This window comes from Lotus japonicus, chromosome 1 (assembly GCF_012489685.1).
Source record: "Lotus japonicus ecotype B-129 chromosome 1, LjGifu_v1.2".
Classification (NCBI taxonomy): Eukaryota; Viridiplantae; Streptophyta; class Magnoliopsida; order Fabales; family Fabaceae; genus Lotus; species Lotus japonicus.
In genome coordinates, this window is record NC_080041.1 from 3257266 (window position 1) to 3327516 (window position 70251).

General features: G+C 35.9%; 6 protein-coding genes, 1 long non-coding RNA gene and 1 other non-coding gene across 15 annotated transcripts in view; 5 read left to right on the forward strand and 3 right to left on the reverse strand.

Moving 5' to 3' along the window:
- Positions 1–20363: 20363 nt before the first annotated feature.
- On the reverse strand, positions 20364–23809 carry LOC130733095 (uncharacterized). 6 transcript variants are annotated; one of them, XR_009017326.1, is made up of 8 exons: positions 23582–23809; positions 23398–23509; positions 23119–23208; positions 22615–22712; positions 22416–22491; positions 22092–22234; positions 21942–21989; positions 20364–21236 (listed from the first exon to the last, which is right to left on the reverse strand). It is a non-coding gene; the product is annotated as an uncharacterized LOC130733095 (long non-coding RNA). The 6 variants fall into 6 exon arrangements; XR_009017325.1 differs by having other exon boundaries at positions 20364–21264; XR_009017328.1 differs by having other exon boundaries at positions 20364–21989; positions 23119–23205; positions 23398–23476.
- A 1934-nt stretch (positions 23810–25743) lies between these two features.
- On the forward strand, positions 25744–27123 carry LOC130732800 (uncharacterized). The gene is made up of 2 exons (XM_057584787.1): positions 25744–25855; positions 25961–27123. The coding sequence occupies exons 1-2, from the start codon at positions 25744–25746 to the stop codon at positions 27121–27123; spliced, it is 1275 nt and encodes a 424-aa protein (XP_057440770.1).
- An 858-nt stretch (positions 27124–27981) lies between these two features.
- On the forward strand, positions 27982–29103 carry LOC130731520 (uncharacterized). The gene is made up of 2 exons (XM_057583828.1): positions 27982–28357; positions 28657–29103. Exons 1-2 carry the CDS (start codon positions 28116–28118, stop codon positions 28775–28777), a joined length of 363 nt encoding a protein of 120 aa, XP_057439811.1. The 5' UTR covers positions 27982–28115; the 3' UTR covers positions 28778–29103.
- Positions 29104–30986: 1883 nt separating this feature from the next.
- Positions 30987–38090, reverse strand: LOC130733096 (uncharacterized). Its single transcript, XM_057585168.1, has 15 exons — positions 37839–38090; positions 37581–37683; positions 37342–37433; positions 36518–36718; positions 36071–36168; positions 35620–35813; positions 35323–35501; positions 34641–34985; positions 34492–34556; positions 33933–33981; positions 33650–33806; positions 32866–32950; positions 32519–32588; positions 31913–32053; positions 30987–31472 (listed from the first exon to the last, which is right to left on the reverse strand). Exons 1-15 carry the CDS (start codon positions 37920–37922, stop codon positions 31152–31154), a joined length of 2184 nt encoding a protein of 727 aa, XP_057441151.1. The 5' UTR covers positions 37923–38090; the 3' UTR covers positions 30987–31151.
- Positions 38091–40133: 2043 nt separating this feature from the next.
- LOC130733097 (DNA mismatch repair protein MSH5) lies at positions 40134–52223 on the forward strand. 2 transcript variants are annotated; one of them, XM_057585169.1, is made up of 34 exons: positions 40134–40480; positions 41138–41169; positions 41328–41422; positions 41694–41774; positions 41848–41920; positions 42504–42567; positions 42819–42973; positions 43095–43196; positions 43273–43300; positions 43380–43411; positions 43505–43562; positions 43718–43804; positions 43963–44019; positions 45096–45197; positions 45274–45318; positions 45459–45536; positions 45811–45861; positions 45939–46020; positions 46844–46917; positions 46998–47097; positions 47604–47700; positions 47779–47868; positions 47954–48018; positions 48128–48186; positions 48395–48471; positions 48600–48686; positions 48928–48989; positions 49092–49153; positions 50481–50534; positions 50624–50709; positions 51076–51107; positions 51188–51211; positions 51475–51590; positions 51888–52223. In XM_057585169.1, exons 1-34 carry the CDS (start codon positions 40442–40444, stop codon positions 51978–51980), a joined length of 2439 nt encoding a protein of 812 aa, XP_057441152.1. In that variant the 5' UTR covers positions 40134–40441; the 3' UTR covers positions 51981–52223. The 2 variants fall into 2 exon arrangements, with proteins under 2 accessions (XP_057441152.1, XP_057441153.1); XM_057585170.1 differs by lacking the exon at positions 47779–47868 and having other exon boundaries at positions 40135–40480.
- A 2-nt stretch (positions 52224–52225) lies between these two features.
- On the reverse strand, positions 52226–55283 carry LOC130733098 (GDSL esterase/lipase At5g55050). The gene is made up of 5 exons (XM_057585171.1): positions 54992–55283; positions 53967–54112; positions 53133–53366; positions 52759–53005; positions 52226–52667 (listed from the first exon to the last, which is right to left on the reverse strand). Exons 1-5 carry the CDS (start codon positions 55227–55229, stop codon positions 52447–52449), a joined length of 1086 nt encoding a protein of 361 aa, XP_057441154.1. The 5' UTR covers positions 55230–55283; the 3' UTR covers positions 52226–52446.
- TRNAF-GAA (transfer RNA phenylalanine (anticodon GAA)) lies at positions 53406–53478 on the forward strand. Its single transcript has one exon. It is a non-coding gene; the product is annotated as a tRNA-Phe (tRNA).
- Positions 55284–64627: 9344 nt separating the features above from the next.
- The window catches only part of LOC130733099 (uncharacterized), a 5692-nt gene continuing 68 nt past the window's right edge, over positions 64628–70251 (forward strand). Inside the window, exons 1-10 of one of the 2 annotated variants that reach the window (XR_009017329.1) lie at positions 64628–65194; positions 65564–65609; positions 65812–65890; positions 66100–66145; positions 66230–66328; positions 67283–67351; positions 67455–67788; positions 67934–68079; positions 68168–69817; positions 69909–70251. The exon at positions 69909–70251 is cut by the window's right edge and continues 68 nt beyond it. Coding sequence is in view for 1 of the 2 variants with exons in the window: in XM_057585172.1 (XP_057441155.1) it covers positions 64733–65194; positions 65564–65609; positions 65812–65890; positions 66100–66145; positions 66230–66328; positions 67283–67351; positions 67455–67788; positions 67934–68079; positions 68168–69622 (2736 nt within the window). In the remaining variant the exon portion in view is untranslated. Of the gene's footprint in view, positions 65195–65563; positions 65610–65811; positions 65891–66099; positions 66146–66229; positions 66329–67282; positions 67352–67454; positions 67789–67933; positions 68080–68167 lie in introns of both variants that reach the window. The other variant, XM_057585172.1, reaches the window with a different exon arrangement.

Sequence of the window (70251 nt, forward strand, 5' to 3'; positions counted from 1 at the left end):
ACCATGCTCAAATGGAGAGATGAGGCCTATAGGTGATTTGGCTTGCAAAATATTGCATGTTGTTTCTGGTCACCTTCTTAAGAAGGAAGGAATACTCCTAGAACCTGAGAGTGACTTGTCTAATACTGATGATTCAACCTGGTTCCTGAAGTGTATGCTTGAAGAATTTCTGAGTGAATCGAAGAATGAACCTGCTGATGAGAATCAATATAGGTCAATTGAAGATAAGGGAGGCTTTCAAATGGATTAAATTAGTTTAGTTGTTATTAGTATTATAAGTTATTTTATTTGGATAGGTTTTTATTTTATTTGGAGAATTTAGTTTATTAGGATAGGTAATTTTATTAGTTTTGCCTTTATAGGTATTTTTGTAAACAAATTTTAAGGTAATTTTGAATCGTTTATTTCCTATTATAAGTGCGGCGCGCCGGCTCGTCTCTACCCATCTTGGATGAATCATTCCTTAATTTTATCAAAAGCTTCCTTATTCTTTTAGCGATTCTTACTTTGGCTTATCAATCTTATTTATTGTAGTGACTTTTTCATCTCCATTATCATCCATATTTTTATTTAATTTATTCTTTGAATCCGTGATGAATCCGAAATTTTAATCGATGGAAACAATTTTTGTTCTGTGGATAAAAATTAGAGTGAGTGTATGGTGTCTTAGTCAAAGGCAATAAAAGCTTTCAAACTTAAATATCATTTACACTAAACTAATACTTACCTCATCCAAAGGGACAAGTTGAGACTCAAATATGCAACTTTCAGATATGAGACTATGTCATGTTTCACTTGACCAACACCTTATTATGGTGTGAGAGGTATCTCTCACAGTTAGAGCTTGGTACGCGGGTTGGCCGGTCCCGCGTAGGCCCGCCCCCGCGTATGCCCGCAATTTAGCGTTCCTATTTTTTTCGGGCTATAGTTCGCACTAATCCACGGTATCGCGGGTCGGCCCGCAGACTTTGGTCTCTCTTACCCGGTTTTCGCCCTCGTAGGCCCGCAGTTAAGCAAGCCTCTATTTTCCGAGCTATAGCCCGCACTAGTCCGCAGTCTCGCGGGGCGGCCCGCGGACTTGGACTCGCTTACCCAGCTCTGCTCACAGTTATAGCATGAAAGGTGCATGACCATGGATATATTTTATAATACACTGGACTAAGAATAAACCACATTAGTGAGATTTGATACTAGTTGTTATGGTGTGAAGGGTTTCTCTCACGATTATAGCATAAGAGGGACATGATCATAGATATATTTTATAACCACATTGGACTAAGAGTAAACACATGATCATGGAAGAGACCACCGCCGGGAAGGGTCAAAGTAAATGTGGATGCGGCGGTCAGAAGAGACAAGGTGGCAGGCTTCGGATATGTAGCTCGGAATAGTCAAGGTGAGATTCTAGCAGCTTCATCTTTCTTCCCTATTGTGGTGCTCTCGGTTTCTGTGGGAGAAGCTCTATGTTTGAGATGGGCAATGCTATTGGCTTCTCAACATGGTTTTAGGAGGGTGCTTTTTGAAACGGATAACTTACAACTATATCACGCTTGGAAAAGGGACAAGGGACGTCGTTTTTGTTCACCGTTGTTGTGATTGTTTTAATTTAATGCATTATTTTGATTATGTAGACATTTTATTCGTTCGAAGAGAGGGGAATTCCGCTGCGGACTTTATGGCTCAGAATGCCTCTTCTCTTTCGAATATGGTTTGGTTGGAGAAAGGTCATCCGGGTTTAATTCCTTTTCTGAACGTTGATGTAATGACTTCTAAGCCCATTTAGTTTTTAATTGGATTTTGCTTCGTTCCAAAAAAAATGCATTCTTTCACCCAAGAAATTAAGGTAATGAATATATGGATCCATTCACTTATATATTATTCAACATTCTTCTTTATGTCCCACGCCTAAGGGTTGTGAGGGCAACAACATATAACATGTTTTAAGTAGATTTGGTTGTCATAACCATCTTCTATTCAGGTAAATAAATAACTTCTGGCGGGGAAGACATGGTCTAGGTAGTGGGAGGAGTAGGATGAAATAAGGGGCGTATCCAGGATTTTCTTGTTGGGGGGGTAAAATATAAGACTAAAAAAACTTCATTGAATATTGTATAAACTTTAAATTATAAAAGATTATTTAAATACAACCCTACATTGTTTTATATTTCAGCAATTTCTCTCTCAATCTATACAACTAATAAATTCCTGAGAAGATCATCTTCAATTTTGTTGTCAAGCCGAAGTCTTATCAACTTTCATTGCATTAAAAGATTGCTCTGTAGATGTTGTTGAAAGAGAGAATGTCAAAACAAGACATAACAATCTAACAATAAGTGGAAATATTGTTGTTTTTTCAGTTTCAACTAACTTCTGATAAACTCGGATAAAATGAAAATATTTCCTAAATTAGGATCTCGGTAAACATCTGAATGATAATGTCTTAGTTGAAACGACAAATTCTCTTTTCTAACTCGGAAAAATCATCTGCATAAAACTTCTTAACAAACTTACAAATTTTCTCATTGCCAAATGATTCAAAATTTTCCTTAGGATCTAAAGCTGAACTAAGTATGAGAAGTTCCACAACCTCTACATTAAATCTTATATTTAATTCATATAGTTGCAAATCAATTGCAGAATAAAATACATATATCATGTAATGATGTTCCATATATCTCCATCTTGTTTCTTATGAAGATCATTACCCATAAAATAAGGGGCTTTCATGTCAGGAACTTCAACTTGATGAGTACCACAAAATGTTATAACATCTTCTATATAAAAATATCTATAGTCAATGAACATTTTAAAATTCTTGGGGGGGGGCGATGTCCCCTGTCTGCCCCCACCTAGATACGCTCCTGGATGAAATAGTACTAGAGATGTTTTGGTTAATTAGATTTAATTTGTTGTATTTAAAAACCGCTATAAAGTACTGTTTTTTTTTTAAAAAAAAAAACAGTATGAATGAAATGTTTGCCAGTATTACAAAAGCTGTGATTTGGAAAGTAAAAAGAAGATTTCTTTTCAAAAATAATTTCAGAAAGCAAGTTGTAGAAAATTTCAGGTTTTAAAAATAGAAAACAATTTTATGGTTTCTGTCTTTATGTCTCAATACATGCCATATTTTTTTAACTGAAACTTCATATAAATAACAAGTTTGCGCGAACCTACACATGTATTACATATATATTCTATGAAAAGGAAAAGAACCAAGATGTAAATCTCATATTCTTTCTTTTGGGAAATTATCTTAGTCTCTTAGATGAGGGTTAAACTAAGTCTTTGTGATTAATCTTTGTCTTCTACTTTTTTTGAGGAATTATGAACAAGGTCAAAACCAAGTTTTTTTACTATCCTCAATCAATCTTTACATATCATTTTAGACGAGGTTAAGACCAAGTTTTTATGATCTAGACCAAGATGATAATCTCGTCTTGAGCTCCTTAATGAATAATTCTAGACAACGTTTAAAGTTTAAACCATGTCTTTTTTATTGACCTCATGCTTTACATATTATCTTAGATGAGATTAAGACCAAGTCTTTATGACCTGATTCAAGATTTTTCATCGCATCTTCAAGTTTTTGAGATTCTTCGTCTCTTCTTCAACTTCGTGAGGAATCATTTTAGACGAGATTGAAACCAATTTTTTTTTATTAACCTCAATCTTTAAAGATCATCTTAGACGCTATTAAAGTTGCTTTTGTAATTGTCCAACAATCATCAAATAAAACTCAAGAACCAAAACTTTGACTTATAAATGGGAAAATAAACTTCACAAGAATTAATCTTTTTATAGATTTATTCGGTTGTAGGACATAAGCTCTGTTGACTGGATTACCTATTAGCTGCTAATTTCAAGCTTAGCTAATTTTTTCATCCTACGTCTTCTATGCGAAGGACAACTGGACAAGGGACATTGAACTCCATCATAATTACCTTTGTCCTTTGAGTTATATCTCCCCATCATTCTTTGCTTGAGGGTCATTTCTTTCATGTCAGATTTTGCTCATATCTCATTAGAGATCAAGTCCCTCTAAAAAATTGCTGCTCTAATGTCTTGTTGAGAATTCATCTGTGTTCATAGAGTTGGTTTGTCAATCTCAAATGGGATCACCACCTTCATACCATAAGTGAGTTTGTATGGAGTTTAACCGCTAGCTGGTTCCTAGCCGAAGTATTTTCATGGAGATGGCTCGTCCACAAAATTAAAGATAGTATCAAGATCACAACTTGTAAAATTTAAAATAAATAAGAGATAACATGAATTTCCGTAAAACGAAAAGAGATAACATGAATGAAGATTTAAAAATATATATCATAAAAACCAATTAGATCGTATGCAACCCAGTAACAGGATTTTTTTTTCGGAAAATACCCAGTATCAATTTGAAAATATATACATAAAATTGAAAAAATTATAATCACAAAAGCCTCATATTGATAGACTTCCTTGGCGTCGCTTAGTCTGTTTTGTCTTTCTTGTTGATTGTTTCCCGAAGAAAAAAAAAAGAGTTTTAATGATTTTTTATCAATAACTAGTATTTTTTACCTGTGCGATGCACGGGGATATTCATTTTTGTTTATTATGTGTATTTTTAAGATTTGTGTGTTATTTTTTTAAAAATATTATTGGTATTAAAAGAATAAATGTTTATTATATCAGAATTTTTTAAGTTTTATTTTGTGATAAATGTGTTTGTTTTTATAAATGGTACATTTTTTTTTTGAAATGTTTATAAATGGTACATTGTTCTAAAGTCTTTTTGGCGATGAATGTGTTTGTTTTTGTCTTGTAGAAGCAAAATTATTAATTTATTTGTGGTTTTCATCATTATTGACCCTTGCAACAGGATTATTTTTTTGTTGATAGCCTGTAATTTTTTAAAATGTTATTTTTTATACTTATTAAAAGAAAGTTTAAAATAAAAAGAATAAAATTAATTTTAGATATAAAAAAACATAAACTTGAAAGTTTTTTTTTTTGCTGATGAATGTGTTTGATTTTTTTAGAAGTACAATAATTATATTTATTTGAGTTTTTTTTGTACAACGAAAAAATAAATTGCACCCAGAGATTGATCTTTGGACCTCCCCACCCCAACTCATATGTCCCCTAACTCTTCTTATTTTAGTTTATTTGTTTGTCTAAATGTTTACATTCTTTAATTTTTTAATATAAAAAATTAATAGTTTATTTAGAAGTTGAAGACTTTAAGTAACATATATAAGCTTATAAAAGTCATTGAGTATATTATCATATATATTTTTTCTCATTGCCAGTTGAGATTAAAATTGGGAATTATGTTTTTCCTCATTTGTTTGTCACAAATAAGCATTTTTATACATTCCTTTTAAATTTAATTTTTCTTCTTAAGATATTTTCTATATCACCTTTTTATTAAAATACTTACCATATTTATTTATTAAATAATTACTTTAACCTCACAAAAATTTGTTAAATGTTTTCCTTAGAATGAGTAAAAAAAAAAACATTTCCAAAAGGGAACATCTTTTTTATCTCAATGACACCAAAGATAGAGAGATTATTTGTTGTATCCAACAACAGATAACCATGAGGTCTAAAGATAATTAATAATTATAGAACTAAATATAAACTTCAATTAATTCACACATACGTAAATTACTAACTCCAACTTTTCTTATTAATGATTTAGAACTTATTTTTAGAGAAACCAAATACACCTAATTATCATAATCACTCAACATCACAAATGACGCAAGCTTTAATCTCCCTCACATTAATCCTCTCTTTTTCCACCTTACATTCAACCACAACATCATGAAAAAATAGGATCAAGAATCATGATTAATATAATGATGAATATCATGTCATTGCCAAAGTAATTTTTTTCATTCCTGGATGCCTCAGTCATTTAATAACTCACCTCCACATATAAGAGAGTTAAAAGAATATGTAATTATCAACATGAGACTTGAAAATGGCCAAATTACAAAAAAACATTCCTGGATGCCTCAGTCATTTAATAACTCACCCTCCACATATAAGAGAGTTGAAAGAATATGTAATTATCAACATGAGACTTGAAAATGGCCAAATTTAAAAAAAAAATCAAAATTACTAATATATAATATCCAAGTATCAAACAACTTTTAGTACAAAGCATGTTTTGTATTAAAATTGCATGAACCGCAAGTCTCTCCGATCTGCTACCTCAGACTGCGTCTGAATAACCATTAAAATTCAAGGGAGACCAAAAAACAAATTTGTTAATATTAAATAATTCAGAATATGACCTTGGAGCTGGAAGAACAGGTGAACACATAGCAGTACTCGAGTTCGTAGCTCCTTGAAAAATGGAGGAGTATCCTATAGATTCATTTGGGAAGCTTGTAGATGCTCATTCCAAAGGCAATCCAAATTTGCACATGATTCAGTATAATTCTTAATAGAAAGATGACAACAAAAATTGAATAAGCAGCAAAAATGACACCAAAATGATAACTGTTGATGCAATTCCAAGTTATCATCAATAGGAGCCAGATTTGAATTGCTATTTATATTTCCAGATAATCCAATAGACTGATAAGCCATTCCAGGATCACTATTAGCATGGCCATTTAGCATGTCTCGAGCTTTCACAAAGTACATCATCCATAGCTACGCCATCTAAAGGCCAATTAGTAACTTAAGGTTACCAAGGAAAAACAGTAGTCACAGCTTGAAAAGAGTTACATTTTAATAGAATCAACAACCTTACTTCTAATATTAGAACCTGTTGGACTTCTTCAGCTTGAAAACCAAAACTGTTCATCAAATGAGGCACTTTCACAATCAAATTATAAAAAAATTAGGTCAAGTTTTTATTTAAAAAGTTGTAATAAGACTTATCCTCAGTAACATATTTGTTTAGTCTATATAAAGGGGTCTAATGGCCGTATTGTAAGAGGATGCAGATTACATGGCATAGTTCTTTTGTTTCTTTTGGTGAATAGCTCACAGAACATATTTTAGTTATCAAAACAATAAACACTTTCTTCTACTTCCAACCTGGAGTGAGAAGTGTTTCAAGTCTCGTTCTTCTATCAACATTTTTAGCAGCCTATCCAAACTAACTGGTGCTAAATAAAGTGGAACATTAGCCCGACAACCACATAGACAAAAGTGAAGTTCTTCATGTTCCCATATGAATCATCATTTAATTCAGAAAGAAACTTTATCACTTCCTCAATTTGCACATGCTACATGAGAAGGAAGATTTGGACATGCTACATAACATGATACTCTATTAAAGAGTAATTCATGACCAATACATAACACCTCAATTACTAAATAGTTATAAAGCATTGCTCAGTGGTTAGCTAACAAATGAGAAGGTAGATTTGGACATGCTACATGACATGATACTCAATTTATTAAAGAGTAATTCATAACCAATACATAACACCTCAATTACTAAATAGACATAAAGCTAATGCTCAGTGGTTAGCTAACAAATAATGATGACCCTTAAACACACTTAATGCTCCTTAATGCATAGTAAATCATGATCATTCGATTCTGTAACTGCCAAACCTTTATTTTCTAATTAAAAGTGACTTTATTACTAACAGTAACTCTCGTTTAAGTGATTTAATAGTACCCAAAACAGAAGCCGAAAAATGATTAAATATCAGGACTATTTTTAACGGAAGAAGAGAAACAAAGCTGATTTTCGTAATTCTTTAAGATATATGTATTTATGAGCCTCGAATTTACACTGGCCACATGAGCTTTCAGGACAATAATTGGGTAGTGACATCGTTGTTGCTACCATAAGAGGTCTTTTGTTCGTAATTTGCTCCAGGAAACCTATAGGAATCTTTTTAGAGTAATGATATATACACACCTCCTTATTTATACACTTCATTTCCACCTATTTTTATTTCTATCTCTCTCCTCTTATCATCTATCACATCTTATATTTTCTCTTTCTTACTTTTTCTTTTCTTCCTATCTCTCTCCTCCTCCACCTCTTTCCACCTCAATTTAGAGGTGTGGACAAATAATTATTGATCTTTTTAAGACTACATTTAATTATATAGTATCGCTAAATACACTAATTAAGGCTTTTTAAGTGTGTTCAAATAATAGAACTAATTAACATGTAGGAGATATGAATTCCTAGAAGAACACAGTCGACAAAACAACACATTGTGTAAGAACGGAGTAGTGAAAAAGCAAGGGATCAAAGAGGGAAAAGGCGAGCAAAATCAATATGTAGCCTTAAAATTAGTCACTTCGAGTAAATGTGAGCAGTAAAGTGCCAAATAGAGAAGGAAAAAAAGGCAAATCACCTCATCAAGGTATAGGCCAATTTAGAAAGCTCCGCTAGCGTCCTGCAAGACATGTGCTTGTCAACCAACATAATTAAAGAGGCAAATGGAAAGCAACCTACATAATATAAAAAGCATCAGGTTTATATCAGACCTTCAAAGGCTCCTTCAAAGGCTTGCACATAACAGGTGCATATATCATTCTTGTTTGACGCATCTATGCTTCTAGTCATAATTTGACAACAAAACTATTACATAAAAATAAGTATGTAGCCTTAAAATTAGTCACTTTGAGCAATGTGCTCCATGCATAAAGTGCCACATAGAGAAGGAAGAAAAGCTAAATCACCTCGGCATATTACATATTACATTACTATTCTTAAATTGACACGTGAAGAGTAGACGTCATAATTTCGTAATAACTAACCACTAAAGAGTTTTAAAACAATCCCATTAATTTTTGAGTTACTATACCAAAATAAATTTAAATAGGCATGTCAATATTAATTGTCAGTTTCAATTGTAAGATCAAGTTTTGATCTAGTAGTACAACTCTATGTTTTGATGATTACAAGTTAACCTTTTGATATGAACAATTGTGGTACTCTAACGTGTTCTTCTGAGTGTGCTATTTACAGGCTCTGACCTCAACTCAATCTCACACAAATCAGAAGCACTGTGTATAAAGAGCAACCCAAGCAACGCTTTCGCATTCACCATGTTCAGTATGAACAGTGGAAAAGCTTCAGAAGTTCTGAAGTTATACAAACTCTGATGTGGACTCAGTCACTAGAAGTTCTGAAGATCCAGAAAGTCTGATAACCAAGAAACACTGAAGGCTCAGATATTCTGATGGTGTAGAAGACTCTGAAGATCTAGAAGCTGATTAGTGAAATTCTGTTGTCCAGAAGCAAGATACTCTGAAGACCATGTTCTTCCCTCTGAGCTCAGAACCAGAAGAAACAATGGTCAGAGGATCTGGGCTTTCCCTCTGACTCTGATCAACCGGCTTCACAAGTTCCAATATGAAGCATTCCCCTGATCAGAAGTCTCCTAGGTTTAAAGGTCAAGTCGCTATCCAAGTACAAAAGCAACTGTACCTTCCTGACGACCTACCTAACAGTCTCAGACACAGCAGAAGCTGGATTTTCCAGAACTGCCCTCCAACGGTAGCATTTCCCATGCAACGCTCAACCCTAATCCTTGGAGTATATAAAGAGGCTGAAGACTGAAAGAAACGGCTAGAAGCATTCATATACGCGCAAGACAAACTTAAACTCTTCTAAGCTTTCTTTCATCTGAAAATTCATTGAGTTTACTATTAGCTTTTTAGAAACAAATCTCTTGTAAACAATTCTTTGATAAACAGTTTGTTTAGTTCCTTTAGGAGATCAAGGCTGATCGGATCCTAGAGAAGACTAAGAGAGTGAATCTTGGTGTGAGCTAAGTCAGTGTAATTGTTAGTCACTTGTAGGTTTCAAGTGCAGTTGTAACTCTTACCTGATTAGTGGATTGCCTTCATTCTAAGAAGGAAGAAATCACCTTAACGGGTGGACTGGAGTAGCTTGAGTGATTTATCAAGTGAACCAGGATAAAATCCTTGTGTGCTTTTCTATCTCTTATCTTTAGCACTTAAGTTCTCGAAAGATTTGTCAAAATCATTAAGGTGGAAGTTTTATACTGAAAACGTTATTCAAACCCCCCCTTTCTACCGTTTTTCATACCTTCAATTGGTATCAGAGCGCAAGTTCTGATTACCACACCTAACAGTGTTCAGTGATCCGGGCCGGTGTGAAAAACAATGGCTGCCACCACCAGTGAAACTCAAAGAGATGGTTACAATGCAAAGCCTCCTATGTTCGACGGTCAAAGGTTCGAATATTGGAAAGATAGACTGGAAAGTTTCTTTCTGGGTTTCGATGCAGATCTCTGGGATATTATTGTGGATGGCTACGAGCGTCCAGTTGATGCAGATGGCAAGAAGATCCCAAGGTCAGAGATGACTGCAGATCAAAAGAAGCTGTACTCACAACATCACAAAGCAAGAGCAATTCTTCTAAGTGCTATTTCCTATGAAGAGTACCAGAAGATTACAGATCGTGAGTTTGCGAAAGGCATTTTCGAATCTCTGAAGATGTCTCATGAAGGAAACAAGAAAGTCAAAGAATCAAAGGCATTGTCTTTGATCCAAAAGTATGAATCCTTCATCATGGAGCCAAATGAGTCCATTGAAGAAATGTTCTCCAGATTTCAGTTGCTTGTAGCTGGCATACGACCTCTCAACAAGAGCTACACAACAAAAGATCATGTCATAAGGGTCATCAGGTGTCTTCCTGAAAGTTGGATACCTTTAGTGACTTCAATAGAGCTCACGAGAGACGTTGAGAATATGAGTTTAGAAGAACTCATCAGCATTTTGAAATGCCATGAGCTGAAGCGCTCAGAGATGCAAGATCTGAGGAAAAAGTCCATAGCCTTGAAATCTAAATCTGAAAAGGCTAAGGTTGAGAAGTCAAAAGCTCTTCAAGCTGAAGAAGAGGAATCTGAAGAAGCATCAGAAGATTCTGATGAAGATGAGCTGACTCTGATCTCCAAGAGACTCAATCGCATCTGGAAGCACAGGCAGAGCAAATACAAAGGCTCTGGAAAGGCAAAAGGAAAGTCTGAATCCTCAGGTCAGAAGAAGTCCTCACTTAAGGAAGTCACATGCTTTGAGTGCAAAGAATCAGGGCACTACAAAAGTGACTGTCCAAAATTGAAGAAGGACAAGAAGCCAAAGAAGCACTTCAAGACAAAGAAGAGTCTGATGGTGACATTTGATGAATCAGAGTCAGAGGATGTTGACTCTGATGGTGAAGTCCAAGGACTCATGGCTATTGTCAAAGACAAGGAAGCAGAGTCAAAGGGAGCTGTTGACTCTGACTCAGAATCAGAAGGAAATCCTAACTCAGACGATGAAAATGAGGTATTCGCTTCTTTCTCTACCTCTGAACTGAAACATGCATTGTCTGATATTATGGATAAGTATAACTCCTTATTGTCTAAGCATAAGAAGCTGAAAAAGAACTTATCTTCTGTTTCCAAGACTCCTTCTGAACATGAGAAAATTATTTCTGATTTGAAAAATGATAATCATGCCTTGATCAATTCTAACTCTGTGCTTAAGAACCAGATTGCTAAGTTAGAAGAAATTGTTGCCTGTGATGCCTCTGATTGTAGAAATGAATCTAAGTATGAAAAGTCTTTTCAAAGATTCCTAGCTAAAAGAGTGGATAGAAGCTTAATGGCTTCAATGATCTATGGCGTAAGCAGAAATGGAATGCATGGCATTGGCTATTCTAAACCAATTAGAAATGAGCCCTCTGTGTCTAAAGCTAAATCCTTGTATGAATGCTTTGTTCCCTCTGGTACCATATTGCCTGATCCTGTACCTGCTAAAGTTGCTAAAAACCCTCTTAAAAAGGGATCTTTCTCTATGACTAAATATCATGCAAATATTCCTTTAAAATATCATGTTGAGACACCCAAGGTGATCAGAACTGAAGGTATGAAAAACGGTAGAAAGGGGGGGTTTGAATAACGTTTTCAGTATAAAACTTCCACCTTAAAGATTTTGACAAATCTTTCGAGAACTTAAGTGCTAAAGATAAGAGATAGAAAAGCACACAAGGATTTTATCCTGGTTCACTTGATAAATCACTCAAGCTACTCCAGTCCACCCGTTAAGGTGATTTCTTCCTTCTTAGAATGAAGGCAATCCACTAATCAGGTAAGAGTTACAACTGCACTTGAAACCTACAAGTGACTAACAATTACACTGACTTAGCTCACACTAAGATTCACTCTCTTAGTCTTCTCTAGGATCCGATCAGCCTTGATCTCCTAAAGGAACTAAACAAACTGTTTATCAAAGAATTGTTTACAAGAGATTTGCTTCTAAAAAGCTAATAGTAAACTCAATGAATTTTCAGATGAAAGAAAGCTTAGAAGAGTTTAAGTTTGTCTTGCGCGTATATGAATGCTTCTAGCCGTTTCTTTCAGTCTTCAGCCTCTTTATATACTCCAAGGATTAGGGTTGAGCGTTGCATGGGAAATGCTACCGTTGGAGGGCAGTTCTGGAAAATCCAGCTTCTGCTGTGTCTGAGACTGTTAGGTAGGTCGTCAGGAAGGTACAGTTGCTTTTGTACTTGGATAGCGACTTGACCTTTAAACCTAGGAGACTTCTGATCAGGGGAATGCTTCATATTGGAACTTGTGAAGCCGGTTGATCAGAGTCAGAGGGAAAGCCCAGATCCTCTGACCATTGTTTCTTCTGGTTCTGAGCTCAGAGGGAAGAACATGGTCTTCAGAGTATCTTGCTTCTGGACAACAGAATTTCACTAATCAGCTTCTAGATCTTCAGAGTCTTCTACACCATCAGAATATCTGAGCCTTCAGTGTTTCTTGGTTATCAGACTTTCTGGATCTTCAGAACTTCTAGTGACTGAGTCCACATCAGAGTTTGTATAACTTCAGAACCTCTGAAGCTTTTCCACTGTTCATACTGAACATGGTGAATGCGAAAGCGTTGCTTGGGTTGCTCTTTATACACAGTGCTTCTGATTTGTGTGAGATTGAGTTGAGGTCAGAGCCTGTAAATAGCACACTCAGAAGAACACGTTAGAGTACCACAATTGTTCATATCAAAAGGTTAACTTGTAATCATCAAAACATAGAGTTGTACTACTAGATCAAAACTTGATCTTACAAGAACCTCTGGGGTAACTAACAAGAGAGGACCCAGAAAGTGGGTACCTAAGGACAAGATTATCTATGTTGCAGATATCCTTGATAACTCCACTGAAACACCAATCATGGTATCTGGACAGTGGATGCTCGCGTCACATGACGGGAGAAAGGCGTATGTTTCGAGAGCTGAAACTTAAGCCTGGAGGCGAAGTTGGCTTTGGAGGAAATGAAAAGGGTAAAATTGTTGGTACTGGTACTATTTGTGTAGATAGTAGTCCATGCATTGATAATGTGTTATTGGTAGACGGCTTAACACATAACTTATTGTCTATAAGTCAATTAGCTGACAAGGGTTATGATGTTATATTCAATCAAAAGTCCTGCCGGGCTGTAAGTCAAATCGATGGCTCTGTTCTGTTTAACAGCAAGAGGAAGAACAACATTTATAAGATCAGATTATCTGAGTTGGAGGCTCAGAATGTGAAGTGCCTTCTGTCTGTTAATGAAGAGCAGTGGGTATGGCATAGACGGTTAGGGCATGCTAGTATGAGAAAGATTTCTCAGCTGAGCAAGCTAAACCTTGTCAGGGGCTTACCCAATCTGAAGTTCGCTTCAGACGCTCTTTGTGAAGCATGTCAGAAAGGCAAATTCACAAAAGTCCCTTTCAAGGCAAAGAATGTTGTCTCAACCTCAAGGCCGTTAGAACTTCTGCATATCGACCTTTTTGGACCAGTGAAAACTGAGTCTATAGGTGGCAAGAGATATGGGATGGTTATCGTTGATGACTATAGCCGCTGGACATGGGTAAAGTTTCTAACCCGCAAGGATGAGTCTCATGCTGTGTTCTCTACCTTCATTTCTCAAGTGCAAAACGAGAAGGCTTGTAGGATTGTGCGTGTCAGAAGTGACCATGGTGGAGAGTTTGAGAATGACAAGTTTGAGAGTCTGTTTGATTCCTATGGAATTGCACATGATTTCTCTTGTCCCAGAACTCCTCAACAAAATGGTGTTGTTGAGAGGAAGAACAGAACTCTTCAAGAGATGGCTAGAACCATGCTCCAAGAAACTGGCATGGCTAAGCACTTTTGGGCAGAGGCAGTAAATACAACATGTTACATTCAGAACAGAATCTCTGTGAGACCAATTCTGAATAAGACTCCTTATGAATTGTGGAAGAACATAAAACCCAACATTTCTTATTTTCATCCTTTTGGCTGTGTTTGTTATGTTCTCAATACTAAGGATAGATTGCATAAATTTGATGCTAAGTCTTCTAAATGTCTATTACTTGGTTATTCTGAGAGATCTAAAGGTTTTAGATTTTATAATACTGATGCTAAGACTATTGAAGAATCTATTCATGTTAGATTTGACGATAAGCTTGACTCTGACCAGTCAAAGCTAGTTGAAAAGTTTGCAGATTTAAGCATTAATGTTTCTGACAAAGGCAAAGCTCCAGAGGAAGTTGAGCCAGAGGAAGATGAACCAGAGGAAGAAGCTGGTCCCTCTAACTCACAAACTCTGAAGAAGAGCAGAATCACTGCAGCTCACCCTAAGGAATTGATTTTGGGCAACAAAGACGAACCAGTCAGAAACAGATCTGCCTTCAGACCCTCTGAAGAGACCTTGCTCAGTCTGAAAGGATTGGTGTCCTTAATTGAACCCAAGTCCATAGATGAAGCTCTTCAGGACAAGGATTGGATTCTGGCCATGGAAGAAGAATTGAATCAATTCTCCAAGAACGATGTTTGGAGCTTAGTGAAGAAGCCTGAGAGTGTCCATGTTATTGGAACGAAATGGGTATTCAGAAACAAGCTGAATGAGAAAGGAGATGTAGTCAGAAACAAGGCAAGGCTAGTTGCTCAAGGCTACAGCCAGCAGGAAGGAATAGACTACACTGAAACATTTGCTCCAGTAGCAAGACTGGAGGCAATCAGACTGTTGATCTCTTTTTCAGTAAATCACAACATAGTTTTACATCAGATGGACGTGAAGAGTGCCTTCCTAAATGGTTATATTTCAGAGGAAGTCTATGTTCATCAACCCCCAGGTTTTGAAGATGAGAAGAAACCAGACCATGTGTTCAAATTGAAGAAATCACTCTACGGTCTGAAGCAAGCTCCCAGAGCATGGTATGAGAGACTTAGCTCATTCCTTCTGGAGAATGAGTTTGTAAGGGGTAAAGTAGATACAACTCTTTTTTGCAAGACTTATAAAGATGATATCTTAATTGTGCAAATTTATGTTGATGATATTATATTTGGTTCTGCTAATCAATCTCTATGCAAAGAATTTTCTGAGATGATGCAGGCTGAATTTGAGATGAGTATGATGGGAGAATTAAAGTACTTTCTGGGAATACAAGTTGATCAAACACCAGAAGGAACATATATCCATCAGAGCAAGTACACTAAAGAACTTCTGAAGAAGTTCAATATGCTGGAATCTACAGTGGCCAAGACTCCAATGCATCCTACGTGCATTCTGGAGAAAGAAGATAAAAGTGGTAAAGTATGTCAGAAGCTCTATCGTGGCATGATAGGTTCACTTCTATACTTAACTGCATCTAGGCCAGACATACTATTTAGTGTTCATTTATGTGCTCGTTTCCAATCAGATCCAAGGGAAACCCACTTAACTGCTGTTAAGAGGATCCTAAGGTATCTGAAAGGCACCACTAACCTTGGCTTGATGTATAAGAAAACATCAGAGTATAAGCTTTCAGGTTATTGTGATGCTGATTATGCTGGAGATAGAACAGAGAGAAAAAGTACTTCTGGAAATTGTCAATTTCTGGGAAGCAATCTAGTCTCATGGGCAAGCAAGAGGCAATCAACCATTGCACTATCAACTGCAGAGGCAGAATATATCTCAGCAGCAATATGCAGCACTCAGATGCTCTGGATGAAACATCAGCTGGAGGATTATCAGATCCTTGAGAGCAATATCCCAATCTATTGTGATAACACTGCTGCAATCTCATTGAGTAAGAATCCTATCTTGCATTCAAGGGCAAAGCACATTGAGGTAAAGTATCACTTTATTAGAGATTATGTACAGAAGGGCGTACTTCTTCTGAAGTTTGTTGATACTGACCATCAATGGGCAGATATCTTTACAAAGCCCTTAGCAGAGGATAGATTCAATTTTATTCTGAAAAATCTGAACATGGACTTTTGTCCAGAGTGAAGATGGATCAGAACCTCTGACTATGATACTTCTTGATCAGAAGATGTCTAGTCCAGAAGGTAACTCAATCAGAGTGTGTGTACCCACTGGTAATGACTCTGAAGCTGAGACAGCAACACGTGTGTCAGTACTTCTGATGCATAGTTCCTTGTGCCCGTGTGACAGTCTGTTATGATTGCGTGTAGATGTGCTTCTCTCCTGTGTGTGATTTGTGTATTTACTGTTACTATCTATCTTTAATTTTCAACCGTTGATCTTAAATTGCTTTTTGAATCAACAACGGTTATTTGTCAAAACCCACTATACACACACGATCTCTTTCACTTCCGGTCTTTACTCTCTCTCTCTCTGCTATTTCAAAACCGCTTATCCTCGTTTTCTCTCTCGATCTCTCTTCATCTTTCAACCTTCATCTTCTACCTCAAACCTTCAACCGCTTCAAAAATGGTGAGTCAAACCAGAAGAGCTACTGCAGATGCAACCCAGTTCCCTCACATGGTAGTTGGTCTAGCAACGGGTCAAAGGGGCCCTGAGAATCCGACACAAGATCAAGGTCAAGCTCAAGAGCAGATTATTCCAATTGCAGAACGGGGCTGTGCCGTTCACTGCGTATATGCTCCTGAGGAACTTCAAGTCCTGGCAGAATGGAGATTCAACCTCGACAACCTGGCTACAAATGGGTATGATCTTCGTCCTGAAGTCCAAGTTCAAGGTTGGGGAAATTACTTCAACAGACTTCGAGGACCGGTGTATGATAAACTGGTCAAGGAATTCTGGAAGCACGCCGACTGCGATGATACTCAGGTGGTATCTCACATTCTTGGAAGAAAGATCATCATCACAGAGAAGTCCTTCGTGAACTTGCTGGGTGCAGAAACTGCTTTTGGGTATCGTTTCCAATTCACGGAATCGAAGCTGAAACCCAAGACGAAGGATGAGATCAACAAGGCCCTGTACACCAATTACAAACCAGGCAAGACGAATTACAAGGTGATGGACCTTCATCCCAAGCTCAGGATCTGGCACAAAATTTTGCTCCACTGCATAAACCAGAGACCAAAGGGCAGTTCCCCAGACTACATCAACTTCAACCAGAAGGCGATGCTGTTCTTCATCCAAGACAAGAAGAAGATTTGTCTTCCCTACTTCCTGTTCTCCTACTTGAAGGAGTGTATCCGAAAGTCTCGTACCACTGCCTCCATCAAGTCAGCGATCAAGTATATTCCCTTCGGGAGACTTTTGTCTGATCTCTTCATTGAGAGTGGCCTCATTCAAGATCTGATAAATGCTGGATGCACAGAGGATCTGATCACCATTGTCAGTGATGTCTTCACTGCAAATTCTCTAAAGAAGATATGCCTAATCAAGAATAAGATTGCTCCTTCCCATGAAGACACATCTTCTGAGATCAGAAGTAGAAGGATGCCTCTGAATGACTACCCTCTGTGGACACAGGCAGACAATCCTGACGCCATTAGGTGCTATGTTGAAGACCTAAGGGCTCAAGGATTCGAAATTGATCTCGATGATTTCTTCAGCAGACTGCCGCCAGCTCCAGAGTTTCCTTCTCCTCCCAAGAAGAAAATTCAGAGGAAGATGATCCTAGAAGAATCTTCTGAGGAATCAGATGTCCCTCTGATCAAAAAGAAGAAGGCTGGTCAATCCAAGAGAAAGCAAGATGAAACCAGCAAGCCCGATGATGGTGATGATGGTGATGATGGTGATAATGAGGATGGTCCTCCTAAGAAGAAGAAGAAGCAGGTCAGAATTGTGGTGAAGCCTACTCGGGTGGAACCAGCTGCTGAAGTGATCAGACGGATTGAAACTCCTGCCAGAGTGACAAGATCATCAGCACATTCAAGTAAGTCTGCAATTGCTTCTGATGATGATTTGAACTTATTTGATGCACTTCCCATTTCAGCCCTGCTCAAACAATCTTCAAATCCCCTCACTCCTATTCCTGAATCCCAACCAGCTGCACAAACCACCTCTCCACCACATTCCCCAAGGTCTTCATTTTTTCAACCTTCTCCTACTGAAGCACCTCTCTGGAATTTGCTCCAGAACCAACCCTCTAGGTCAGAAGAACCAACCTCTCCCATTACCATTCCATACAACCCATTAACTTCTGAACCCATCATTCTTGAACAACCAGAGCCTATCCAAACAGAACCTAGACCCAGAACCTCTGATCACTCTGTCCCAAGAGCATCAGAACGTCGGGCTCTCAGACCCACGGATACAGACTCTTCCACAGCCCTTACACCTGTATCCTTCCCAACCAATGTTGCTGACTCTTCTCCCTCCAATAACTCTGAATCCATTAGAAAATTCATGGAGGTCAGAAAAGAAAAGGTGTCTACTTTAGAAGAGTATTATCTCACTTGTCCAAGCCCTAGGAGATATCCTGGCCCTAGACCTGAACGTCTAGTTGACCCAAATTAACCTATCTTGGCCAATCCTTTACATGAGGCAGACACCCCAAGCTTTTTGCTTATGACAAAAATGGGGAGTAAACCCAGTTTTTGATGTGTAAGATGTGTTAGTGTGATTTATTTTTTTTCTCTTTTGGAGAATTTAAGAGTTCCACCTTCATGACCATAGATGTGTCACTGGGCAAATACAAGGAATACATTTCACTTCTTCTGAAGTGATTCCAAGTTGACTCTGATACCCAAGACTCTGATACCTTGTCCGTGACTCTGATTACTTATGCGCTCTGATTACTCGATTTTCATCTATGTCATAAGTTTTTCACTCTGAACTCTTATATCATTTAGCTCTGAATCTAGACTTTACTAACGTTTTCATCAAGTATTAGATTCAGGGGGAGCTAAGCTCAGAATCAAGCAGTGACTTGAATTCAGAATGAGCAAGATAAACTATTCACATCAGGATAAGTCTTATTCTATATCTCTAAACTCTGAGTGAATTTAATTTAATGTTTAAGAATTGTTATCAAAAATCTTAGTTTTGTCATCATCAAAAAGGGGGAGATTGTAAGATCAAGTTTTGATCTAGTAGTACAACTCTATGTTTTGATGATTACAAGTTAACCTTTTGATATGAACAATTGTGGTACTCTAACGTGTTCTTCTGAGTGTGCTATTTACAGGCTTTGACCTCAACTCAATCTCACACAAATCAGAAGCACTGTGTATAAAGAGCAACCCAAGCAACGCTTTCGCATTCACCATGTTCAGTATGAACAGTGGAAAAGCTTCAGAAGTTCTGAAGTTATACAAAATCTGATGTGGACTCAGTCACTAGAAGTTCTGAAGATCCAGAAAGTCTGATAACCAAGAAACACTGAAGACTCAGATATTCTGATGGTGTAGAAGACTCTGAAGATCTAGAAGCTGATTAGTGAAATTCTGTTGTCCAGAAGCAAGATACTCTGAAGACCATGTTCTTCCCTCTGAGTTCAGAATCAGAAGAAACAATGGTCAGAGGATCTGGGATTTCCCTCTGACTCTGATCAACCGGCTTCACATGTTCCAATATGAAGCATTCCCCTGATCAGAAGTCTCCTAGGTTTAAAGGTCAAGTCGCTATCCAAGTATAAAAGCAACTGTACCTTCCTGACGACCTACCTAACAGTCTCAGACACAGCAGAAGCTGGATTTTCCAGAACTGCCCTCCAACGGTAGCATTTCCCATGCAACGCTCAACCCTAATCCTTGGAGTATATAAAGAGGCTGAAGACTGAAAGAAACGGCTAGAAGCATTCATATACGCGCAAGACAAACTTAAACTCTTCTAAGCTTTCTTTCATCTGAAAATTCATTGAGTTTACTATTAGCTTTTTAGAAGCAAATCTCTTGTAAACAATTCTTTGATAAACAGTTTGTTTAGTTCCTTTAGGAGATCAAGGCTGATCGGATCCTAGAGAAGACTAAGAGAGTGAATCTTGGTGTGAGCTAAGTCAGTGTAATTGTTAGTCACTTGTAGGTTTTGAAGGTATGAAAAACGGTAGAAAGGGGGGGTTTGAATAACGTTTTCAGTATAAAACTTCCACCTTAAAGATTTTGACAAATCTTTCGAGAACTTAAGTGCTAAAGATAAGAGATAGAAAAGCACACAAGGATTTTATCCTGGTTCACTTGATAAATCACTCAAGCTACTCCAGTCCACCCGTTAAGGTGATTTCTTCCTTCTTAGAATGAAGGCAATCCACTAATCAGGTAAGAGTTACAACTGCACTTGAAACCTACAAGTGACTAACAATTACACTGACTTAGCTCACACTAAGATTCACTCTCTTAGTCTTCTCTAGGATCCGATCAGCCTTGATCTCCTAAAGGAACTAAACAAACTGTTTATCAAAGAATTGTTTACAAGAGATTTGCTTCTAAAAAGCTAATAGTAAACTCAATGAATTTTCAGATGAAAGAAAGCTTAGAAGAATTTAAGTTTGTCTTGCGCGTATGTGAATGCTTCTAGCCGTTTCTTTCAGTCTTCAGCCTCTTTATATACTCCAAGGATTAGGGTTGAGCGTTGCATGGGAAATGCTACCGTTGGAGGGCAGTTCTGGAAAATCCAGCTTCTGCTGTGTCTGAGACTGTTAGGTAGGTCGTCAGGAAGGTACAGTTGATTTTGTACTTGGATAGCGACTTGACCTTTAAACCTAGAAGACTTCTGATCAGGGGAATGCTTCATATTGGAACTTGTGAAGCCGGTTGATCAGAGTCAGAGGGAAAGCTCAGATCCTCTGACCATTGTTTCTTCTGATTCTGAACTCAGAGGGAAGAACATGGCCTTCAAAGTTTCTTGCTTCCGGACTTCAGAGTTTCCACTATTCAGCTTCTGCAACTTCAGAGTCTTCTACACCATCAGAACATCTGAACCTTCAGTGTTTCTTGGTTATCAGAACTTCTGGATCTTCAGAGCTTCTAGTGACTGAGTCCACATCAGAGTTTGTATAACTTCAGAACTTCTGAAGCTTTTCCACTGTTCATACTGAACATGGTGAATGCGAAAGCGTTGCTTGGGTCACTCTTTAAGCACAGTGCTTCTGATCTGTGTGAGATTGAGTTGAGGTCAGAGCCTGTAAATAGCACACTCAGAAAAACACGTTAGAGTACCACAATTGTTCATATCAAAAGGTTAACTTGTAATCATCAAAACATAGAGTTGTACTACTAGATCAAAACTTGATCTTACAGGTTTCAAGTGCAGTTGTAACTCTTACCTGATTAGCGGATTGCCTTCATTCTAAGAAGGAAGAAATCACCTTAACGGGTGGACTGGAGTAGCTTGAGTGATTTATCAAGTGAACCAGGATAAAATCCTTGTGTGTTTTTCTATCTCTTATCTTTAGCACTTAAGTTCTCGAAAGATTTGTCAAAATCTTTAAGGTGGAAGTTTTATACTGAAAACGTTATTCAAACCCCCCCTTTCTACCGTTTTTCATACCTTCATCAATATATTACCATTTTCCCTAAAACGGTTTCTATAGCATTAAACCTCTCATTTATTACAAAAGGACAATCAAAAGCGCAAAGAGTGCATTCTAGACCAAAAAAACCATGTCTAGTTTTTTTTGTGGTACAAAAACCATGTCTATATTAGTATCAAAGTCATCTTTTAAAAAAAGCCATCTAAAAAATCCAAAATCACAATGACAATCAACCCAAAAAATATACCAAAATATAGAACAGAGAAAGAAAACTTACAAATGTAAAAATTTGTAAAACCACAAAACAGAAGGCAGGATTTACTCACCAGGTTTGGAAACTGGTGGAAAAACGGAGCTCATCATTCATTCAAACTCTGACCAAGTGTATAAGATAGAGATTTCAGAAATGGCAAAATGCTTAGTTAATTCTGAGAAAGAAACGAAGAAATGGTAGAGGAGATTGGGAAAAACATAACCTGAATTGTAAAATGAAAAATAAGTGGTGGTGAAATGATATTGGCGAACTGAACAGGCAAAAAATGGCGAAAATCGTTTGGTTCTTAGTTCTAACTGCCGGTGTCGAAGAAAGGGACTGTGAAGATTCTGCCTGAAAACGAACCTGTAGAAGAAATGCCTTTAAATAAATAACCTGAATTAAAAATCAATATACATGATTGGTCAGCGGCAAGGCTAATCAAATTGAAAAGGTTTGATCAAATATTTATAAATCACTTAACCATAGAATGTCCCAGATTGCAAAATCAAATATGAAACATCATACATAAGAAAAGATGACTTACCTTATTCTTGAGAAAAATGCACCCTTTGTCTGACTAAACTATGTTAAAAAGGTCCAATTTAATATAGCTTCATTTCCTATAACATGTAAGGATACATTACAGGCATGTTTTCTTCTTGCTAGAAGTAAAAAGGAAGTTAACTATAAAAAACACCTTAAAAAACTGAAAAGAAAAACAAAAGAAGAAAGCAACGTAGCACCTCTTCAAAGCACGGAGACAGTTACTTCCTCAACAATCCATACACCGAAGGCTCACTATCATCTTCTTCATCACCAACCCTCAATTCCACCTCCAACCCTTGAAAATATAATTAATAAACATTAATCCAAGATCATAAATATTATGTTTTCATAACTATGTACATGGGAAGTCAAGATTATAAAACCCATGGGGTTTTTGTCAGATATCAGAACACAAAAGTAAAATTTTCAAATAGGCAAGTAAGAGTGGAAGTGGATTCTTCTTAAAATTAGAAGACAACTTTTGAGAAGTTGATCGGTGAAAGTGTTCATATGCAAAGGGAATTGTTATTAAAAGAGAAGCCATATTTCAATAGAGTGTATAAATTCTTCTCCATATTAGAGATTGACAATTAGAGACAAACAACACAAAAGAAGGAAGTTTAAGAACAATAGCACAAAAAAATTAAAACACAGAACCCATGGAGTTTATGCCATAATATCAAATTTAAGTGCAAGATTACCATCTCAAATTGATTCCTGGAGTTGTTGTCTCAAAGATGAGGACCACGTATATGTATAGCTGCCCCTCCTAACACAAATTGAATAGGCTACTGCAACAAAAGAAAACTGATGATGAACCATCTAAATCAATGATAATATGAAGTCACGTTAAATCCCGACCAACAATGAAAAGAGGGAGAAAAAGGAACAACACAAACTCTGGACATAATAATATCCAACTGGGTTCCTATTAATCATAACATCATGGTTTTTAGGCTCTTATTTTACACACTACATACCTCAATACACATGTTAACCGTGAGCAGTCCCTCATCACATACATGTCTTTCTCTCTTTTCTGAAAAGACACTTCCTTCACTGGCCAAAACAAAGCAGCGTGGTGTAATCTTACTATAACCACATGAAGAAGGATCAGATCAACATCAATTGGGGAAGAGGGATGGCAAAGGTTTTGTAGCTTACCACAAAGTTCCTCAAATTCGATAGCTCAGAAGCAGAACTGCGAAACGACGTTGGAGACGGCAAGGAAAACAAACGTTAGAGTGGCTCCAACATAGAAACGCATGTGCCTCTCTCTCAAATTGGTCTCACACCATCACTGTCTCGCCCTCTCTGTCAATTTCGAAACCCTAGAGAGAAACGACGCAGAGAAGGAGAAAAGGAAGAGAAGAAGAACGTCAGAAAGGAGCGTTTCAGATGGGAATGGAATGGAAGAGTGAAACTGATATAATTAAAAACCCAAATGCTTGTTTTATTTTAATCTAACGCCTGAGATTCAATCTAAGTAAAATAAATTGCATTTTTACTAAAATAACCATGCCCATCTTTCATAGTTTTTGGAATTAATTGTTGAACGACTTATTTGCCCTCAAGGCTGTAGAAACTTTGCTTTTATATATATTATAGATAGATAGATAGATAGATTATAGATATATAGATAGATAGATTATAGATTATAGATTATAGATAGATTATAGATTATAGATTATAGATTATAGATTATAGATTATAGATTATAGATTATAGATTATAGATTATAGATAGATTATAGATTATAGATTATAGATTATAGATAGATTACACGAATAAAATTATTTTTATTTAATCTTTACCCACTGCCATATATTCTTAACGGTTTTTAGAACGATTGAGGCACTCGAATCTAAGACTAATTAACAATTATGAGAAAGGAATAGATATTATTGTGATATATAAAAAAATGAATAAAAAATCTTTTTTTTGGTACAGCTCATAAAGAAAAGAAAAAAATAAGAGAACCGAAAGCTAAGGCCTCATGGATGCGACTCCCGGCACATCAGCAAGCTCATGCCATCTAGATGAGCCTCCACACACTTAAAGACATCATCCTGAAAAGCACCATGCTTAGCCAATAAGTTGCACAAGCGTTTCCATCCCGAAAGACATGATGATGGGCCACGAACCAAGCTCTCTTTAGAAGCTCCTTTATGTCCCATAATCAAATAATATCAAATAATATTATGGTTTTTTGTTTATGAATTTTTTTATTGATTTTTATTTATGAATTTTTATACAAAGGATTCATTTTATATCAAATAAATATGTTATCCCGTCATTCTAAAAAAAAAATTCTGTTATCCCGTCAAAAAATAAATCTGTTATCACAAAAAAAAGCTGTTACGAGTAAATCAATCTAAAATTCAAAATCGAGCAACTAGTGATAAAATTGATATGTATTTGTTATCTAAAACTGATCTCTTCAAAATTGATAAAATTAAACTTCCACCAAATCTATCATCCCATTAATAGTAGATTATGTATTTGTTATCCTCTTATTTTTGTTTTTTTTTTAAAGAAAATAGAAGTCTACATATCTAATGTAAATTGTAACATGATCTTTTTAATTTTTTTTTGGAAAAAATCTTTTTTTTTAGTAGCTTCTAGTGAAATAATTTTTTTTGCCTTCCAATGTATAAAAAAAAAAGTGAAATAATTTTTTATTTATGACGTAAATTTTAATATTTTAAAAGTATCATAAATATCTTTTAAAATATTTTCATAATTTACATTTTGTTTCTTTATTTTATGAATAGAAATTTATAATGCATAAAAAATAAATAGAAAAAAATGAGTTTACATTGTGTAGAAAAAAGGTTTACAATATCATTCAAAGATTTAAAGAGTTTGACAATGGATATTTTAACATGTATTTTCCTTTGTACCAAAACAAAAAGAGTTTGACAATGGATGAAAGTGTTCCCTATATTTAAATTCCTTAAATGATGTAACCCCCTAAAAAAACTCGTTAAATGAATATCACAAATGTAAAATTTAAACTGAAACAGTTATCATATTGAGGAAGATTTAAAAAGATATCGTATAACTAAAACTCTAATCATCAAAAATTCAAAATAAATACGATATGTTCAATTTAAGTGAAACTCTAAATTATCTTGATCTTAATTAAATCTTTGAGATAAGGAATTCAAAAGAATCCCACAAGTGATAAAAGTGTTGTATATATATAGGAGCAATTAGTTTAACAAACTGTGAGATACCTGTTTCACATCGAGGAGCAAAATTAGTTTAACGACTATCAACGGTGGGATACCTGTTTAACATCGAGGAGCAATTACATAAACACGATGAGAATAAGAGGAAAGGCATCATCGCATTCTTTCTGTGCAGCTATAGAGCAAGGGGATTCAATCAAAAGTCCTGAAGTTGCAATTCCAACGAAGGAGGAGAAGGAAAAAGGTTCAAGTTCATCATCATCATCATCAAAGAAAGCATGTGATGATGAGAATGGAGGTGAAATCAGTGATATTTCTTGCAAAATTTTACATGTTTCTTCTAGTCAAGTTCTTATCGAGGAAGAAATACACACAGAACCCCCCATTGTCATTGCCACCTTCCCCCTTCCACATTTTCTAAAGAAACAGAGCAATGAACCTGAACAGAGTACAAATAAACAGAGCAATGAACCAGAACAGAGTACAAAGAAACAGAGCAATGAACCAGAACCGAGTACAAAGAAACAGAGCAATGAACCTGAACAGAGCAAAAAGAAACAGAGCAATGAACCTGAACAGAGCAAAAAGAGACAGAGATTTGAACATGAGAGCAATGAAGAAGTACCGCTCTTTTTTACAGTAAGACGCAAGAGAACACCAAGAATCGAAGTAAAGAGAATAAAGAACAACAATTACTACATGGAGGAACAGGTTGAACTTCAACAACCTGAATTGCTGGTTAACAACTACAACAATATGGAGGAACAGAATGAACTTCAACAACCTGAATTGCTGGTTAACAACAACAACAACAACAACATGGGGCATGAACAGAATGAACTTCAACCACCTGAATTGCCTGTTAACAACAACAACAACAATATGGAGGAACAGAATGAACTTCAACCACCTGAATTGCCTGTTAACAACAACAACAACAATATGGAGGAACAGAATGATCCTGACCAACCTGAATTGCCTGTTAACAACAACAACAACAACATGGGGCATGAACAGAATGATCCTGGCCAACCTGAATTGCCTGTTATCAACAACAACAACAACATGGAGCAGGAACATAATGATCCTGACCAACCTGTATTGCCAATTGAAGTTCAAGAAAAGATTCAAGAGCTGGGAGGTAGTGAAGTGAAGCTGGTGATTCAAAAGAAACTCCACAAGAGTGACGTGAACGCGGGCCATAACCGGTTCTCGATCCCGAGCCAGCAGATTCTAGCAAGGGATTTTCTGACACAGGAAGAGGTGACACTCTTGAATGGGCGTGAAGGGGGAAAGCCTGCTGGTTTGACTGTGAATGTGTTGGATCCAAGTCTTGAACTCTGGGAAGGCTTGCGCTTGAAGAAGTGGGAAATGACCAGCAGTCCAACCTACAACATCATAGGTGGGTGGATGAAGGTTGTGAAGAACAGTGGTTTGGAGCCTGAAGATGTGGTGCAGTTGTGGTCTTTCAGAAGCAATGGTCAACTCAATTTTGCACTCGTCAAGCTCTGATAAATTGACATATTTGTCAAATCTCAAACTTTCTCATGTCATTTAGTTTTTACCTTCAACTTCTTTTGTTTAATGATTATGGTATTTCAATTTTACTTTACTTAACCTTTTTTGTGTGAGGATACTTGTTAGATGAAGCATGGAATGGTTGTTTTTGATTTCTGGTATCACTTTTATTTACAAGTATTTTGAACTTAAAAAAGAAATTAGGTTGTTCAGAAGAATCACTTTCTGATGTACAAAAAAAAAGAATCACTTTCATAATTATTTACAAGTATTTTTAACTTAAAAAAGAAATCAGGTTTTTAAGAAGAATCACTTTCCGATGTACCAAAAAAAAGAATCACTTTCATAATTATTTATAAATGATGATATACTGTAATTTAATATTTCTTAGCAAAGTTAATGTTTCGGCCGCCCCAAAAGGTGAAGAATATCTTGTTCAAGCGGACCGTTCCGACACACTTTATAGAGTCTTTCTAAAGACTTCAAGTCACAACTACACTGTACATCAGGATCAGGTCTATAAATATAGGTTTAGTCGTTTACGCACTAAGTACTACCCATTATGCAAACATTCAATTCTTCTTATACTCTGAGATTCTATATTTACTTTTTCATTAACTTGAGTATCGAAGCATCTTTTATAGGTACATCCCCGCCATGTCCTCCGTCATTGGAGATGAAGAAGCACCATTTATCTCAATTCAGGAATAACAGGTAAAAATACTTTTTGTTTCTAAAATATATTAATTATTTGAAAATATAATTAATATTCATCTGGCTTTGAGAAAGAATGGTTTGAATCTAAGACTTACAATCATAATAAGCTCTGAATCTGTCAAGCAACAAACAAACAAAAATGGGACCCTGTGTTATGTATATATAAACTGCAAGGATGACATAAAATATCATCCTCCCAAACATTATCCCAAGCAGACAGTGAAGCAAAACCATCTTTTGAGAGCAGCTTTCATTACAAAAGCTTCACCATGAAATGCCTCCAGCTCCACTCTTCATTGCTTCCCATTCATCTTCATCAAAAGTTACTCAAACCACAGCAAAATTATACAGTGCAGACCACCAAACTATTATGGGGTGAACCTTGCAGGACCCTTCCACATAGACAGCAGCACTTTTTCCCATTTAGGACCAAGGCACTTCCACATTTCATTGTTGTTGCTGCCACTGTACCACCCAACTCCAATGACTTGGCAGCCTTTCTCCCAGTAAGGTCCGGTTCTTCCTCTCCCCTTTGATTTTTTTGATATGGCCATACTCATATAGCATGTTTGATTCCGTAGTGGCATGCCCATAATCACTTCTAGATAAAGCTACAAAATGTAGCTTCTGGTGTCACGGCGTTCTCAATTGTGTGCAACCACTAAACCACCTATCCAAACACATATTAGTCCACTAGGAGATATGATACAAAAACGCTTTAATTTACCTGCAACTTTAACAAGATCATGTTCAGCTGGTTTTCAGTCTTCAAAGTTCAGAAGTGACTCAAATTTTCTTGTTGCATTGCAGTGCTCTGCTCATATCGGTATACTTCATAGCCAATTTCGTCGTTCCAGATATTCTTACAAAGTATTCTGGATATGATCAACTAAACGAAGACCAGAAGGTCGATGATGTAGAAGAGGAATAGACAGGGTACACCGATGGTGGTCAATGGCGCAAGGCGAAGTCACAAAATAAAGAAACATGATTGCTACAATGTGAAACTATCACAAATGGGGTCACAAATGTATTATTAGTTTGCATTCAGATTACAAAACCATCTAGTCATTTGTATTTCACATTAGTGTCATTTGGCATTTTAGCTATGTTAGACTTGGAGACAATTATAATTTCACGAAAACAAATTGTTTACGCTTTTGCTTCAATGGGATCATGTGGAAACCTCCTCATGTTTTGTCATGTTGAAATTTTGAGCATATCTCCCTCTTCATATGTATTAAATAAGTGAGACCTTTAAATATTTATAAAGAGAGTGATAGACTGATGAAACCCTGATATTATTCAACAGAAAAAATGTACAAGAAACAGATGAGTATTCGAGAGACTCATCACTCTCCTAATTCTCAATTCCCAAATGATCCCAAAGATACTAAACCCTCTTCACACTCCCTTATTTATAGGCTAAGCCATAACTAACTAACTCTAAATGCTAACCCTTAACTAACTAACTAACTCCAAGTACTCATCAATACTCCCCCCTAAACATCCACCTTGTCCTCAAGGTGGGGTAAAAAACAAGCTCCTTGAAACAAAAACATAGAAAAGTAAACATAGCAGAAAACATGCAAAATTGGGCCAATGCTGCATTCTTAGGCCCACTCGCAGTCCTTGGCCAGGTTGTTTTTTTTTTTGTGCCACCTCCTGCCAGGCTCCAACTCTTTCCATGAATGGATTGGGCTTGGCCCATTCGAATTGGAGAGGGGTTCAACTGGAGCCTTCTCACTCGGGCCCACTTCCCTCACGTGCCGAGCTTGAACCTCGCAAGGAGCCAACGGCAGATACCCAAACCCGTATCTTCCCCACTTCAATTTCCTTTCTTCCACCGCCGTAACTGCAAGGTCCGGTGGCTTCGCCGGCGGCCGTAAGGTGGTTACCGGCGTGCAACGTCTCTCCTCCTCGCGAATCACAGGGCCTTGCCGAAGATGATATGTGAACCACCGCCACGGTGGTTTGGCGATTCCGCCACCGTTCGATTGGCGACCTCCGATGAACAAAGAATTGAGGTTCCGCGGTCGATTGACGGTTACCGCCTTGCGACGCCGTGAATCAGGTGGTTTCCGCGGCTGCCTTCTCTTCCAATCGAACCCTAGTTCAGTAATTTGGGGAAAAACGGTTGATTGAACCCTCTTCCTCCCTTGAAGGTTGCGAGTCTGCGATTTCTCCCTTAGCGCACCTTCCTTCAACCTCTTGATGAAGATTTCCCCCTCGGCGTCGATCTTCTCCCCTTTCGCCGTCAACGTGCAATCGATGAAATCAACCACGGTGACCGGTTGACATCGTGACTCCTCCGCTGTTTGCTCCGTCTCAGAATTCTCCGGCGAATATGGCTTGATCTCTGATTTCGCCAACAGCACTGAATTGGCCTCAGGTTTGGCTTCCACCACAACAGTTCTTCGTTCTGCCTCCAAGACTTCTTGCTTCCTAGGGATTTCTTCCTCCTCTGAATCGTGGACTGGTTCTGGCATGTACGGTTCCAATTCTGGTTCGAATCTCCTCAACAGAGCCTCCACAAATTCCCACCATGTTGCCTTCTGATTGCGTCTTCTCCAGCAAAACCACCACATGAAAGCTTCACCAGTCAAAGCCTTCTCTGCCTCTAAGAATTTCTCCTCTGCGGATACTCCCTTGGACTCACAGTGTTGCTCCACCATGATGAGCCATCCGTAGGCCTCCCTTCCATCAAATTCTGGAAACATCTTCACGAATTGATGGCAATCACAGCACCTAGATCGGTGCTCTGATACCAATTGATGAAACCCTGATATTATTCAACAGAAAAAATGTACAAGAAACAGATGAGTATTCGAGAGACTCATCACTCTCCTAATTCCCAATTCCCAAATGATCCCAAAGATACTAAACCCTCTTCACACTCCCTTATTTATAGGCTAAGCCATAACTAACTAACTCTAAATGCTAACCCTTAACTAACTAACTAACTCCAAGTACTCATCATAGACACAATGTTTAACTTTACTCTACATTATTAATAGACATGAGAGAATCCTAATTCACAAGGAGTTATCATGCCCGTGAGAGCACTCTTAACACCCAAAGTCACCAAGGATGAGAATACAAACATCACTTAAGTATAAAAATGCTAAAGACCCAAAAGCTATATCTTAAAATCCCTCTGATAAAAATGTGTGAAGTATACATTATAATTTGCAAAAGAACTCAACAACCAATAAGTATTAGGAAAAAGAATAAATAAACTTTACAGTTATAATAAGCTTAGAAGGTGGGGAGGAGGATTATAAACAGGGTGAAGGTGAATTTGTCTAAACAATAGTCCATTCAGTTTCCAGAGAAGGTTTCTCAGAAGGGGATGGACATCCAGACTTCGGAGGCTTCTTTGAGAATAAAGATGACTTGCTGTCAAAGAAATTCGAGAAAGATTGCCGAATCAGATTTTCTTCACCAATCATCTGATCTTTTGAGGTTGGCGTTTTCAGTTGTTTATCTTTGCCACCAAAAATAAGGCTAAGCCTCTTAAACCGGCTCCTTGGTTCACCAGAAACTGGAGTTAATTCTTCTGTCTGCTTCATCATTTTTAGTGCTTCCTCAGGATTCAGCAACATTGTCTCCACCGTTTCATATACCTAGGCAGGGATGTGACAATTAAATTCTCCGGTGAACTGTGTTACTATCAAATAAATGCATATAAGAATCAACAATACCAAGTAACACTATTAATTTGCATTTCCAGAGGAACTATTATTCATCTCCAATGGGCCAAAAAGCAGGGTTATTTTGTTGCTAAAAAAGAGTAAACTAAACAGTTTTGGAATGTGGGTTTAGTTAAACTAAAAAGTTAAAGTTTCACATAATGTGATAGTTGTTAAGTGTTCCTTTGTTCTTCAGAGTCTGCTTTATAAGTTCATAAAGCGAATAACTCTTCAAGTATGTGGGAAAAAAACAAGTGCTTTCTCCACTGGGGTCACACGTGATATTGACCATTTCATTTAAGGTATGAAATGAAACAATGAATCAAAGTAGAGATGCTTCACAAGGATCTAGTCACAGTCTAAAGAGTACACACCTGGACAAGTTCATCAACTTTCTCACTCAATTTGTTGCTTTGACATGTGGCAACAATGTACTCCTTGCAGTCATAGAACACCTTTGAGAAGTCACTGTTGCTAGATAGCATGGGTTCAGCAATTGCAAATCCTAAACCAAGCTGTACAGTTAAGACAGAAGAAGGTCATGGTTAGAAAGGCATCTAGATGGTACAAGCATGTGTGTGTGTGTGTTCTTCATAAGTAGTTATTAGTGAACTCAGATCAGCTTGGTTAAATAATAATTAAGGTTGATCCAGATTAGGCTTATGATGGACATTTTTATCAACTAAAATGAGCATTAATAACAGTCTTACAGATCAGAACGAATTTCACAATGCACGATAAGCTTCTTACGATAAAAGATCTTCCCTAACTTCGCAACTGTTTCTAGGATTACTCAATAAAAATGCAAGCGATGAAATCACATTTCCACAAGGTCGCTTTTTAAGATTGCTCACTTTGCGCAACTAATATGAGTGCCAATATTACAAAGTTAAAGATGCTTTATGAACGTCGTAACAGAAGACAACAAGTAATACACAAAAGAAGTAACTGATGTGATGAAGATTAAATAAAAAACTTACTAAAGAAACAAACAGTTGTCGGTAAAGCTCAGAAGGATGGATGTCCTCTAATGCATTGAGGATGCCCTCCCTACAAACAATTATAAAAATAGATTCAACAGAAGGCTTTAGGGGGGAATATAAAGAACAAAACTTAGATCAAGTTCTTATTATATCCATGCCATCAAGTTGCCCATTCAAATGATGAAATGTGGTTACTTATTTAACAATCAACAATAGATTCTTTGATGTTAGAGAAAACATCTGTGTGTCATTATCCGAATGGAGAACTTGATGGCAATGATACAAGAATTTGATCTATGTTTTTTCCAAATATAAATTAACACAGAATATTATTTAGACTTAACACTGCCAAATCTTCATCGAAGAGAGGTGCCTGCTTAACGGCTGGTACGGGTTTAGATGTTTCCCACAATTCACGCCACAAATTACCTGTCATCAAGACATCAACATCTCATTCAATTCAGAGAAATTTTTTTATATGAAAAAAAAGTGCTCAACGGTACCCATTTTTTCTAACACATCATGTGTAATTATAAAATTAAGACAACACTCAGGATTCGCTTATCTCAGTAATCTGCACATGCTTTATTTTATATATGATATGACATTCATTTTAGACAATAAATACAAAGGCCACAAAGATTGAGGCATGACATCTCAACACTTTCAACTTAGGGGTTTATCCAAGGCAGTTGGGAATATGAAACCTGAAGATCCATGCCGATATCAATTGACAAACAATGAAAATATTATCTCAGCATTTAATCAAATTCTACCATCAGACATTCTGAACCGAAAATGGAGCAGGTTATCACAAAAGTTCTCACATCAGTCTGTACTAAGTAATTCTTTCCTGGATTCCATGTACACCTTCCTCACAACTCACCAAAATGCAAACTCTTCAGAAATCAAAGCCATAATAAACACGGAAATTATGGTAAGTATATAGCAAAAGATTTCACACAATCAGTGACAAGAAACATTGAACAAACTATTTTTTGTTTCAACCAAAGAAAAAAACCACAAGTTTATCAGATGCCGGGGTCCATTAACATCGAAATAAGACAACAAATTGTGTTGCAGCAGAATTGAAGTATCAACCTAGGGTGTAAAAGACCATTAGTATACCTTCTTTTTGCATTCGTCGACTTAGCTGACCTCTGGTAGACAATGACTCACCACTATCGAAAACATCACTGTCCTCAATGCTTGCCTCATTATCTGTCCAATCAGGAGGAGAGTGCCATCTTACAAAATCCTCCAAAATACACCCAGGATTTGCAGCCTAAAATATGATGACAATTACAAACAGAACTAGCTCAGATAGAACATTAAGCATATCCAAGATGGTTAGAACTTAGAAGCATTCAGAATATCATTAAGAAAAATTATCTTCAAAGGAGAGCCGGACCTTGAAAGCCTGCATGTCCGAAAGCAGTTGAGAGCACCCAGCACCAACACTGTTCATTAAAGGTAAGTTAGTAATCAAGAAATGCCTAATAGATGCTAACTATTAGATATTACATAATATATGCACATCTCAGTTAAATGAAGCAAGCATTTGCATGTTAGTCACACAAGAAACAGATACATGATCATCAATGTATAAGAAAAACACATTCTGAGAATGTTCTGTTGATCAACTAGTCCATCAATTCAACTTCAAGAGAGTATTTAAAAAAACTGGTCAAAATGGACATAGGCCACAAGTTCAGATCCCCAGGCCTTGGTCCAGGAAGTACATAGACCATAGATGTGATATCATGCCATACAATTGAAAAGGCATACTGAGCACATTACACATCTAACAAACAGTGAAGAGCCCAAGAAGCAAGATGAGATTGTTTATTTATTCAGGTTTGTGATATAAAAGTAAATTGGGATTTGTATATGTGTAAAGAACGAAAAATGGATTTGGAATTTAACATAACAAACAGGATCAAAGACAAAATCTCAGTTAGTGTACCGACCTCCCTGTCCGCAGCACAAACTCCTCTGTTTCTCTAATTAGATCTTCTGTAAGCAAAGGTCCTTCCTACATAAAATGGTCACGAATGATCTCATGTATAAGAGCAAGTTGAAATAGTAACTTCATATAAAAAATAAATATTTATCAAACCTGGGTGAGAGGAGAGTACACAGGCTCGCCAGTTTCCAACAATGTTAGATCTCCAGCAGGGCAATCAGCACCAAGTCGAAGAACAAGCTCCCCATTATCTAATCTAGCATATAGAACAGGGCTTGCAGGAGCTTCACCATCATTATTGGTTGGCTCTTTTATGTTCGAACTAGCTTGCATCATCATAGAGTCTAGAGATTCGGTGGCAATGGCACGGAGCCTTTTCCGAGTGATACAACAATTAATTACTTGAAATTGTTGATGCAGAAGACATGACTTCAGATCTGGAATCTCATTCTGGGGAATTCCAGGTAAATGTTTTTCTTCAGACCAAAGTTTTCTCAGCTGCATCAGTTACAAAAAATAAAAATATTTAGAAAAAAATCCTATAACAAAATCAAAATAAGGGGTGAAAATCCTATGGCATCAAGTGATCTTGCACATCTTTTATTGTCAAAATCAAATGATCTAAGATGAAGACATTAATCTAGTACAATGATGCATTCTATTACTAAGATTGCAAGCCATTAAACTAACAGTTCCTAAAGATAAATAATAGTTTATATATCATAGAAAATATCAAATATGTTTGAGAGCATAAATGAATGTCGAGTTTTGGGTTGTGTGTTTATATGATAATGTTAGAAGTTAGAACTAGAAGTTATTTTTGAGTTAAACATACTTCAGCAACAACCCTGCACCAGAAAAGAGCCATTTTTCGGAGGGTCTTGTAGTTTCCAATTATTTCAGCTAGCTTAACAACTAGGCTTTCTGGAGGAGCACCATGAATATCTCTTGGCAAGGATGTTATGGCAGTTTCCTCTGGATCAGAGTTGATTTTTCTTCTAAGGAAATCTCCCTCTGCGAATATCTTGCAAATATTATAACGAAAGTGAAAGACCATCACAGGATAATGAGTCAAAGAAAAAATGGCATATACGTAAATGCATCATCAACAAGCCACCTATAATGCACATACCTGGATCAAACAGAGAATTAATCAAATGCACAACTTTCTCGTCGCTACTAAACTCAGAGGTAAGATTGTCCTCCTTTTCACGCAACACTAAAGCCTTAACTGCAGCGAGACTTAAGCTTGCCCTCTCTCTTGCAGGTGAAGAACCTCCTGTTGAAGCAATAAAATCTTTCATTGACTTTGATTTGCTTCCAGCCCTAATCACAAGGTCCAAAAAATTTAAGAGATTAATTGTATCATTAAGCTGAAAATTTGTCTGAATGAAAGAAACAAGACTCTAATGTTGTTGGATTATTAAAAAAAATGCATTCAAGAAGTCAGTGTCCAACAGTATACATGAATTTGCAATAAGTGAAATGGAATGCGACCACAAAGAATATAACCTTTGAGTATGGAAAGTGGCAGTAAGAAAGAACAACAAAAAGTAAAACAAGTGCAAAATATTACAACTTACTCAACAGCTATAGCCAATTGCTTCAGCACGGATGCTGGAGGAATGGGATCTTTAGTTGCAGCAGTTAGGCCTTCAACTGAGGGCATTGCTTCTGAAGCCTACAGCAATGTTTTCAATCACATTACTAAATCAACCCATTTGTATAATTAATTTGGCAAATCAAAGAAAATCTCAATTGCATATTCAATTCATTAATTTGGAAAGAGATAGTTGATCATGAGATTCTTAACAAGCATATACTACTAAATACTAATTCATCACAAGCATATATTGTCAGAGTTTGCTAGTCATATTTGATGAAACAGTGACAGGTAATATTTTGAAAACAAAATGTTCACAGTCAGCATATATTGTCAGAGTTTGCTAACATCATTGTTTAGAAACTTTGGTTGTCTGTACATAATTGGTAATATAAATCCTAAAATAAAGTGTTTCAGATTTCCTTACCTTGGCCTCTTGATCATTCTTCATATTCAGGATGTACAGATTCTCATCATAAAATGCAACTGCCATGTTTGCATCCCCAACTTTATCTGTATCTTCAACGTCTTTTTTTCCTATCCGAATGTTCCTAAATCTATCTTGCCAATCTTGCTTTATTCCTATATGTGGAGGCCTCCACTTTTTATGCTTAAACTCACCGCGAAGCTGCAACATCCCATTACAAAAATCATGTAAGTAATTACCACTCACTACACCAACAAATAAATAAACAGGTACTGATCATGTTCAAGCCAGGACATACATTTCATATTATGTAACTTTTTCATTACGAAAGTCGCTAACGGAAGTAATGAGAAGAATCGAGTAAATATTCAAACAAACATTTACAAAAAAAAAACCAGGAAGTCAAGTTTATGCTTTCGTGTAGATGTTTAATTGATTCTGAGCAAGGACAATGAGGTTTGAGGGTGTAAATTAAATAAGAAACAGAGTTATTATTCAAAACATTCAGCTCAAACATTCAATCTCAGTTCCCTGATCTAAATATCCCCTTCCCTTATTGACCTTCAACTAGAACCAAACAAAACAAACAGAAACACTTTCAGCTAGCATCATGCATTGGCAATGGCACCACACTTCAATCAAACAAATCGGCGAAAACCACGAAAAATTAACAATAAAATGCTCAAATGCAAGAAATAACAAAATTCCCAATTACCCAGGATTTATATACAACAGCTGAACATTTCGTCCAAATCCAAATCTCAAAAAAAAAAAAACACGAAGCATTCAATTCAACAGTTAACAATGAAAGTCATCGGCGTTACCTTGGATTCGTTTTCGCTGTTAGGAGATTCAGCTTCCGATTGCTTCGTGAAGTTGTTGTTGTTGTTGTTGTTGGGTGATTCCTTATCATGTTCTATATTTCAACGATCAGCAAATTGAGTCAATGCTTTTTACCAAAACAAGTAGAATAAAAATAAAAAAATCTCATTCCGAAAAAAACGAAGAGGAGAAAAAAGCGCATCAATTGGAGCAAAAATAGCGAAATCTAAAAGAATCAAACCTCGATCTGATTTGAAGTCCATAAGAACTCGCTCCGCTTTGGCAGCTGCGGAATTGAAGGCCGTCCTCGCTTTCGATACAAAGGTTGGCGGCGAATCCATTTCCTGCGCCAACGGTGCGCACGTTAAGCCACACTCTCGTTCTCTGCACTACTATCTATGAAGAAGATGAAGAAGAAGAAGAGGAAGAAGATTGAAACGTTGACAAGGCATATATAGAGATTAGATTAGAGAAGAGTGTGGTGTAGTAGTATTTGTACGTAGCAGGTAGAAGTTGAAGGTGAAGGTGATGGTGATGGTGATGGTGATGGTGATTCTGATGAATGATGATGGTAGTGGAACATCACCAAAAATTCAGAGTCTGGTGCGACAATATAATAATATTCCAAAATAGGAAATTCTTTTCGTGTTAGTATTAGAATATTGATTAAAATATTGCTTTATAGTGGCCGGCCGGCGTTGAAGTTCCATTTTTTTTCTGAATCCACGGCGTCTGTCGTTTGCCTGCGTCCAAAACTCATCAACCATGAATGGTATTGTTGAAAAAGGATAAGTTTTTGCGATTGGTTTCATTTTTACATAAATGGCAATGAAACATATAAAAATAATAAATAAGTTGAAATAAAACATTTGTTTATTGATCAACTAAGGCATATTTGGGGTGATTGTGATTTTTAGTGTATGTTTGGTTTTCAATATGAAAATACTTTCACTCAATGGAGATTCATAGCTTCTTTCACATTTAGAGCTTGAGAATGTGTGATATCGAATTTCAATGCCCCAAACAGACCACCAAACTGGAAACCAAACACAATTTAGTTTTTGTGACTTTTAGTTTGAATAGTTGTTTTCAACTCTTTTGTAAATTTACCATTGCCATCACTATTGTAAGACATCTTATGCCAACATTGTCACTTGGTATGGTAAAGTCGTGTGTAGTGGTGGAGGTTGGTAATCGTGGTAGAGTGTGGTAATCGCATGTCAGTGGTGGTTCAATGAAGGGTGGTGACCATGGTAGAGTGTGTCAGTGGTGTAAGTGGAGGTTGTTGGTTGGTTGTGGGTACGTAAAAGTGGCGACAATGGTGGTGAATGGTTTTAAATGGCGGCGATGTTGATGATGGAGGGTGGCCTAAGCTGGTCGCGATGAAAGGTATTGGACAATGACGATGATGAAGGAATCAACTAGTGGCAATTGTGGAGGTTGAGTGGTGATGGTAGTGAAGGGTACCATTCAATATGAAATAAACACATCATCATGTTTTGATGGCTCATCTTTATGTGAATGAGTTAAGAGTTGAGGGAGAATAAGGGGTTGAGTCCCAAGCTCAAATGAGTCTTGAACCCGAGGGGATGAGGGAATAAGGTGTGTGACGTAGTGAAGATAGTGTTGGCTTGGTTGGGATCAAGGTGGTAGGAAGCTGTGGTGGTTTCATTGGTCTCTGATGGCAGGGGCGTTCGCATCATGGTGGGGTGTTTGTGACTTTTGGTGATGGTGAGGGAGATGGAGAGGGAGGTAGATAGAGCGTGTCGGGATGAGGGAGGAGGAAAATGACTTGTGCGCCTAGGTGTAAAAATTTAGCCAATAAAAGTTAAAATGCCACATACAATGCTTATATGGATTTCCGTCTCATTTAGACTGAAGAATTAACGACAAAGACAACAATAAAAATAATTTTTAAAGTATTTAAAATGAAAAATAATTATAAGGACCAAATTTGAAAAATTAAGTATGTTATAAAACCAATAACTTATTTAAGGGTTTTTTTCTTCTTCTTATTCTCTCACTATTTTCCACTACCCTCACAAGTGTTAGGCCATTTTGAGGTGAAAGAGGATATTTTTCCATTTTTTCACAAGTGAAGCTTGTAGTTTTTAATCTTTTACACCTTTGTCCTTACATTCAAAATATAGAGAAAGACACATTTCTTTTCAAAATAATTTCCTCCAAATTTCCTCTTCTCAAAACTCCCCTGAACCGTTTTTTTTTTATTTTTAATTCCAATCATTAAAACTAGGAAGAAGTAAGGATAGATGTCAATGACATCAGAAAGAACCAGAAAATAAAAGATTAGGAGTACTCTCATCAATTCAAATTGAATTGGCAAAAGATGAAGCATTCTAAACTAAAAAATTCGCAACACAATTTCGTGTCTCACAAATAAATGATAAAACAAAGCTATCAATACTAGAAATCAAATTACTAACCATGTGATGATCTCCTCCATGTCTCATTCAAGTCCAAATAGTCAATCTCAACGCTCACTCTCTCAAACCATTTTAAGTGAGTAAGTGTGTTTTGGGAGAAATTTATTTATTTTTTGAGTAAAAAAGTACATGTACAAACAATGTAATTCTTTTTTATATTATCAACGGATCGGTGTGCATATTTGGTTTTCAATTAAAGTATTGGATCTGTCTCCGTAGGATAGCTCAAGTTGTAGGAGGTGAGAGACATATGAATCCAACTGAAAGTCACATACGTCCTGAGTTGCTTTCACATAAAAGGTGCTTCTTCATCTCCAATGCAAAGTTTGTTTATGTCTACTTTTCTATTCATTGTATTAATGATGCCAAACCCTTTCAATATTTGTGAAGAGAAATAATCATACACTTAATCTTTTCATTTCAATAAGAAGACCCAAGCCGGCAAATCCCACCAGGGGAAACGAAAACGACGCCGTATAACAGGATGCATTTTCGCGCGATGAATTTTTTTCCTACATCTTTCAATCCCTATATAAACGAGAACCTCCATTTGCGCGCTCAAATTCTCATTCATTCCTCACTCACTCGCATTTGAATTTCAGTTCACGCTCACTCGCTCGCTCGTTTGCTCGGAATCACAGAAACGAGATCGCCGAAAATGGATGAGGACATGGACGATATCGATGCTGCTCCACAGGTCCATCTCTCACGCATTTCGCTTCTAAATTTTCGTCTCTTACTTGCTGTTTGGCTACCTAGAAACCGCGTAGAAAATCAAAGAAAATTCCACAATCTGCACTATTTTTCATTCCTGCTACTTCCAATTGCTTTTTCTTAACTATAAGACAATGGATCAACGAGGTTACAACTTCAATGGCGCAATTGGTTAATAGAAACTGGGGAAAACGAAACATTCATTTGTAGATTACGCTCTGTGTTGGTTTAACTTGATTAACTGAAGTTGAATCTCAGATCGAACGTGTTAACTCATTTTGATTATGCTTAATCGTGATATTTATGGCTCTGAAAAACTAACGGTCTGGTATTGGATCCTTTGATAACTTTTAAGTTGATTCTTAATTAATTAAGGTAGATTTTTCCTAAACTAGATTTGAAGCTAAGTGTATGATAACAATTTAGAGGATTACTCCATGTTTAAAGGAGTAATTTAGGTTCTATATCAAGAAAGGTTTGAAATAAGTTGGTATGTAATTAAATTACATTGATGTTAAATATTTAATTAGCCTAGATGGAAAATGCTTTCATTTTTTGTTTGTTAAATCATATTCATATGTCATTTATTTAGGGATTATCGATAAATAAGTCCTTGATTGGAAATTTGGACTTTGTGCAGGTTTACATGGCTTGCATCCAAAACGGTCATAGGTAAGATTCTTTTCATAGCTCAAATATTTGTTTCAGTGTTTCCTGATATTGCAGGCCAATCTTGCATGGAAATATGAGTCCTAGGACCTGGGAATATTTCTTTCTGATTTTGAATTGTGCATTTTCTGTTTGCTGAGTTCTTTCACTGTTCTTTACAGAATAGGAGTTTCTTACTATGATTCCGGCCTCCGCCAACTTTATGTGCTTGAGGTTTGGGATGATGGTGATAAAGGTTTTCCAGTTATTGATTTGGGTATGGTTTCTTTTGTTATCATTTGATGAATTAGAGTTCAGTTTTAGTTTCTATGTTCCATCTTGGTGCAATGTTCCATGATAATTGAAACTTTAAACTAACTACTAAGAGCATTGACGTGCCCTTTTTTACCCTTGTTCTGTTATTACAGTTCATATACCCCTACTGACTTCAACTTGAAAACCCCTACTGTGACTTCAACTTGAATACTTTTCTTATCAGTTATAAATTGTAGTTTATAAGGGTCTTTTGGCTTCAATAACTGGTGCAGTGAAATATCAAGCAAACCCTTTGGTCATTTACACAAGCACTAAATGTGAAGAATCCTTCTTGGCTGCTCTGGAACAAAGTGGTATAGTGCACATCATGTGGTTGAGTTATGAAAGACTAGCTGTGGGACCCTTTTACCTACTGAAGTTTTGCAGATGAAGCAGCTGAGGCTCCTACAGTAAAGCTCATGAAAAGTTCAATATTCAGTTATGAGCAAGCATGGCATAGGTATTGAAACTGCTAAGATCTTAAAAGATAAATTTTTAGTTGAGTGTTTGCAGTGTAGTTATCAATGGCATATTGAATTAGTGAATTTTGGTACACATTGCGTTGTGTAGATCTTTCAGATTCTTAATATTTTGGATATTGAAATTTGTTTAATTGTTGTAAGCTATGAATGACAAAAACTTATCATGCTCGAAGACACACCCACACAATGAAACGGTGACGTAGGAACCTACCTTCCGTTTGAAATTAGGGTATTAGGGTCAATTTTCCAGCATATAGTTCTCGTCATTGCCTCTCTTTCTCAAACTAGAAAATTTTCTCTTTCTCTATTTTTCAGCTTCAGCCAGGTGAAGCTAAAGTCTTAATAAATTTGATCTTTTTTTAAGTTGTTTTAATCAACATGCATAATTTTCGTTGTGATTTCAAAGGAGGCTATTATGATAAATGATATCTTTCATTTGGTGAATTGTCAACTCTTCTCGATCCAAAGGAAAAACAAAAAGGTGCTTTGCAATTTTAGCATTCTACATGATTTGACATGATTTTAACAAAAAGGTGCTTCTCGTTCCTCGTGAATTTACAGATTAATTTACCTTCGGGTGGCGGGGATGGATGATGGATTAAATGTCAAGGAGAGGATTTATTTTGTGAGTCTGAAGCTACCTACTATTCTGATTTATCATTTTTGTCTCAGAATACCATGATAATGGATTGTCCAAGTACTTCGCTTATTAATGCGTACTTAGATTAGAGATGAAAATATTGGTTCTTCAAATATTTATTTCTTGTATTCAGTTTTGTGTGGGAACATCTTTCCTATCCTTTCAATCATTAGTGCAATACTCTAACAGCTTTACATGTCTCCCCCCCCCCCCTTACCTCCCTGTTGCAACTGCAGTTAAGTTCCATGATGAACATGGAAAGTGAAGTACAAGTTCGTGCTAGCGGTGGCCTTCTTGCAATTTTAGAGAATGAAAGGATTGTAGATACTCTTGAGCAAAAAGAATCTGGCAATACATCAATCACAATAGATTCTGTAGCAGAGATTTCACTGTATCCTTTCATTATTTAACTCGGTCCTGAAAGGCAACCCTTCTTGTACTTTTCAACTTTGTGCTGCTTGAAAGGAGATAATGCTGGGTAACAATTGTCCTTCTTTAAAATGGAGATGCAGAAATAACTTCCTCAAACTTGATGCAGCAGCTCATGAAGCATTACAAATATTCCAAATAGACAAGCACCCAAGCCACATGGGAATTGGGAGAGCAAAAGAAGGGTAATTGCTGCCTTACTCAAAGATATTATAATTTGAAATTTGTGTAAATATCCTAGATAATATGTCTTATTTGCAGGTTTTCTTTGTTTGGAATGATGAATAAGGTTTGTTGGAGTTGTTTAAATTCAGTTTAGCAAGTGCAGTTTCTTGCAACACATGAATGATTGTTTGTCCTGTATGCAGTGTGTGACTCCAATGGGTAGACGCCTTTTGAGGTAACACGTACTAAAACTTGTGAGATCAATAATGTACTTACCACTCAAAATTGAGAGCAAATGGTAATGTTTTTCTCATTTTCCCCATTTCAGGAACTGGTTCTTGAGACCTATACTTGATCTTGAAGTTCTAAACTACCGCTTAAATTCTGTATCCATTTATAGTCAAGTATATAATTACTATGCTTTACTAATATTCACGATCGTAATTCAGGTCGGATGAAATATCTACTTATTGTCCTTTGTAGGTGGAATATTGAACTAGCTATTTAGTATAAAGTAAGAGTTTTCTTTAATGGGAAATAGATATCTTTCTTTCTCTGCTCAGAAGAACTGGTTGTTTCATTACGTGAAACCCTGAAATCTGTAAAGGACATTCCCCACTTGCTGAAGGTATGAATATTGTCTCCCCCTCCCCCCCCCCCCAAAAGTCTTTAATAAATTTTGTTTTCTTTTTTGTTCTTCTACTTGTCTGGCTACAAGTCCCTTCCATTCATGAAAGCTTGTATTCGTAGTATACTAATACTTCTAAAACATTTCAATCATTAAAGAAATTTGACTCTCCAAGCTCCATATGCACCAGTACTGATTGGACAGCTCTTCTGAAGGTGAATTTATCTTTTATGCCTTATTGCTTTCTAATATTGTCTTGTTCCCTTGTGTTGTTTAAATCTATGTACTATGTTGCTTCTACCTTGTAAAAATAAATCTATAATGTTTTATTCTTTGATTTTATTATTAGAATTTGGGAGGCCTAACTCAACCCAAAAGCTAGCTCAACAGTTGAGGGTCGCTCTACCCTTATAAAGGCTATATATGCCATATCTCTAGCCAATGTGGGATTCTAACATTTATATTTACATGAACCCTAGTGTCCTTGAGGAAAAATTAAAAAACATAGAATTCTTAACACTTAGTTCGTATGTTATTAGTTGCCTGAAATCAAAGGTTCATAGAAATTCCCCTCCCTCAAATGGTTCCTATTTTCTATTTGTCTTTGCTTGTAAGCAATGACAAAGGAAGAAATCCTGCAGTTGGACAACTGACATGGTACAAAATTGTCGCAAACATGAGAAATATTGAGCTCAAGCTGTTATGTTACTGAGAGGTGGGGGGAAATTTTGAACCGGTTAAATGATAGGTGAATGTATAAAGTTAATAGTATCTTTAACTTATTTTTTTTGATAGGCAAATGTTAGTTGTTAGTAAATTAGTTCTCCTCAGGATTCGAACCCTGGACCCTTCACCCTTTACCCTCCCAAACCCTTATGTCCCTATCTTTAACTGTCTGGCTTGTATTTGTATTTCCACTTCAAGAATAGCCTCTTTAATTTGTGATATAAACACAATCATATCAACATGAGAATTATTTGAATGTCATTGTTTATAAAAAAATGGATAAGATTTTTGTTTTCTTTTTCATAGCTCTCCTGGATTATCCATTATTGGTGTTGTTTTCTTTTTCATATTTCCATATTGGGCACTTTTTAATTAATGAATCCATTTGACACATAAACAGTGTAATATTGAGAGGATACCTTTACTTGTAGAATGAACATAACAATTTAATATATTTTCTTGTGCAATTCAAAAACTGATTACCATCTGGAAATTTGCGGGAAATATGACGTTTTGTTTTGGGCTCTAGAACTGTTTTTTTAATCATTTTTTGTTTACCTTTTAGAGTATTTGTGCTCTCTTGCATATAAACAAGATATTTGAAGTTGGAATTTCTGAAGCTCTTCAAGAAGAATTGAAGTACTTGAACTTGGATATTATTGAGAAGGTACATATCCGTTATAATCAAGTGGACTGGTTAGGTTCTAGTTTGAATGATTTTTTCATGCACAACAATACTGCAGGCAAGTTCCTACATAACAACAGAGCTTGCTTATGTCTATGAGCTGGTAAGTTTTATTTGCCTCTCTCCTACTGATTACCAGAAAGAAAAGCAAAAAATGACTTGTGTATTATGATGCTTCTTTAACTAGTTTGGGTGAGCCATTGCGGTTTTTCCTTCATTTGGTACTGACATTGTATTTTGCAGGTGATTGGTGTTATTGATGTAAATAGAACTAAAGAGAAGGGATATGCTACAGTGGTGAAAGAAGGTTTCTGTGATGAGGTTAAGCCCAAGTTCGTCATTCTTTTCTTCACCTTAGCATGTCTATATAACTAATTTAGGTAATATGCGTATGTAGTTCAAGTTGAAAAATCATGTATTATTCAAATTGTTTTTTCACGTATTTGCATAGTTGGATGTGATTTTTGTCAAATGAATTAATCCATAGATGTTAATGTTTAATCAATGCACAACATTTTATTCCTTCATGAGGTAAGCTTTGTTTTCACTGTGATTAACATATAGTTTTTGGTCTGGATAAATTATTGGTATGTAGTTGGATGAGCTAAGGCAAATATATGAGGAAATGCCAGAATTCCTGGAAGAGGTAGCTTTTGGTGCAAATTTTAATTGAGTAAAACACACACATACACATTGTCATTCATCATGATACATTTTTTGCAGGTTTCATCTTTGGAACTTGCACAACTCCCTGTTCTACACAAGGACAAGCCTGTTCCGTGTATTGTTTATATACAGCAAATAGGTAGTTCTGACTCTGAATTATATATATATATATATATATATATTATATTATATATATCCAGAAAATGTGGTATATTTGCTAATAGGAAGCTTTTATTTTTGAATCAACTATTTCGTACAAGGTTATTGCTATGTCAACATACTTTCGTTGCCCTAATATTTGTTGAAATATCGTACCAAGTACCAACTACTACTAACACGTCTGAGCTGAAGGTAAATAGAGTTTTAGACTGAGGTCCTTGGCCCAAATCACCACCAGTGTCATCATGTTACTCTTGTGTTTAAATCCCACCACAGCCTGCCATTTGTTTTTTTCCCTCTATCTGGAGAGACCCCAATCCCCCTATTTCCTGTCCCAAGCTGTAGACCTCATACTATAAGCAAGAAAATAAGAAAATGAGCAGAGTATCCAAGAGTAAATAAGCTTTAATGATTTAGGTGAACAATGAACTCAGTTGAGTGTCTGGATTCTTTAGTTAACCGGTCACTGTATCTGGATTAAAAATAAAAATCAGAGAGTTTAATAGTTTATTTGCTGTCATATAAGCTTGTGTAGAAGTCTAATAGCTTTTATTGTACAATTTACTCTTACACCTAATTTACTGTAGTGTTTCATCTGTGTCTTCTTTTCATGCAAAATTAAATCTTTTCTGTGCTCGAGCTCTTCCTCCTTGAGTCTTCGAAATTTAGTGTAGACTTGTCAAGGATGACGAGATGTCATCTTATTAGTCCAATGTTGATTGTTCTCAAACATATAGGTGTGACATCCATATACTTGAACATTTAATTACTGCATATTAATTTTTGTTTACACTTCACTGTAGGATATTTGATGTGCTTCTTTGAAGAAAAACTTGAAGAAACTACTCTGAAGGAGCTTGTAGATTGGGAATACACAGTATGTTGGTCTTTGCACTTTGGCTAAGTAATTTAGTAATTAAATATATTCTATTTTGATGATAATCATTCCCAATATAGTTTTGTGATGCAGATGGAGAGACAAAAAGATATTTTTATCGTACACCGAAGACACGAGAATTGGACAGTCTTCTAGGCGATATCTATCATAAAATTCTAGGTAAAGCATATATTTGATATTTCCCTGGTGGGTGTGTTCACTATATTCAGAAAATTGGATAACAAGATACAATACAACCAATTTAAAATTGCTAGGTGAGACCTTAGGCCGGGGATGATAATCAAGTAAAGACCTCTCCGTATGGTGACTTCAGGACTCAAACACCTAACGTTGTTGATAAAGTTTGTTGGAGGCCATTTAAAAGGAAAAATAAGATATTATAGTAATCGATTGAAGTGGTTAGAATTCTATTAATGTCATAATTTATGATACATATGCATGTACTAAATCATTGAGTTTTTAATCAATGGTTATAACCCTAAATAAAACTAGATTATAAGTAGACCATGCATTATTGACACAAGACATTATAGCTCAAAAAATATGAAATTCCTTGACATGCAGTTAAGAGCTTGGAGACATTACCTAGAATGTTGAGCGCCTTCAGAGTTTTAATACTGGTTTCTACTCTCTGGTGCTAATATTTTTGAATCCTCTTATTTAAGATATGGAGAGGGCAATCACCAGAGACTTGTTTTCACGTGTACTATTATTCTCAACCCATTTGATAAAGGTGGCAACTTTTGCAGCTGAACTGGATTGGTAAGATAAAGTTTCTTATTATTTTAACAGTTGCTTGCCCAGACATGTTCATGGTTGATATATATTTTTTTTCCACAGCTTTTTGTCAATGACATTGGTTGCCAGGCAGAACAATTATGTCAGGCCTTTGTTGACTGAAGAAAACTTTCTAGAAATTAAAAATGGAAGGTTCAAACCATCTAGTTGATATAGAATCTCTTGAAAATGAAGAACTATTGAAAGGATTAATGATACGAATTGGTTTTGTTTGTAGGCATGTTTTGCAGGAAATGACTGTAGACACATTTATTCCTAATGACACCAAGATGTTGCATGATGGTAAAACAGATTTAAATAAAATATGTATAGCTGATCTAAGTTATATTCTAGAAATCCAATTTGATCATATTATATTGTTTAATTCCTGTTCAATTGCTCTTTACTTCAGGAAGAATTAATATTATCACTGGTCCAAATTTTTCTGGGAAGAGCATCTATATAAAACAGGTCATTTATTTGTTCTTTATCTTTCTCGGATATGTATTCTTGTGAGTGACTGTGTTAAAGACCAAAGATAAAATTCTCGGTTTCCATAGAACAGTTCTGTGGATACTTGTTTCTTGACATACAGTCTAATGTGTAGCTACTAAATGATGTTCGATTCTTAATCCTTGGTGCTCTATGTTCACAAAGTAATGATTTAATTTTTTTGCAGGTGGCTTTAATTGTTTTCCTCTCCCACATTGGTTGTTTTGTTCCTGCTGATGCTGCAACCGTGGGTCTTACTGATAGGTGTACTTTCTTATGACCATGTATTTTGTGAGACTGGTATTTGTTTGTTAATCTTACCATTTCTTAACATTATCAGTCCTTTTCCTTTGAATTTTTGGGGGGGGGGGGGGGGGGGGGCGTTATTACAGAATATTTTGCGCAACAGGAAGCAGACTTATGACTGCAGAACAATCAACATTTATGATTGATCTACATCAAGTTGGGATGATGCTTAGGTATGCCGAGAGAAATTCTGATCAGGATAGCTCTAATACATTGAACTAAGACTGGTCATGGGCTAAATGACTAAATCTGTATGATCACATAGTATTTGTACTATAATGTCGTTTTATAGTTGCAGATGTTTTTCTGAACGCTTTTATCTGAACAAATAAATAAATGAGTGATTCCAAGAGAATACAGTCCACTAAAATAACACATACGCGTACATATATTTGATGTGAAGAAAACCTGCAGGCATGCCACTTCACGATCTCTGTGTCTGGTGGATGAATTTGGCAAGGGTACTCTTACAGAAGGTCAGTTTCTGCGATGATTACGAAGTGTCTAAATTATAAATATTTAAAATATGTGTGTGGGTTTTACAAAGACTCAGCATCTATATTTTGATCACCTTTCAGATGGCACTGGTCTGCTTGCTGGGACCATAAATCACTTTGTCACGTATGATGAACCCCCAAAGGTTTAAGACTTTATCCCCTAAAATATGTGCATTTTATCTGTTTACTTTTCCTTCAAATTTGAAAATCGATGTAATTTTTTATTATGATATTCTTTTGGTGATGGGCCATGTTCAGGCATTTTATCATTACTTGTTCATGGGCTACGTTTTCCTCTTTACTGGAAGCCAATTTTCAATTAGATTTTCTATCTTAATACATAGATTCAGCCTCTAAATCATTCAAATTTCGTAGATGATATGGTTTTTTACATATTCATAGGTTTTTCTTCGTTGCGTATCTTTCATTTTCTTTCACATTTATATGCTTTTATCAAATTTGTACTTCAGGGATTAATTTTGTCCATCAAACTTTGAATCCACTCTAATATAATAAATTTAGAGATGATTTCAATATGGGATCCCGTAGGCTGATCCATTGCTCTACCGTCTACATTTAACTGCCTATGGTAGTTACAAGTAGAAAATAATTAGTGGCCGAGCTCCTTAGTGACGGTTATGATTAGGAAAATGGCATGTCAAGATATAACTTAAGGAACCTCCTGCTAGTTGACATCATTCTTGATTGCTTCTGCAATAGCTCTTTATATGTATATAAATTTGTAAAATATGAGATTTTCATATATTGTGATTGTGGCTTACAAATCCTTCTCTTCCTCTTTATGTATTTCTCTATTTCACTTCTCATATTCTGTTTTTCTCTATCTCTTATATTTTATATCATCGTAAAAAATTTCTCGTAGTTTGTTTCAACTGTAGAACATATTAACCGTACATTTCTACTTTGCTAAGTTAATTGGTATAATTTGTTAATTTTTTCAGCTGAGATTTGTTAATATACATGTTGACTGTAGTTCCATAAATGATTGCATTATGCTTTTAGTTTCTTCATGGCATTTTCACACCTTTGTGCTGTCAGTTGCCCTTTGTTTATTAAACTATATACTTACAAGTTACAACTGTATCCAATCCCTATGTAGGTCTATTTTTGTTATTTCTATAAGTAACTGGTGAAGGTTTATTCCTTATGATTGTAAAAGTATGAACCAATCAATGTTCAGTAATCGTGAGACTAGAAGTTAAAAGTTCGTCCCTTTATCTATGTTGAAAGTAAACTAGTAACTTCAAGAAGTTTTGGTATATTCGTAAGCACCAGTTTTGAGGAAGTAGTTATTGAAGACAATTCCCCTGGAAACCTTATGTAAAGGAAATTTCAATTGGAATGCATAATTACAAGACTGGTGAAATGAATATATGCAGTTATTATTTTGAAAACCAATAAGAACATTTACATGAGAGATAATTATCATTGGTTATATGAACTTTGCAGGTTTTTGTGTGCACTCATCTCATGGATTTATTGCATGGGCATTCCTTGACTAAGGTTATCCACTTATGCTTGTGCATCATAGTGGATTTGAAGTTTTGAACTCAATGGAGTGATCATGAACATAATTTCTTTGGATATTTCAGTCTGAGCAGATTATGTTTTACACAATGAGTATACTGAGACCTGACGAAAGTTCCACCCAAATTGAAGACATCGTATTCTTATATAGGTAACTTTTATTGGTTCTGCCATGCTCGATGCGGTCTATGAATTTGATAGCAATTCTGTTGTACTTGATCAGGCAATTTTTCGAACACATTTACAAACCTAATAAATGAAACCTTTTCGTCGAAGACTTTGGAAGTGGAAAACTGAACGGGGAATACCAAAATTTGTATATTCTAAAATGCATTTGTTTCAATTTGCTCGTCCTGATATACAATAATCTTCCAAGAATGATAGTATTTGGTTTATTCAATGATAATGATTCCTTATACTTTGTTCTGAGTATTGAAATTAGTATGCATTAGAAGTGGTTATGCATTTCTGCTATCTGAGGAGAGATTTCAGCTTTGTTATTATCATATTCCTGCAGACTTGTCCCAGGGCATGCGCATCATAGCTATGGTATGCTTTTGCTTTATTAGTCTATTGTATCAATTGAAATATTGATGAAATTGACATGCGTTGTTTTTGGAATCTTGCAGGGCTGCACTGTGCACTGCTTGCAGGTAATTTACAAGATCACTGTTTCAAAATGACATTACCTGATCAAAATATAAAGCATCTCTCTCTCCCTCCCTCTCTCTCATTGATGCCTGGATGCTTGTGTTCGTTACAATATTAGATTGATAACAATTTTCGGGGATGTGTAATACTAATAAGCGTAGTCGGTACAGTCCTAATTTTTTTTCTTCATAATGTGATGACTAATGTTTGATCTGCTTTTTCCACTCTATTTTTTCTGATAGAACAAGCTGTATCGTTCATGCAGGAGTGCCAGACGAAATTATAAAAAGAGCAGCAGTTGTGCTCGATGCTGTTTCAAATAACAATTGTGTTGAGCGGTTATGCAACGAGCACGTCTCAGCTCAAGATGATCAATACAAGGTGTGATTTTGATTTCTAGATTGAAGTTGCAGATGAGTTCCGCTATTTAGTACTGTTTGTTCATACATGAAGTTAAAAATGTGATCAGATCCTGGTTAGTGGTAACAATACATAGGAAAATCCTAAAGTTAAATGATGGGACCATTTCAGCATTTCATGAGAAACCAATCACCTCTTATTATTTTGTGCCTTGCACCTTCGTGCTATTCAGCAATTCTGATCACATCAATTTTTTTATATTTTGGATTACGTATATTTTCTTAGACATGTTTATTTTTATTTATGAATTGAATGCAGGATGCCCTGGAGAAATTGTTGGAATTGGACATTGATAGAGGCGACTTAAACCATTTTTTCGAGGACATATTTTCTCAAGTTCCCAGTGCATAATGACCTGAAGTCTTCTTTTGGTACTTTCCTAATGCGTAGATGTGATCCTTGTGGAAACTTTTCTTTCTTTCTTTTGTTCCCTCTTTGTTTGGCTGATTTTGTTTAGTTTGGATTCATATTAGATCTTGAGGCAATTGAACTTTCATCTTCTTATTAATGTAAGTCAGCGGTCAGCACCACCTGATCTTCCATGTATGTCTATGATTTATGATTCAAATAATGGTTGAATAAGTGGCCAGTTAAACTCGTAAAACACTTGCATGAATGCATTTTGTCATGGGAACACCTTCATCCCCTTTATACCTTTAATTTCAGTATACCATACTCTGTAATGAAAATAATACATCTGGCTAACCGGAGGTCACTTCTCTAGTACTTGGTTGACAAATCTAGTTCAACTGTTTTAGTTTCTATTGTTCACATTTTGCGTTTGATGATGAGTTCCACAGAAAATGTCATATGAACTTCATGCTGCTACGAGCTGTCTCATATTGATAGGGGATGTGTAACTTGAAGAACCATCGAAAATTCTCTCAACAAAACTACGTGAAGCTGCCTCAGTAGGATGGAATTGATCCCAGAATATGTGGTCTTGTCTATTAGGACAAAGTTTTGACACCGGCACACAAGGAGCCTTAGCATTCAGCTCCCCTAGTCCACAACATGCTTCTTTCACGTCTGCAAATCCTGAAATTATATATAAAAACTACTCATTTTAGAATCCAATTTCTTAAACACGAAGAGTTAAATCTTGTTGGAGAATAAACGACAGTAATACCATAGGAAGCCGGATTCTGAATGAGGTCGTTGATGACAGTGTAGGTGTCAAAGTAAGAGTAGATTATGCCTCCGTTCTCCGATTGCCATTCCTTTAACATGGATTGAAGGCCTTGGTTATATTTTACTGACCAGTAATTGACTTCTGTAACACACTCTGTGTTGTTCTTGACCCTAAATGTAGGGCAGCATCCAAGTGCCCCAACTCCAGTAATCTCAAATTTACGTGCTCCATAATCATATAATCGCTGCCACAAACAATTAAAAGGAAAAAGTAAAATAAATTAAATTAAATAGCATAAGAGTAGACCCTGAATAATGTAAGTAGTAACAACCTAGTAGTAACTTGTTGGCATGAATCATGTAGTGTGTTACCTGTAGCTGCACTTTGAGTGAGAAAGCCATGGAATCCACATACTGCTGTGGGGTGTTTTTCTTGCGAAGATCCGATGAGCCAGAGTATCCAAAGATGTCGTTGCTGCCAATCACCACCGCGAAGATTGACCTTGAGAGATGCTTCTGCAGAGCAGGTGTTCCCACTTCTCGTGTCATTTGCTCATGCACAAGTGTGTAGTAATCCACTTGTTTTGTTAACGGTATTGATTGTCTCTGAGAATATAATGTAGCAAGTTGTAAGAATATCAACAAGCGGGGATAGCTCAGTTGGGAGAGCGTCAGACTGAAGATCTGAAGGTCGCGTGTTCGATCCACGCTCACCGCATAACCTTTTTATTTTTTCTCATTTCCTGTGGGCCATCTTTTTTTTTAACAGAAGTGGGCCACTGTTACTCCATGTACTTTGTATTTATTTTTGTCACTACTATCCCTATTAAGGGGCCCACATCCTCCGAAGATGGACCCAAACTACCCATCACTTTCCCTGGGGCCCTACTTGTGGTCCTTTTTGGGGAGAATTTTTCAATCGTTTGGTAATTAAATGTTTTTTTTTTCCTTTTCTATTTTAGTTTAAAAAAAGACTTGTAAAATGTAGATTTTTTTTGGTAGAATGTAGATAACTATGCATATATGGCTATGTTTTATCATTTTAGTTAAAGGAACATGTACTTTTGGAATTTGGAGGATTATAAAATTTTCCCTATCTTGATCTGATTCCCAGAACCCTATTTGGGCTCTATTTTGCACAAAAAAGTATAGAAAAAGGCAAAAACAATGAAAAAGAAACACACACACACGCACTTCGTGACTTACATAGTGTTCATCTGTGCCATCAAATATTCCAGCACCTGCAGAGGCAAAGCTAACACCATCCATGAAGGATGATGTGTTGCTGTTTTTGTTGGCCTTTGATACTAGGGACAGATAAGGTGGCGAAGTTGGCAGGCCCAATTTCTCAGCTGCAAGCCACACATTCATTTAAGAACCAAATATATGTGGCATAGACACACACTATACATTAACAATTCGGGTTCCAGCAATCAGAGATGCCCTAAATTTATGCATTCAAGGGATCTAAACTATTTGATTAAGATCGATCGGATTGATGTTTCATCAAGAGTAACCGCATATATAAATTTAAAATTTGAATTGACCGATTTTAATTGAATGACTCAGATTGCATGACTATCTGAATGAAATCTCTCACTCCATATATCCAAATAAAATAGCAACACGATAATGATATAAACGTTTGGACCTCTATGCATGTATGTGCATTGTATGATAAATTAATCATTATTCTGGTGTTTTGGCATTAACCATGTGGATTACTTTATAAAAGTTTTTTTTTTATAATAAGTAACTTTATAATGCTTTATGGAGTTTGTGCACCAAACCATCTACCACGGACTCCCTTGCAAGTTTTATTTTTGTGCTTTTCAGGTGACAGTTTACTTGTTACCCTTTTCATGTTTTTCAGGGAGGACAGTTCATCAACATACCTGTTTCTTAGGAGAATAATTGCACAAAAGCAAATCTAGCTTCACTGTAGCACCCAAAAATATTTGTGTTTATGACAATAATCACTTATCATACAATTGCTATTCATAAGTTTATTTAAAAATCTTATCAAACTAACTTATAAGTTGGTATCAGGCTTATTCATAGGTATAACTTAATCTAAATCACTTATGAAAATATGTTCAAAATAACTTATTTGAGAATCTCAACATGATTGTATTTCCAGTATCATATGACATATATATGCAATCAAATCAACACATGATTGTATGAACATTTGAAAAGCCAATAGTGATTCAGTAATTTGAATGACTTACCAATAAAATCCGCAGCATTTTTGCCGTTGCTAAATCTCCCAGTTGGTTTCTGGTTAGGGAAATCAACACCATAGTGACGATGATTCGCCTTGGCAATAGAAAGAGTCAAGTAATTGTTGTTGCCTACATCTACAAGTGAGTCTCCAAACACATAAACAGCTGGAACCATTTGAGCCTCTGAGGAAACAGAGCTGAAGATGACAACAGAGATAACAAAGACATACAAACACCCCAACATGGTGATGGTATGTGTCTGCGTTGTTTTTGGGTGTGTGGAGTTAAACAAGTGTGGGATTAATTGATATTTAAAGATGTTCCGGAACTTGATGGACGGCACATGTTTGCGTGTGAAAAGAAGAAACTTGATCAACGGCTGGTGAAAGATAGTGAAGCAAAGAGCACTCTCCAGATTCTCCACCCACTTAGATTTATATTTTAGTGTATTTGTCATGATTTTTCTTAAGACAAAGTGTCCTTTCCTCCTTGATCTATTGCTACATTCAAGTATTTTAAAAAATTTAGATTATAGGATCAAAATCAGTCGACATATATTTTTCACAAAAATCATACAATAAAGATAAGATCTGATAACTAAGATTCTTTGATTACATGAATTTAGAAAATTGCTGGCGGTAAGTAATCCAAATTCCCTTTAGTCAATACTACTTATTATAAATGGTAAAACTTTTTTTACAAAAAATTGACGCAAAGTGTTTGTCAAGAAGTGAAATTTGCTTTGGATCAAGATGCTAAATTTTAACAATCCAACTAGGCTACTCTAACTCTTATATTAAAATTTATCATTTGGATCAAGATATAAACACAAAGATTTCAATACTACTATAATTTTATGCAGTCATACATCTTATATCCAATTGGTTGGCCAAAAGAGAACCTGCTAATGAACCCTGAAAGCAATCAATACATAATTATATCTTATCAATATATATTAGAAAAGAAGAACTCCCATCAGACTGATTTAGTGACGTGTCGTTCTCACGTTAATTCTTAGTGACGTGTCATTCTCATAAAAAAAATCCACGTGTCTTTCTCACATTAATTCTCATAAAAAATACATTTTTAAATTTTAGATTTGATTAGAATTTAGGTTGTTTATTTCTTGATTTTATCTTAATTTATTTTTGATTTATGTTTAGAGTATTAATTAATTTTAAGGGTTAATCGTCTACTTGACCCCTGTCTTTGTCTCGCCGTCTGAAATTAGTCCCTCCCCGAAAAATTTACAAATCTGGGTCCTCTCGTTTGCATTAAGTATGGAGCAGGTCCTCGCCGGAGCTCGGAGCTCCGGCGAGTGATGATTTGGCTTGCTGACTGGATAAATGAGGCTCATGTGTCAAGGAAAAAAAATAAAATAAAAATAAAAAAATAAATATAAATCAGTTTTAATCAATTAAAATTTCATAATTAACCCTAACAACTAACTAATCCCAATCAATGTCCAAATACTAATCTCTATTAACAAATCTAACCTGATCTGACTAAAAAATCAATTTCCCCCCAAATAAAATAAAAAAACCTAAATCAATTTGGGATTTCTCCCAGAAAACCCATATCCCAGAAAATCAGAAACCCAGAACCATGCTCTTCCTCCATCCCTATTTCTTCCTCCCTTTCCCACCCCCAATTTTTCGTTCTCTTTCTCAAAGCTCAAGATTGCCTCATCCACACATGCTCTTCTTTCACTGTTTTTCCTTCTATCTCCAACCTCCCTCACCCTTCATCTTCTTCTTTTCGTCAATTGCTTCTTCTTTCCGTCAATTGCTTCTTCTTTCCGTTAATTGATTCTCAGATCTGCTAGTCGTCATCCACCGCCGAGTTCTGTTGCTGCATAATTTGGAGGAGGTGGAAGCTCTTGGGGTGGCAGCGCTGGTTGTCTTGGGTGCGCATGATGGCAGACATGAGGGATTTCTTTGAGGGTGAGGTTGCGGGGGGTGGGAGTGGGATTGAGGTTGCAGGAAGGTAGGTGTTGGGGTTGAGGTTGCATGTGGATGGGGGTGAGGTCGCAGGTTGGGGAGGGGCTGGGGTGTTGATGTCGCTGGGTTTAGGGTTGGTGTTTGTGTAGGTGGGGTTAGAGTTAAGGGTGGCGGTGGGGAGTGGGTGGGTATGGTGGCGGTGGGGTTGAGGTTAATGGTGGCGGTGACGTGTGGTGGAGCAGGGGAATACAGAGAGGTTCTTTGAGGAGAAGCAGATAGAGAAGAAGAAGAAAGACAGTGGTGTTTGGTGGAAAGTTCTGAAAAATTGCATCACCGAAGGTGGACTGGGTTGTGGAGGGGCGATTGTTTATGTCTTTCCAAACCTCTTCCAGATTCAACAACCCCATTGTTTCTTCCAAAATCTGAAAACAACCCATTATTCACAACACAATTTAATTTGGAAGAAACCACCGAATCAAAGTGAAGGTTTTTTTTTTGGGTCTTGGGTTTGGTTTCACATTTTTTATTCCCTTCATTGTTGCCTTTCAGTTTTTGGTTCATTTGGGGTGTTTTCATCTTCTGGGTTTGGTGCATAAATGCTTTCTGCAATTCTCCTTCCATTGCAGATTCTTGTTCAGTGAGAGTGAGAGAGAGACATTTTGCCAGAAAGAAAAAAGGGAGAAGGAGAGATCCACAGAGAAGGTGTGTGGAGGAAGAAAGGAAGAGACAGAGGTTGAGGGATGAAGATAATGGGGTGGAGAAGATGAAGATGATGAACTGAGATGTGGATTTGGGTTTTTTTGAGTTTAACTTCAGCAACGTGTTTTTCTTTTGGATTTTAGTTTTTAATTTAATTTAATTTTTATTAATTAAATTAGGGTTAGTTTTGTTAATTGATTTTACTTTTTTAATTAAATTTAAATTTCTGACTTGTTATTTAATTTTTTTATTTTTTTATTTTTTTAATCCACGTCAGCATACTTAACCCAGTCAACAAGCCAAATCATCACTTGCCGGAGCTCCGGGCTCCGGCGAGGACCTGCTCCAGACTTATTGCAAACGAGAGGACCCAGATTTGCAAATTTTCCGGGGAGGGACTAATTTCAGACGGCGAGACAAAGACAGGGGTCAAGTAGACGATTAACCCTAATTTTAATGATGAACATGATTTTGTATCAAAATAAACTTCTCATCTCTTTAATTATAGTAATTTAAAATAAAATCTTTTTTTTAGATATAGATAATAGATAAACATGATTTTGTATCAAAATAAACTTCTCATCTCTTTAATTATAGTAATTTAAGATAAAATCTTTTTTTTAGATATAGATAATAGATGAACATGATTTTCTATCAAAATAAACTTCTCATCTCTTTAATTATAGTAATTTAAGATAAAATCTTTTAAATTGACCATGAGTTTTTAATTTTTTTTATTATGATGCTATAAATTGTGTACATATAATTTAATTATAGTAATTTAAGACAAATATTTTATAGATTGACCACGATATCAATTTTTTTTTATAAGAGTGTTATAAATTGTGTCAAGAACAAAAGTGTGCAATACACAGTGTGAGGAAGAAAAGAAACAGATCATACCAAAAGAAGGAGAAGAGATTTAGGTGTTTATCTTCTATTGAGTAAATTTTTTCAACAGATGACCCTTTATCACCCTATTTAATTTCTTATCCTATTTAATACATGATTGTATATATTTTTTTCTCTCATAACATGAAGAACAAATTCTCTTCGTTGCTCATCTTTTCCCTTTAACATGCAATGACCAAAGGTTTGTTCCTTATATACCTTCATCTTGACAATTGACATTTCTTTTCTTCTTTTTTCTAATGCACAATGTTGTATATCTTTTTTTTCATCAATCTTCTTCAAAAATGTCTTTGGTTCAAAGGTTTGTTATTTCTAATCTTATACCACATGCAACGGTACAGTTATAGTTGTTTTGTTTTATTCACTGTCAGTGTTTTTTACTTTTTTTTTCTTTTGCAATTATGTAATATGACTATTTAAATTCTTTTTATTGTATATCCAGATTCACTTTTTTTTTGGAAGAAACAACACAAGAATTTTAATTTCCATCAATTAAAATTAGTTTTTGCAGAAAACAAGGATGAATACCGTAGGATAAGAAAATTGTAACCAATGATAGGTATTCGTTTTTTGGGTGTTTTAAACCAAACGCCCAACAACTTGAAGAAAAAAATGGTACATGAATGACCTCAATCATGCATGATTATTCAAATTGAAAAATAGTTTACTTTAATTAAATGTCTAATTCATAATTTTATATTCTCCCATTTATATTTTTAAAGTTTAAGTAAGATATAGGAGCAATATTTTTCCTACAAATAATTTGAATGATTAAAAATGATAAATATCTCTTACCAAAAAATTGATCACATTTAATAGGTAATTGGAAAATAACCTAAAGTTTTAATAGAACCTGAAACACAAGGAATGAAACAATGAAAGATTTTACAACATTTTATTAGTTTTATATTATATGTTTTATTTATTAATTTTTTTCTTGCAAAAATTAAATTTGTTTATATAAACACAATTACTAATAATTGTTAAAATTGTACTTCTACGTTGCACTTCATAATTCTCACGTTGTAATTAAGATAACCCGTTTTTCCATTGTTCTGCAACCTTTCTCAAGTCTCAATAGTATGTACTATATAGGTACAATTTTGTTGGGCCTATGACACTTGCTTTCATGGTCTAACCCATTACACGATCCTGGGCGATGGCGAAGGGTGGTGATGGCGGTGAGTGGTGGTGATTATGGGAGTGGAGTTGGTGGTGGTGGCGATGTCAGTAATGACGGTGGTGGCAGTAGGGTGGTGGTAGTTGTGACAAGTAGTTTATACGACATAATCTTATTCATCTTAATATATAAGAGTAGAATGATGTATTGTACCAAACTAACCCTTATTATCACCATTTTAAATGTTAATATCTTATGTACAATCTTCATCCAAAAGATTTTTGTAATTAACATTAGCATCTTAGCTTTTTAAATAATGTGTGTTTATGTTTGCGCTTATGGGACGTAACAAGATAGGGACCCCATGGTCACTATACAATATATATATATATATATATATATATATATATATATATATATATATATATCAGCTCTAATTAGTAGTTATTTTGGACATGTGCCTTTCAAATCCATACTAATGTGCTGAAAAGTAATTTGAGATTTAAAATCTGAAAATATTAAAAAAGTCTAGAACATGGCCGCCTTTTATTTCGTCAATAGAACATAACTATCAATTTCTACCGGGCTTTACCTATTTATATTCATCATCTCTTGATTAATCTTGCGGTGATATTCTGGGTGATAAAATTATTTATGAAAGTGTTCATAATGTAGTCAATTCAGAACTAAAAAAAATGACCGTAAAAAAAAAAACTATAAAAAATATTGTCATCAATTATGATTATGATTTAACTTATTTTGACTATCATATATATTAAGAATGATTAACTAAAAAAATTCATACTAGGAATTATTCTCATCATCTTTAATTAAATAACATACCAAATTTACTTTATTGGATTTGGAAAAATATTAATTATATATATATATATAATTATGTGACTGAAAATTTCGAAGTAAATAAACATAAAATTTTGTTCGTTTTTATTATGATTATCTTATCTTTATAAAAATGTAAAATATATAAAGCACTAAATGAGAATTCAAATTTCAAAATTATTTTAATTATGAATCATTTTTAAAATAAATCAGGTATCAAATAATTGAAAAAAAAATTAAATTAAAAAATGTGATATAAAAAATTAACTTATGACTAAAATTTTGTTCCTATTAGATGCAAAATTAGTCAACACATTAAATAAATTATTAATCAAAATAAATCAACCTTTCGAAGATTCAGATAAATATGTGTGTGTGTGTGAGAGAGAGACATAGAGTATAGAAATGTCATGTCGAGATTAGATAACAATAGTATTTATATTTAAATTACATGATTAAAAGCTCTCATGGGGAGGAAAATTTTACTTGAAAATACTTCTACATAAACTTCAATATAAAATTAATTTTAATAAGATTTCATTGGTTTACAATATAATTTCATGTTAATTTTTTGTACATAATAATATAGTCCATTTTCATTTTTCGTGAAAATTGCAGAGATAAAATTTTCCTACGGGGAAGAACATTTTAACAAGAAAATACTTTCATGTTAAACCTAATAGAAAAATAAATTTTATATAATTTAAGTATATTTTTATAATTTTTAAAATGATTTTATGGTTAAAATATATAAAAAAAAATTGAAATTTTGGAGATTTTGTGATATTCTTTGTGTTTTTGTTTTGTTGAGTGGTAATAATTTTTAGACTCTTAATTATAGCAAGTAAAAAAAATGACAAATATTGATTTTATTATATCAATTTTATTATCTTTCAAAAAAATTGTTAAGAATCATTGATACATTTTGCCTAAATTATAATATCAAAATTTGGCATGCAAGGCACGGGTAAGAAACATTAATACTTATTTAATGGGGAGAAATTTTTTACATGAAATACTTCTAGATAAAAATTTATTATAATTTTAATAAGATTTCATCGGTTTATAATATAGTTTCACACTAATTTTGTACTACATAACAATATAGTCCACCTTACAGGGAGGAATTTTTTTTTTCTTTCTTAAACCTAATAAAAAATAATTTTTCATATAATACAAGTATATTTGTCATAATTCTTAAAATATACTTAGAGGTAAAATATATAAGAGTTTGTGAAATTTTGGAGATTGTGTAATATTTGTTGTGGTAATTTTTTTTTGAGTGCTTATTTTTTTTAGTTTCTTAATTCGATTTTCTAACACCTAAAAAATCAAAACAGGAGATGACATAGACAAACACATATCAGCAGAACTTCCTGACCTCATCCTATATCCAAAGCTATATAAGGCGGTTTCGTCTTATATGGTTCACGGGCCATGTGGTGTCATTGATATGAAATCTGTTTGCATGGTGGATGGCAAGTGTTCTTTCAAAAAAAAAAAAAACCAAAATTGCACCACTATTGATGACCATGGATTCCTTATATATAAGAGAAGGAAAACTGGAATTACTGTCTTAAAAAAATGTGTTCCTCTTGACAATGGGTAACTTTATTTCGTAGTTAACAAGATGACTATTACATCTTATAAGTTGATGAACATCTGATGCAAAATTATTATTGTCGGTTTAAGGTTCGTTCTATTTCCTTTACAATTAAATAAATCTTTCTTGATTATATCATAAATTTTGTAGGTACATTGCAGTATTGGCTAAAACTTGGATGACTAGAAATAAATGCAATGATGTAATAATTTATGACTTTTCTTTCACAATCATGATTTGTGCTACTATCACATTCTTTGTTTTCCATGAAAATATGTGTTTATCGTCTGCTTTATTGGTGATTCCTTATATTTATAATTTGTACTATTGTGCTCATGTTCATGAAGAATGTGAAATAAGTTCATCTTTAACTCAATCAGGCTTAGAAGAGAAGTTTTTTTGTTCACTTTGCTTAGCATTTCAGACTCTTCTATTTCATATGTTGTTGAATATATTTAAAAAAAATCAAGATATTGATTAATGTATCAAATACAACAGACATATTCCCGTGTAACGCATGGGTAAAAAAATACTAGTGTTATTTATAATTTTGGTTTAACTAATTGGTTTGTAAAGTAAATCTGAGGCAGCCACGTCAAAATATATAACGACAAATAAAAAGCTTCACTTAGCAGAAAAGTAAGAAGTTATATACTTTATATTTCCCTTCCCAAATTCTCAACATTTTTGTATTTAAATAAATAAATAATTGTTAAATCTCAATTAAATATTTATTAATATAATCCGTCTCTAAAGTACACCATTTTTTTTGTTACACACTATTTCTGAAAATATTATATATTAATTTGATTTTTTCACAAGAAACTAGCATCTATGGAAGAAGTCAGATTTCAATATGCTTCAGTTCTTATCCCACCATTCCTCTCACAATCCAAAACATGCTTTCTGATTCGCATGAGCTGGATCTTCACTGTCCCATATTCACCCCAATTCGTTCCTGGTCCAAATTCTGAGCAAAACGCGTCCTAGCAACCAATAACGTTATTTATGTTCTATAGCAATAAAATTCTTTTTCCATTCATCTTTTTGTTATCACTTTTTTCAAGAGTTTAACTATACATTGAAAAAAATACAGTCATCCAATTAAAATTAATAACTTAATATGTCATAATTAAATTTAAGTTAAAAATATTTAAAATTAAAAAATGGAGAAATATATTTAATAAGCTGGTCGCAACGATTAAAAGTAACTGTATGACATCCTAAGGTTGAAAGTTTGATATTTAGGATTTGATATGCCATTTTGGGAAGCCATTTAGTCTTTATAACATCTGAGTCGAATATGATTTCCTCTATAGATAATACATATCGTAAACCAAAAAAAAAAGATATGTCTAAAACTTCTTACATTGTCCATAAATATAAATTAAATCCATATATTTAAGAATTCACTAAGAGAAAAATTTACAATATATACGTGTGCGTTTGAATTTCCGTTGATCTCAATGTTAATTCATGTTTAAGTTAATATGTCAAAATCTTATTTCTCTAATCCAAGCTAAATTCAACTTGACAAATTCTAACTTTTTCGTTGGTGCATTAAGATATGTGAATCACGTTGACGTTGACTCAAATGCCAAAGCAAACATACGGTACTAATAAAGTTGTCTAAATCACTAATGATAAAAATTGGTAAAAATCACTCTAACTTTAGATAGTCAAATAATATTTTAACATGTGTCATGGGTTATAATTTTTTAAGACAAATATCAAAATATTATTAGATCAGACCACCTAAGATAAATTTGAGTGATTTAAAAGGAAGATCACATATCTCGGTTTCTCTCATGTGATAATATACTCCTCTTTCTTCTTTATTTAAAAGGAAGATCACATATGATCTCTTGGGTGCAACACCTATGAGAATGATTCATACCCTTCTTGTTTTTTCACTTCACTTCTTTGGCACCACCGCATCCCATGTGCGTTAATTAGCTTCACTAATGTATTTCGGCCATTAATTAACTTCAATATGTCCCCTGAACAAAGATAATTACATTGAACAACTTCAAACATACAATACAAGCCCCTCTTTAGAAAAAGCTTGCAATGTTTACATGTGTAGCTCAAAACATGCATGTCTCAAATCCTAACTAGGTTCATTAATTAAAATGACATAAAAGTTAGCAGTATTCAATGGATTGTAAGAATCTAAGATATATTCATCAAGATCATTTCCTTTCCAAAAAAAATCACAAATTTACGCGCCACAAGTAAAAAAAGGGGACAAGTGACGAAAGATACGGGCAGCAGGCAAGTGAAGTCCCGGGCAGCACAAAACGCCGTCATTCCCAGCCAGTTACGCCGTTTCACACACACAAAATCAAAAAAATAAATATTAATTTTTTTTAATTACCATCACTTTATAAAATAAAAAAATTAATAGAAAAAACAAAAAAGGAACCAGTCACAGTTACTTTACTTACACTTACACAGTTACACACACACACTCATCCGAACCTGAGGTTCGGGTCTGAACACCGAGGCTTGAAAAAACAAGCGAAGGCAACCCACCCTCGAAAATAATGGAACCCCAAACCAAACCAAGAGAGAGAAAGTAAGACACAGGGTTTTAGAGAGAGAAAGTGAGTGAGCACCATCAACAGCGATAGATGATGGGTCAGATCGTGCGTAGGAAGAAGAAGGGTCGTCCTTCCAAGGCAGATCTAGCTCGCCGCTCCGCCAACGCCAACTCTCCGGCGACGACTGCACAGTCCACTCTCCGTCGCAGCCGCCGCCCGAGAAATGTCAGGTACAACATCGATTACCTTGATGAAGAGGATGAGGATGAGGATGAGGATGAGGATGATGATGAGAGGGGGAGGGAGAAGAAGAAGCTCAAGCTGGTTGAGAAGCTGAACCAGGGGGTGGAGGAAGAGGAAGAAGATGAGGAGGATGAAGAGGAGCAAACGCCGCATCCCACTCGCGGAAGGTCGCGTGTGGAGCACGCGCAAGAGGAGGATGAAGAAGAAGAAAATGGGGAGGAAGAAGAAGAGGAAGAGGAGGTTGTTGTTGAAGATGAGCAAGGGAATGAGGATGAAGATGAAGAAGAAGAAGGGGTTGTTGTTGTTGAGGTAAGTGCTAATTGCATTTTGGATTTGGAAGAGTGTGTGTGTGTGTTGTGTCATTGTGTGTGTGTGGTGAGACAACAAAGTGTCCAGCTCAGCTGAAATCACTGAGATTGATTTTCTTTGATACCAATTGGTCCATAGTTCAATTCTCTCTCTCTGTTTCTCTCTCTAGGCCTCTCTCTCTCTCTCTCTCTCTCACTCTGTCTATGTCGGGATTTTGGGAGAGACAACCTACGAAGTGTTGTCTGTCTACATCGCAGTCTTTCTTATATAGATGCAGTCTTTATGTCTTTTGAATGGTTTTTTTTTTGGGATTACATTATTAATTATGTGTGTGTTTGTGCCTTCTTGGGGTTGGTTTTCTTGTGACAGGTAAAGGGCAGAAAAGTGGATTCTAAAGGGCTCCACTCTGGTTCAGGTTTGTGTATGTGTATGTGTGTGTTTATGATTTGTTGTTTCGGTTGTAATTCTTCATAATAATGACTGCCCTCTTTGTTTTTCTTTTTTTAATGTAACGTGTTGGATACTGGAATGGGTGCACTGACCAGTGTTTCTGTTATTGCATCTTTCTCTGTGAGCTTCTTTCTCAAGTAGCTTTTTTGTTTTGTTTCTGCTGTTAGGAACTCCTTCGAAGGTTGCTTATGTGATTCCATTACCTGATAAGAGGACCCTGGAATTGATCCTTGACAAACTTCAGAAGTAAGTGGTGAATGATTTTTGGACATGTTTGGATTAGCTTATTTCTTGTTTGAATTAGAAGCTACTCACATATGTTTCTCTCAGAATTGATTTTGACTTTAAAATCAATTATAGAAGAATTTCCAAACATGCACAACATCTTGAGTTATTGCATTGTTTTTTGGTGTTTTTTTCTTTCTTTTTCTTGACTTGGGGATGAATGATGGCAGGAAGGACACATATGGCGTGTATGCGGAGCCAGTTGATCCAGAAGAGGTGTGTGGATTTTCATTCCTGTAAATTGTTACTTTCGCTTTTCAAAAGCAATATGAGTTGAAAGTTCAAGTTGTTTTACTGCAGCTCCCTGATTATCACGATGTGATTGATCATCCGATGGATTTTGCCACCGTGAGGAAGAAATTGGCAAATGGGTCTTATTCTACCTTGGAGCAATTTGAGGTGTGTTAACATGTATGATCTGTTCGTGGTTGGAGTTGGGGGAGGTTTCTTTTCTTTTCTGAGATTGATTGTTTTTGCAATATGATTGTGCTGGTTTTCTATGCACTTCTTTTCACTTGTTCTAAATGTTAGAAAGTTCACACATTGTCATGTACTTAATTAAGCATAACTTGCTTTCATTTTGGTTTAGTGAATTCAGTTCAGCAAGGACTGCTGTTACAAGTAACATGTGATGTGTGAGTTGTGAGCAAGAGGTTGGCACATGCTGTTGGCAAGAGATGAAACATATAGGATGGCTAATTTGCCTGGAAAACAGAGTTTGTCGAGATTTTGGTCACTTGTGCTGACAATGGCATGCGACAGGCAGTAGTGATTGGCGTGTTTTTGAGAGATAGTCACGGGGGACATTTGTAGGAGTATGTTACTAATGTGGAAGAATTTTTTCAGATGTCAATCTGTTTGTAACTTGCCTATTATGGCGTTGATGAATGATAGTCTTCCTAACTTGGTATTGCAGTTTAACTCTTGGGGACATAGAGCCCTAAAATTTTATCCTCATGGTATGGTCTTTCTTAAACTAACTTATCAGCAACCCAAGCATTTGCATAAATAAAATTATGGCCAATGTCACCCAAAAACACCACCCTCATTTTTTTTATCTTCTTCGTGTATTGCCATGAAGTTTAGGTGTAAGGGATCAAGGCCCACTTTGTCTCTGGCTTCTTATTCTTTGTTAGTGTTATTCAAGTTGTAACGTGTGAGCGGATGTGCTAGATTTAGTTTTTTCTTGACTAAGGTTTCCTGTATTACATAAGAATCCTGAGTTTTGTTTGCTCTATTATCTGAACCAATTTTAAACTGTGTATAGAGATTTTCTTTATGACAGTGATATACTGAAAAACAAATGATTTTACTGTTTTTATATTGACTTTTGAATGCAATTGTCGCATGCAGAGTGACGTATTTTTAATTTGCTCAAATGCAATGCAATACAATGCACCAGAAACTATATACCACAAACAGGTATAAAGATGACCGATTTCCCTTGTTTCCCTTTTAAAACTATGGCAACTAACCATATTTTGTGCTTGACTGCTTGCTTTTATGATCCCTGCACTGATTACAGGCACGATCGATACAAGAACTAGCAAGGAAAAAGTTTGAGAAGTTAAGGATTGACTTTGAACGCTCTCAGAGTGAGCTGAAATCTGAACAAAAAACAAGACCTAATTCCTTGGTGAAGAAGCTAGCAAAGAAACCGCTGGGTCATGCTTCACAGGAACCTGTTGGCTCTGATTTCTCCTCAGGTGCAACTCTTGCTACTATTGGAGATGTGCAGCCGATTTCCCATGCAATTCAAGGCATCATCTTTGAAAGACCTGGCAACATTGATGGCCTTGTGGAGGGGAATGCTTTCTCAATTGATGTTAATCAAGAGAAAGCAGACGACTTTTTATCAGGTATCACAAAAGAGTTCAAGCTCTCCTCTGTCTATTCTGTAATTTCTGTTGCATTGTGCCTTCATTATTCAATTTTTGCGTTTTCTCATATTAGGATATTAATGTCAACATCTAGCTATTCTCTTTTGACTCTTCATTGTTTCAGGGAGGGGTACTCTCTCCAAGTTGGGAAGGAAGTCATCTGTACAAGACTTTGAACATCGTGCTACTTACAATATGTCCAATCTACCAGCCACCAGATCTGATTCAATATTTACGACATTTGAGGGTGAAATTAAGCAGCTAGTTACTGTATGTAGCCAAAGGAGTGAATTCTGATCCTTGAATAGTTTAGTTTTCTTATCTTGTTTAAAGCAAAAAATGTATTTTTTGGCTACAGGTCGGACTTCAAGCTGAATATTCCTATGCCAGGAGTTTGGCTCGTTTTGCTGCTACTCTAGGACCAACAGCTTGGAGAGTTGCTTCCCAAAGGATTCAGCAGGCACTGCCATCTGGTTGTAAATTTGGTCGTGGTTGGGTGGGAGAATACGAACCGCTTCCAACCCCAGTATTAATGCTTCACAGACGTTTCCAGAAACAACCTAGTCTGGTAACAAAGTTCCAGTCTACTGATTTAGGGAAGGATGACAGAAATCGTAAGAATGTGGAATCCATCACACAACATCCTGTTAACGAACGGATGTTTGATGGAAAACAGCCGTCAGTTCGTCCTGGAAGTGGGCTCACACCAGAAGGAAAACCATCTTTATTTGGTTCTGCTGGAATAAGACCCAATGCTTCTGTCAATCACCTTCATCAGCAACCCAATGTCCAAACGCGGAACCAGGGCAAGCCTGAGAATAAGGGTTTGAAGCAAGTCGAGTTGAACTCTTTACCCTCTAGTGATCAAAACAATGCCAGTCTAGTTGCAAAGCTTACAAGTAGTACTCCTCCGGCGGTGTCTAAGCCCCGAGAGATTGTACCATGTAGCTTGACACCGCCCAGAGAGATGGTACCAAGTAGCGTGAATATTTCACCGTCTGTACCTTTCAAGCAGCCTGATACTAATGGAGTTGTTAGTGGAGAGTTGCCCAATGGAAAAGTCAGGAATATTAACATAAATAGACGGATGACCTGTCCATCATCGGAAAGTACATCAAGCCAAACAGGCAGAGCTGCTCCCTTTGCTGCCCATGGGCAAGAGCAGACTCTCAGCGATCCGGTTCAGCTGATGAGGATGTTAGCTGAAAAGGCTCAAAAGCAACAGACTTCTAGTTCTTCTAATCATTCCCCTGCGGATACTCCACCAGTAACACCATCGGTTCCATCAAGTCGTCGAGAAGACTCAGGCAATGCTGCAGCGGCGGCTGCGCGTGCATGGATGTCTGTAGGGGCAGCAGGATTTAAACAAGGACCTGACAATTCTAGTTCTCCCAAGAACCAGAATTCTGCAGATTCATTGTATAACCCGGCTCGAGAGTTCCATCAGCACATGTCACGAATTAGGGGCGAGTCAGAGTTCCATCAGCACATGTCACAAATGCCTTTCCAGCCTGAGAAGAACAATTTTCCATTTCAGGCACTTGGACCCCAACCTATCCACGGTCACACAGTTGGGGTTTCGCAGTTTCCGAACCGGCCTATGGTTTTCCCTCAAGTGGCAGCTTCTGATCTATCAAGATTTCAAATGCAGCCGCCTTGGCGAGGTGTCCGACCTCAAAATCAACCAAGACAGAAACAAGAATCACTTCCTCCTGACTTGAACATTGGTTTCCATTCACCTGGGTCACCTGCTAAACAATCGTCTGGTATGCTGGTTGACTCTCAGCAACCAGATCTGGCTTTGCAACTATGACATCGCACTCCAAATGTTTCCACAAGAATTTGACTGATGGAATTTCGACTCCTGTCATCGGATGTTGATTTTGATCCAAAAAGCCCTGCATAAAGGAGGAAAAGTTGAGCATTTTGTTACTGCTGGGTAAGATTGTTATCCTTTGGATGCTTATGTTGGGGACGTTATGGCTTTTTAAGTAGGACTTGGCACAAGGTAAATTGGAATGACTAATCAGCTTGCTTATGATGAGAAGACTTGGGTGGATTTGGCAGATAATAACATCACAACTTTCCATCTTTTTCAGATTAGGATCACTGAGAAGCTGCAAGAGTGTGTTCTTTCCTGGAGTTGAAACCATTGAAAATGTCTATTGATTCCTGTTGATGCCTTGTACATTCGTTAGAAATGGATGAAATTCAGTTGCCTAGATATTGATTTGATTAGTGCATGTTTGGAAACTCTTCTACAATTGATTCTACGGTCAGAATCAATTCTGAGGAAAGCTTCTGTAAGTAGTGTCTGTGCTTTGGAATTGATTACGATGAATGAGAAGCTGATCCAAACGTGTTGTTAGATCATTACTTAATCTCAATTGATGGAAAGGCACCACCACTTCCTAGCTCTTAATGATGCTCTTATTCTGTACA

Coding starts and splice junctions, on each gene's coding strand:
- LOC130731520 (XM_057583828.1), top strand. CDS start 28,116: ATGAAATGCCTCCAGCTCCACTCTTCATTGCTTCCCATTCATCTTCAT. Junction 28,358..28,656: donor GCAGCCTTTCTCCCAGTAAG/GTCCGGTTCTTC, acceptor GTTGCATTGCAG/TGCTCTGCTCATATCGGTAT.
- LOC130732800 (XM_057584787.1), top strand. CDS start 25,744: ATGAGAATAAGAGGAAAGGCATCATCGCATTCTTTCTGTGCAGCTATA. Junction 25,856..25,960: donor GAAGGAGGAGAAGGAAAAAG/GTTCAAGTTCAT, acceptor CTTCTAGTCAAG/TTCTTATCGAGGAAGAAATA.
- LOC130733096 (XM_057585168.1), bottom strand. CDS start 37,922: ATGTTCCACTACCATCATCATTCATCAGAATCACCATCACCATCACCA. Junction 36,719..37,341: donor ACAGCGAAAACGAATCCAAG/GTAACGCCGATG, acceptor GGGATGTTGCAG/CTTCGCGGTGAGTTTAAGCA. Junction 35,814..36,070: donor CAATTGGCTATAGCTGTTGA/GTAAGTTGTAAT, acceptor CCTTGTGATTAG/GGCTGGAAGCAAATCAAAGT.
- LOC130733098 (XM_057585171.1), bottom strand. CDS start 55,229: ATGTTGGGGTGTTTGTATGTCTTTGTTATCTCTGTTGTCATCTTCAGC. Junction 53,006..53,132: donor CACTCAAAGTGCAGCTACAG/GTAACACACTAC, acceptor TGTTTGTGGCAG/CGATTATATGATTATGGAGC. Junction 52,668..52,758: donor TCAGAATCCGGCTTCCTATG/GTATTACTGTCG, acceptor ATATAATTTCAG/GATTTGCAGACGTGAAAGAA.
- LOC130733097 (XM_057585169.1), top strand. CDS start 40,442: ATGGATGAGGACATGGACGATATCGATGCTGCTCCACAG. Junction 41,170..41,327: donor TGCATCCAAAACGGTCATAG/GTAAGATTCTTT, acceptor TGTTCTTTACAG/AATAGGAGTTTCTTACTATG. Junction 43,563..43,717: donor TAAACTACCGCTTAAATTCT/GTATCCATTTAT, acceptor AATGGGAAATAG/ATATCTTTCTTTCTCTGCTC.